At 35.2% G+C, this 72,089-nt stretch overlaps 1 protein-coding gene across 1 annotated transcript; it reads right to left on the minus strand.

Annotated features, from left to right (window-relative positions):
• Positions 1-35,622: 35,622 nt before the first annotated feature.
• Positions 35,623-36,714, minus strand: LOC145678804 (uncharacterized). The gene has a single exon (XM_081749325.1). The coding sequence runs from the start codon at positions 36,712-36,714 to the stop codon at positions 35,623-35,625; it is 1,092 nt and encodes a 363-aa protein (XP_081605451.1).
• Positions 36,715-72,089: the final 35,375 nt, after the last annotated feature.

The raw sequence follows: 72,089 nt of genomic DNA on the forward strand, positions 1-72,089 counted from the left end.
TACCAATTCAGATCTGTTTCTCAAGATGCAAAGAGGGGAGAAAAAGATATGAGTTTCCTCTTACGAGAAAACAGCTAACTTTAAGTATTCGTCTGGCTTAGTTATTCCACAGAAAGAACAAAATATAAAGAGAGAAATTTAACATTGACTAATACCTGCAATAATTACATGGCAATAAAGCAAGTAAAAGGTTTTTAAATAGTAATTATGAATTTAATAACAGTAAGAAAAGCAAAAAATTAGGTCGGCCCGAAGGCGCCTCAGGTCGGCCGCTACACATTCAATCAACAATTTTCTTGTACGCCCCATATTTTGACAATTACAAAGTATGTGGCCAAACCAAAACTAACAATTTGCTCAGCATTATGTGCTTATTCCGTAAAAAAAAAAAAAAAAAATTCAGCTGCCATTCAAAAAATTTGTTGGCCCTGATCCAAAAAAATCAATATATATTTCACCCATTCAAACATTTTCTTGTACGTCCCATATTTTGAGAACTACATATAGTATAGCCAAACCAAAAAGTAACAACTTAGCCCGCATGATGTGCTGATTCCGTAAAAAATACGAAAACTCGATTTAGGGCCCATTCAAAAATTTTGTGAAACCTGATCCAAAAAATTCAATATATTTCATACAATCAAACATTTTCTTGTAGCCTTATATCTGGAGAACTACAGGTAGTGTAGCCAAACCCAAACTAACAATTTACTCAGTATGATGTGCTAATTCCGTAGAAAATACGAAAACTCGATTTAGAAACCGTTGCTAACTTTTGTGGCTCCTGATCCAAAAACTAATTATTTGGCAAGATCGAAATCTTTATATGCATTTTTGGATAATTTTTAAAATTCTTAGCCAAGATCGCTATCTTTTGATCCATTTTTTGGATTATTCCTAAAATTCTTGTTTTTATATATTTTTTATATTTATATATAAGGTGATACAAAGAAAATTTAGGGAATCAATTGATCTGATTGAAGATTTGTTTAAATCTATTTTATAGAATCTTTTAGATTTGTTAACTATATTCCTGTTAACTGCAGATTTTTTTAAAAAGATCTCTTTTTAATCTACATTTGTATTCTTTCTTTACTCACTCATGAAGTATATCTATAACTTTTGTCAATTTTTAAAGTTGTTTCTGAGATAAGTTTCGAGAGTTGTCCGCAAAATTTCGTTAACATCTTATTTGAACTAACGTAACACTGTAATCTCACTTTAATTTACCATAGTATATTTTCTTTCTTTCTTTCTTTTTTTCTTTTTTTTTTTTGCGTGAAAGTAACATTTGAAACCGAATTATTTCTCTAAATTTATACATGAAATGAAAATTGTTTTTTAAAAAAACTATGACATACTCATTGTATAAATAAATGTGAAATATTAGTGTTTGTTTGATTTATTAGTATTGATTGAAGTCAATACTTCCAGTGTAACTTTGACCACTTATCAACAAAATTAAAAAGTCATAGACCAGTATAATTTAAGCAAGTTACTTACTTGATTTGAGACATAATTTTAGAGGGGAAGAGTAGAAATTTTACTGATAACATTTTTTTTTTATTTAACTTTTCCTGTATTTATGTTTAGCGTGGCCTTGTGAATTTTGTTTACTTTTTTTTTTCAATGTAGAAACTTACCTAGGGATTTTGGAGTATGCTCATAGATATTTAAATTGTGAATAGTGCTTCGGTGATATTTAGCATTTTGATTATACTGCTTGTTTATTATTTTTTAATAACTTCATTTACATAATGTTGTGGCTTGATGTAACAAAGTATTCCATCACATATTTTTATACTCATACGGTAATGCTTTAGTTTAATATGTATGACAGTGACAAATTGGTGTACCTCAACAATTCCAGTGTAACTTTGACCACTTATCAACAAAATTAAAAAGTCATAGACCAGTATAATTTAAGCAAGTTACTTACTTGATTTGAGACATAATTTTGGAGGGGAAGAGTAGAAATTTTACTGATAACATTTTTTTTATTTAACTTTTCCTGTATTTATGTTTAGCGTGGCCTTGTGAATTTTGTTTACTTTTTTTTTCAATGTAGAAACTTACCTAGGGATTTTGGAGTATGCTCATAGATATTTAAATTGTGAATAGTGCTTCGGTGATATTTAGCATTTTGATTATACTGCTTGTTTATTATTTTTTAATAATTTCATTTACATAATGTTGTGGCTTGATGTAACAAAGTATTCCATCACATATTTTTATACTCATACGGTAATGCTTTAGTTTAATATGTATGACAATGACAAATTGGTGTACCTCAACAAAAAAAAAGCCTTATATTTTAAAATGAAGCATGAAAAAATAATGCATAAAATTAAAATTATTCTGTTAATATGTGTTGTACTATATATATATATATATATATATATATATATATATATATATATATATATATATATATATATATATATATATGTTGTAGCTATAGATGAAATTTCGCGTTCACCAGCTGGAAAATAAATATTTCTTATTTAGAATGCGTAAGTTACAAGGTTATTATTAGCAGGTAACACTAATAAGTCCCTATTCCCTGTTACCAAGAAATAAGTCCCTATTCATATTTCGTAAAGTAATAACCAAGAAAAGACGTTACCAAGAAAATGACGTTTGTATCTACATTAACACTACATATTTCATTATGTATAGATGTTTTTCTGTTTAGTAAAAGAATCCCTGATATTACACTTAACTTTTCCTACAAATGTGCTGTGTTAGAAGGGTAATGTTTTGTCAGTTCTTCAGTTTCCCAGTTGCCTCACGATACTGAAACAACACCGAAAAATCTGTCATCATTAGGAATAGAATTCGACAGCATTCGTGCTAAGAACACATTTGTGTAACAAAAAAGTTTATTTCTAAATTTCCTTCGTATGTGGTAAAAATGAAATTATTATTATTTAGCATAAACATTCTATACTACTATTCACAGTTTCAAATACATATACAGAGGCCGGTAGCCAGCCCAAAAATGTAGGGGGGCGGCTGAAGTTAGGGGAGCCCGATCCAACCATATCATAGTTTATCACCATATTATATTTCATTTGCAAGCCTACCGTGAAAAGTTTAGGGAGGCCAGCGAAAATTTAGGGAGGCAAACCCCTAGATCCTCCTGAATACGGGTCTGCATATACATATATATAATTATTCCAAAATGCTATCTCCACTGGTTTACCTGTTTCCGTGAAGTTACAAAAGTCAAAGAGCGCTGGTGTTTTCAATGTGAAAACCCCACTGGTGTCGGCAGCGCGGCCAGTCTCTGGTCAAGGAAACACCGGCAAGGAGGAACCGATGTGGTGACCACAAATTTTAACTAAATTACTAGTGCCAAGCCGTACTGATATTCCTTGCTCGTTACAATCTCTTGTGCCAAGAATTTCCTATAATAATAATAATAATAATAATAATAATAATAATAATAATAATAATAATAATAATAATAATAATAATAATAATAATAATAATAATAATAATAATAATAATAATAATTATTATTATTATTATTATTATTATTATTATTATTATTATTTCACACAGGAAATTTGAAAATAAAATGAAATCTGTAAGTTTTACGTCCCACAGTTATGCCGGTTAGGCTAAAGGAGATAGTGATGATAAGTAATGAATGAAATGGTGGAATGAAGAAAGTGGGAGAAAACAGGAGAACCCCGAGAAAACCCATGCACACGATGTTTGTCCACCACAAAGTTCACTTAGCGCGAGCTGAGATCAAACCAAGGACCCCATGCAACTGAGATGAACGCTCTACCACTGAGCCACCGCGGCCCCCACACAGGAAATTTATCTGCTATCACAATCGTCTGCTAATTTATATTTGTATAACCAATCATCAGGTATAAGACTGAAATACATGAGACGCAAGAGGCATCTTGCTATGTTTGAAAGTAACCACAAGAACTCCGAATGAGACTAGACGAATATACTAAAAGCAATAGGTTTAGCAAAGAAAATAAAGAGCGCCCCCTCCTTCTCAGTGCCATAAATCTGTCCTCGAAAAGGACGAGAGGGCTAGAAAATTTCATTCCACAGATGTGATATGGACAGAGTTTAAAAACCTGTTTTAAATGGCTAGCCCGAATTTCCCTCACGCTGCTAATACAAACAGGGAGAAGCAGAGATCGCACTGTTGCAAATCTTCACATGAAAAAAAGGAGGGAATGAATAACTTAATTGGAGGCTTTTAGTAAAATTATAAGCTCATATAACGAATTCTTTATTATCGACCTGACTCTATGCAAATTTTTATACGGATTAGTTCATTGCTTGCTGAGAAAAACACGAAAAAAGTTCCAATGTTATTAGATAGGGGAAAACTCGACTCAGCGAAGAGGTAGCAACAGCCTTAAACGCTTGTTCTTATGTATAATGTGATCACATATATTTCGTGACTGCAAAGTCTTCCGTTTTGTATGTCCTTGTGGTGTGTGAGAGAAAAAGAAATAAGGTGGAGCCTGTGAGCTCTGTGATGATCGCGCGCTGAATGGAAGGGGGGAGAACTCAGAGAAAGGATTTTTTCCTGCTTCTCGCGCGAAAGAAGCTAACTCGTGGTTTCAAGGCCGAGAGAGATTCGCAGTAGGTTTTCGAATAATGATTTTTCGTTTTACAACGTTTATATACTTTCTTAATACACTTTATGACTTAAGTACATATAACACTTTATGTATGTGTACTTTCTCCTTACTCTTTTCTTTTTCTTTGTTTTTGCAAGCATTTAAATAATGACTTTTCTTCAGCTATAAGAAGAAGAAATAAAAATAAGCAGAGAATAGCAAAATATCAAAAAATAATATTTCAAATTTTGTAAAGAAATATGATACATAAACACAAATTTCTATTGTTTCTATTAGACTAAGATCAGAATTATTGTGGTTTTGACTTAATTGTCAAATATTTAAGGTTCGTTTAAGGCCGGAAATATTCACAGAGGTTCAATAAGTTCTGTCCCCGCTAGATTTGCAGAACGTCATGCATATTTCGAAGCGAAGCAAAACGCGTCCTTGGTATGGGATACCACGATTCAATTCACAGTAAGCATGTGTGATTCTGATTCTACATTAAACCGTAAGTCTGTGTCTTTGCGGTGAAAAGGATAATGATCAAATGAATTACTCGTTTGCTTTGGAAACGATTAAAATAAAATGCATACTTGAATTTCAATGCAACATGAAAGTATTATCATGTTCCTATTTTACAAGTTAATAAATAAATAGTCGAGAAATGAAGCTAATTGTCTCTTCAGCATTACGTGCTCGTAGTTTTAACTCTTAATAAATTAACGAGTATATGACCAAATTATTTTAACGGAATCGATTAAAAAATTCAAACTATAGAAATAGGTTAAGCAGAATTAGCGACATCAATTGTTTTCAACTGAAATACCTTGAATTATTTGTGCTGAGTACTATATTTAAAATTAAGTTCAATAATTCTGTTTGGGAAAGTGAAAGAATTATTTACTAGATGAATGTAGAAATTCTTGTTTCGTAGTAGAGATAGGCCTATCTCTGACTCATAACTAGTTATCTTCACTGAAGTTTTTTTTTTTTTCTAGGAATATACTCAGTCCAACCTGTCAAGTGTTAGATAGTTAAGGTTGTAGCCGAGCTCCTTCCCAGTTCCTATATTATTATTATTATTATTATTATTATTATTATTATTATTATTATTATTATTATTATTATTATTATTATTATTATTATTATTATTATTATTGTTATTGGATTCTAATTTAAAATATTTTATAGCTGAAAATAGAACAAATAAAAACTAAATTATGTAATAAAACAAGTTTAGTCTATTGCGACATCATTTTAAGCTTATCTTCTTCAAGCACAAACTAGGGAGACAGGGTGTCTCAGTGATAGAACACTCACTTCTGATGAGACCGTTCCCTGGTTGCGTCGGAAACCATGTATGTTTCTGGAGGACAACATTGTGTCCGAAGTTTTTGTTGAGAATCTTCAGTTTCCTTCCACATTATAATTTCATCATTTGTCTCATGTTCCTTTACTTTCATTAATCGTCTATTTCCTTCAGTCATGTGGCATCATCGTGGAACGTTAAACTTGACATTTCTTTTCGTTTTTTCAAGCACAATTCGAATTGAAAAGAATACGAAACAGAGCGACCAAAGGGGTTGTTCCATTGCTCCAGCTTAAAGTTTTGAAAAACCCTGACTGTGGAACGTCGAGTTTAATGTCGCATTACGACTTCCAATGATTATTTCTTTCTCATTTACATTCAGATGAATTTCAGCCCGTCGCCCTTGTACCAACTTTGCTTGATCATTGTATCTAATGCTTTAAACTCTGATTTTCCTAATGTTTTAAGTACACTCATCATTAAAATGCAACATCAGAAAGGAGACAAGCTAACAACGCCAAAGTTGGTATACAGAGACCTGATGATACAAGTAGCAAATTATGAAAGGTATTATACATCTCGCTTTCTATGACACGTGACAACTACGCCACTGTCAGGAGCATGTAGGACCACCATGGGCGCTCAGAACGGCTGAAACATGGTGACGTATCAAGAAGATGAGTCTTTGGATGTCCACCTGGATATAAACCATACGTCTTCAAAACGATGCCTCAGCTCATCAATTGTATCTGGAAGTGTTCGCATGCGATTTGTGCTACCATCGACCTGGCGTGTTCAACCGGCCAGAGATCGGTGGAACACGCAAATAAATGAAGGAAGCAGACAAACATTATTGGCAGAAAGTATAGAATAGTACCGGTACGTGTAACATGAGGCCATGCATTATCCTGCTCGAATGTATTCCCTGGTAGGACCTGAACCAAAGGAACCACAATCGGGTCCAACACCTCGTCAATATACAGTTTTCTGGTCAAGTGTCTGTCAATGATTGGAAAGCACGAACGTGTAAGGAATCCAGTGGCACCCCGAACCATAACATTCGGTACCGAACCGTCGTGATTATGCAAAATGTTCGTGGGAATACTGGGCGCTGTGCGACAGCTACCAATGTTTGCATCAGTGTGCAGGATGTAGGCGTCATACACACAAGCCATGTGTCATCACGACCCGTGGTATAGCACAGTTGATGGGATGTGGCGTCTCGCTGCATAGTGCCTTCGTGGAGAGATTTGATCCATATGCGTGGCACTGTGGCCGCATCCTGTTGAAAGCGAACCCCAATGTCGCGAAAGGATAAACCATACTAGTGATATGCCTTTATTTGTCCGCGATCGAAGCCGAAACCTACTGGAAGGACCGCTGCATTCAATGACAAAGCATCTTAACCGTATTTACCTACTCATGTCACTCTAACATTCGTCTATCTCTAAACTGCGACTTTATTGCCAGCCCACGCTTGCTGTCACCAGATGGCACACTCGGCGCCTCCATTGCTTAACGCAGTTGTGCTTATCAATTGTTAACATTCCATGCTATGCGTATTTTACAAAGTTGTTCTTCCTGTGTGTCTTCTTCTTTGTGTTGTAATTTTAATGGCAAGCTGTGTATTTCGCCAGACCATACACCTTTTCCGTCATCTTGCAAGATGACTTATGTTCCTCATGTGAGATTTTTGTCCAGTGTATAAGGAGATCATTAGGAATTTATTCGAGCAATAATTATCTTTCTGCAAGGTTTATCTTTTTCAGCAGCGATTAATTGAGGAAGAAATATACTATACACCTATCTGCCACCCTTGCAAGATGACGGCATATTCCCCATTTGGGATTTCTGAGGATTTCTCTCAAGTAATAAGGGTATCCTAAAAATTAACTTTCTACCGGTTTTTTCATATTTATCATAAATTACCTACACTACAATAAAACTATTTAAATTCCCTACATACTTGTGCTTCGGGTTTTTTTCATATCAGCATAGAATCTTTCAGTCTTACTTTGAATACACGTATTTCATTTCCCAGAGGCCGAGCTTGTGCTGTTTATGGATCTCCGTTTTATAATGGCAGGTAAATCCTTAATATATATAACTGAGACAAAATTACATGAGGTTATAAATAATTGGTAAGTTCATAATAATAATAATAAAAAAAATAAATGACACTAATATGGTAGTGTCTGAATTTTCAGATATTCTTTCACTTGCTTTTTTTTTTTTAATCTGCTAAACGTTGTTAGTCGTAGGGCATCCCAGGTCTTAATACTTTGGTACCTGATACTTTCAATAACATAATAACTGTTGGCGTTTCAAGTTCTTCGTCTTTGCACTTGTACTAACTGAGTTCCGTATTTCAACAAACTGTAACGAAAATATAATTGCATTTTTCTTGAGGATTCTGTATATTAGGCAATTTATCTTATGAAAAGAAAGTTTATCTAATTCTAATATATTCAGTTCGTGGAATAGCGGTTCTGCATGCGCAAGGAAATGTTCATTTTTTAATGTTCTTATTACCTTCTAAAGAATGAGAAGCTTCAGGTCTTGAATCCGTATGAAAGATATGAGTGGATGAATGCATAGTAATATATTCTTGCGATCGATTCCGGAAATATTTTTGATATATTTTTTTTTAAACATTAACCTTGTGTGTAGCAAAACTTTTTTTTTTCTGATTTCAGAACAATGTTTCTCTCATGTGAAATGTTCATCAAACCAAACACGTAGGTGTTTAGTTTTCAGCATCACAACTGTTACTTTTTGAGAGTTTATTGGAATAGAATAGTCATTAATGTTTCACATGTTATGTCTGTTCCTAAAGAATACGCCCTTATCAACATTTAAGGTTAATTTGTAAATTCAAAACCACTGTGATTATCTACCTAACTCAAAATAAATCGATTTCTGTATTGTTTTAAGTAGTGGTCCTTTCATAAATATAACTGTATCGTCCACAAACAAACAACACTGATAATCTTTCAATACACATGGCAGGTCGCTAATATATAAAAGGAATAGTAACGGCCCTAATATGGAACCCTGAGAAATTCTACAGTTTACTAATTGATTTATGTCCACTCATACTAGTGTATTGCAACTAATCTTTTAATTAGCCTTTAATAAGATTGTAGACGACTCCCAGTACTCCATAACATTGTAGTTTCTGAAGTAATATTTTGTGATTTACGGTATCGAAGATTTTTCAGTGTCAATGAACACATCTATCACATAACTATTCTCTTCAAGAGCATCTGAGGTATAGTTTAAAAGACCTTTACTGGCAAGTTGTGTGGACTTATTTTATTATTTTTAAATTCATATTGTTCTTAAATAATTATTTTATGTTTTTATGAACTATTAATATGGAATATATTACTTTGTAATATACGTACTTTGCTCAAAATACGAAGTATTGGAATTGATCTGTAATCAATTTTACACACTTTTTATCGCCTTTGTACACCGGTATTACTTTTGGGATTTTCATCCAATTAGGAAGTATTCCTGTTTCCAAAGTAACATTAATCATATGTTCTAGACTGGGTGCTATTTCCTGACTATTGATCAGTATCCTGCAATGATGTGCTGTACTCTACCACTCTGAAATAACTAAAAGTTATTACAATTACAAATTTATTGGATTATTTAAATCACTATTAAAATCGAATCGTTTAAATCTTTCTAAATCTCATTTAGTTTACTAATTCAGCTTCAAAGAACATTTGACTACGGATGTACATTCCTAGACAAGTATTTATAAAATAATTACATTCATTTCATCATTGTAAAATTAGCCAATAAATGAAAGACTAGTATTCATTTTCCATCATTTCATATTCCTTTAGATTGCATGAACCTTCTGGGTGAACGATCTATAACGTCATTGCCATTTTCTAGCAAAACTATTGGAGACACCTCTCAAGGGGTAGTTGTGATTTGGAAGTGGATTGTGCGACAAGATGGAGAAGAACAAGCAGTTACTATTGGGAACAGAAGCCGTCTCCAGGCCGTCCCGGTCTTTGAGGAGCTGAGAGTTTATGGCAGCAGAAGCAGTTCACGAGAGAAGTCCAGGCCATTATCTAGAAATTATCATTGAGCAATTCCAACAATCTACTCATCGCCTCTGGCACATCTGACGGGTTACGAAATCCAGCCGTCAACTTCAGTTGGGATTCATCAATTGCCAGCAAGGAAGTGGAACAGTATTTCGAGTACTCATCACTCTCATCACTCATCAAGGACCAGAAATAATTAAGGTAAATGCTTATTTCTAATCCTTAAAGTCAAATTCTTTTTTCCCTCCTCCTTTTACCTTCTACTTAATCTAGTCACTATTTTACCAGTTTGAAATGGGTGAGTTTCATTTATGCATTAAAACATAACTTTTCGTTATAACAGTTCCGTGTGGTGAGTTGTCAGTTCTCATCCTTATCTACATTCCTTTGTTTAACTAATTCATGAGTGAATTATAGATTGACATCTGAGCTAGTTGAATTGACGACCCGCACCGAGAATGCTGTGAGGTTTATGTCTTTGTAACGATTCCGAATACTTAATACAAAATACATTAACTAATTTTACGGTAGTGTGTAATTGAATCATTAGGCACATGGTAGTTAAAAAAAGGTGAAGTAGGATCAAATTTTCCCCGGGGTCCTTGGTTCGATCCCAGATAGCGCCAAGTGAGCTTCGTGGTGAGTAAACCGTGTGCATGGGTTTGCTCGAGGTTTTCCTGTTTCCTCCCACTTTCTTCATTCCACCATTTCATTCATTTCTCATCATCACCGTCTCCTTTAACCTAGCCGGCATAACTGTGGAACGTAAAACTTGAGGATTCCATTTCATTGTTTCATTTTTAATAAAATTTCCCCATCCAACTCCCCTCATTACGACAACGAATTTGCTCAATAATAATAACTTTATTTCTAATTTTGTTGTATCTGTAATTTGTTAGTTTAAGTTTGATTACTGTTTTCAAAAACTTGCCCCTCCGAGCTGAAATTCCCTCCCAGAAGAAAGCATTTTTCTATTTGTGTTTTTTACTTTTTAACATAAAAGTAAAGTGTATATCATTTGTTAATATTGGTATTGGTATTAAGCTAATTATAAAAAATATGTTATTTTATTTATTGGTGTATTGACAAATATACATATTTAGTACTGATTGATTTTTGATTTAGAGTTTCTCATTAGTGATTTAGAAACATGGTTATAATGGAAAATAGTCATGCCATTCGCTCATTTTTAGACCGCATAGTTAAAATTCCCATGCTTTTCAGCAAGATTCATTAATCAGTAGATACATTATTTAATGATTTTGAAAACTGTTCTGCTATTCATTCTTCGCGAGACATACAGAAAAAGACATCTTTTGCCTTATTGTTTGGGTGATGGATGGAGCTCGTTTATTTTTGCACCATTACAATGTTCTTTTGAAAATGGCAATCTAACGTATTGGAATATGAAGCTTAAAATTATAGTTGCATTTCAAGATAATGTTATTTCGCAAGTTTTAGAACAACTGGAGATAGATAGAGCATAATCAGATTTGGAATCAGTGTTAGGTTAATATGTTTCAAAAATTGAAATTAATATTGAGTTACGATTATAACACTTCCATAGCAGATCAAATAAATTTAATTGGAAGATTTATTGCCACCTTTCTATTCAACTGTGTCGAAGAAAACATTTAATTCCGTCATTGAGCTTCCAAATCACTTAGCTTTAGAAGAAAAGATTAATTTTTTAGTCGATATGACGAAGTCCTCAAATATGAAACAATAAATAACGTGACCTACTTCCGTCAAATGATCAACAAATGCAGCAAAATCAGAATTCTTTAAGCTTTTTTCTTTTCATGATCATGGTAATGAAAACTTGCATTTGCCTTCACGGCAAACAGAATTGTCTGCTCAATGAGAAAGAATCAAACAACAGGTAGCCAATCTGTTATAATTTTGTATTTATATGGTCATATCTTACGTTTGTTTCGTTAGGTAATACTCTAACTATGCTACATATTTCAATTTCACTTTCAGGCTTGAGAAATATACTTGCTTCAAGTTTCCAGATATGTACTGGTAATGATTCTATGCGGGCTGCCAAGTTTGCCTCAATTCCTGTCAAAAACTTCTTGAACTCGTTTGCTACTTTTATATAGTCATTAATAAGGGCTAAAAGTTCATTAACAATATTTATTTCCTCATGTTTTCCTTTGTTTGAATATCTACTGCCGATTTCACTACTTCCTACTTGTTTTGTAGTATTCCCTGCTTTGATCATATTATTCATATAGTGATTTTGGCATTCTCGATAACTTTCTTAAAATACTGCGGTATTACTTGTGTTTTTCGCAAAGCTCTAAATTAAAGGGATTTTGAATAGTTCTTTTCCTTTTATTGAATTAAGTATAGCCATCGTCATTACTTAGTGCATCTTTTCGTTGCAATGAATTGTTCTATATATTTCTTTATTGTTTGAAAATTTTGTAAGGCTTTTGATAAGCATGCTATAATGTACACCCTGGATTCAGACCATTTTGTTTCTTCTATCTTCTGCTTTATTTTCTTGTAATCCCGAGTAGTAATTTCCCATACACTCTTGTTTGAATTTCCTAATGTCGGCGACGTTGACATTTAAACAGGAAAGTGATCAATAAAGGATGTTGTAATTGTCCCTGAAAGTATTTTACTATTTATCATATTTGTCCCAATGTGGTCTATTTTAGTACGTGCATTTCCTTGAATAAGGGTGGGAACTGTTATGCACATTTTGTTGTTATTGCTGTCTAGTAGGTGTATGTAATTGGCGCTTTCACGCTCAATATTCAAGTGAATGGTAATGTCCTCTGCATAAATGCAATATTTACTTTCGCGATTAAATTTAGTCTATATTAAATTTAAACAATTTTTAAATTCCTTGACGATATTCCTCTTGAAATTGGGGTTGTTTATTCAAACCCATAACATTTCACATTATTAATTGTGTTATGCGAATGACATAATTTGTTGACGTTATAATGTACAGGCCTACTCCTTCGTGTTCCTTTTCGATGAATTGTAATCACAATTTCTTAATTTCTTTCCATAACTATGGTTACAAGCAAAGTTACATAATTTATTTATTCTTCATACTTAACACGAGTTTCACTCATGTTAGTACAATGACACTGAACTCAGTTTTTATTTGACTTAAAGAAAGAATGTTTGAAATTCATTGCATAAGTTTTCAACATTTGAACGCTTAACTTCTAATTTTTTTCTTTTCGCAAAAGACGTTCCAAATTTTATATATTTTTTTTTTAAACTTGTTAACTTTTGTTCTACATTGAAGGTAAAAATGTGTGTACAAAATTTAGGCTGAAAATAGGCACTTGAAAATTGCCGATTTTAAAACTACGCATATATTCGTTCAAGATATAAATAAACGTATTTTATTGTTGGTTATTTTCTGAAGGCTTATTGGTGTAAATAAAGCTAAAACGAATGTTTACAACATATTGTATAGGCCTACAGTTTGTTGAATTTATTGAAATTTAGGGTGATGAAAATTTAGGATGAAACTTTCAACAAAAAATTATTAAAATCCCGAATATGTACGTTCTAAATAAGTATTACCAAATTATGCTAGAATATTATGCAAAAGCAAAGGAAATATATATTCTAATGCATGTCAAATTATTTTATAATATTTTAGAATACAATATCACATGCTACTAATTAAATGGCAGAGTACATTTTTAGGAACAACAGTGTTTAAATATTTATTGCTGTATGGAAAGCTGTAAAACATGATAGAATACAGAAAGCTACTTCTAATGTTCTCTAGTAAGCGTGAAAAACAAGTGCACTATAAACATTCCATTCAATTCATATTGCAGAAATTTGTAACATTATGCAAGAAAATACCACTATTTCGAAGAAACAGAACCAGCAAAGTTAATTGTTGATATAATGTACATGTACTATTACATGTACTATTTTACTAGGGTCATTACCAAATTAATTAATTGATAATAATTAATTGATTGATCAGCAAATTACTAACTAAAACTGGTGAAATGAAGGTTTTCTACATCTAGTGGACACCAGTGTACTTAGCCGAATACAAGCAACGTAAGAATTCGTTGTTTAAATTCAGAGTCAGGCTTTTTTGCGCTACACGAATATACACGTGATCAGTGGCGGCGATTGGACGTTAAAAGTAAGGGGGGGGGAAGACTTGACGGAAGGTTGTATAACTAATAGGATTCTATCTTTTTGGGTTAAAATACCGTATATCGTATTTCATATTTTATTAAGTAAATTGACAAGACCAACGCAAGTAGGTACTAGCGCTTTGTACCCTTAAACAGAGATTTGATTCCTTGCTTATGAACATCTTAAAATTCAAAGCGGCTGATTAATATATTGAATCCTTGTAAGAAGTGAAAGTATGCTGGAATTGTTGTGTTCCAAGGTTAATTTTTGGGTTATTTTCCGTGGCAATTAAAACGCAATTTCTGCAGCTTTCTTAACTCCACGGAAGGACAACCATCACGTACTCACGCAACGCCGAATATTATATGGCACCATTTTTTCTATGAACTACTAATACATACAAAAACTTTACATTTCCAAATGAAACTCTATACATTAATGGGTTACTTCAAAAAAGGAGGGGCAACTGCCCCCTAATCGCCGACCATGCTCGTGATCATAATTTATAGGGAAAATAAAAATCCCGAGATAATTCGTGATTTTAAGTTAAGCGGTTAAATAGTGCATACTGATCGTCAGGTGGGATATCAAGCTCATTTTGTTCTATACGCTTACAGATTAAGAACGGGTGAACGTAGTCAAATACTGGGTCTCCGATATCACAGGCGATTATACAATGATTTTAGTTATTATATACAATATTACTGTTAATACGGTACTACTATTTTCCTACTGTTAGTGCTACTAGAAATACAACAACAATTTACAACTACACTACTTCTACATGTATACTAGAACATATTCTGGTACTAAACACATGTGGCTGAATACAAACACAAAAGATGCGCTAGGCTATTTTTTCATTGCATTTTTTCAAATGATTACTCTGTCTCGCTGAGATGTTAGCGCATATATGATTCCATTTGAATCAGTCCACACAAATTGCCACCTTACTTGTTTCTCCTTTGCTATGGCCATACCCAGTACTCGTTTTCTTGCTGGCGTCAAATGATCATTTAAGTTAAGTTGGCGTAGAATTCTAAAAACCAATGGAACGAGGCTTGATTTTTTCATTAGTTAGGTTATTGTTTTTGACTGCATTCATGAACTAGCCTCGCTTCCATCTGTTCATGAACAGCATCACCATATTTTTGTGTGTGGGTTTTGGAAGGGACTGGTACCCAATGTACTGCATAAAGTTTCATTTTTAATGTTCACTTCAATCCTCATAACAGATGCAATTGCCGTTACTACAGTTTCCGTATTTACACCCTTATTCAAGGGGGAATTTTTTGTTTCCAAGTTTTCTCGTCAGTTATATTGTTCTGCTTTATGTAACTCTAATTGCAAGTTCACAATTTCTGATTTTAATTTTGTATTTTCCTTAGCAATGTCAGAGGTAAGATTTTCTAGCGTCAAAAGTTTTTCATATATTTTGTCATACTTCTAGCTCATAAACACTACAATCTTTCAATGCCTACACAGCTGACAAATGTTCACATATGGGAGAACAATCATCAAGATTGTTTATTGTATCTTTTACAATATCTTCAAGATTCTTGTTTCCTTGCTTCCCGCTTTTAGCTCTCTTTCACTTGGCGGCTGAGTTGGTGCTTGGGGCTGCTACACTTCATCCATCCCTCTCTGGTCGTTGACCTCACTCAACATTCTTGCGCCTGCCTTCACCTTTTTTGTAAGCTGTCAATATTAATCACACAATTTCCACACTTCCACCTTCGTTTGGTCGCACTGCTCATGTCTCTAAGTTTACTAATGGTAATGTTCTTATATTCAATGAGGAAGTTTCCTTCACAACTCGGACTACGTCCTAGAAAATATTCATTTTCCAGGATAGCATCCTCATACAAACCCTGCTTTCCCGCCATATTTCTAAGCGAATATAAAAGGAGACCAGGATCTTCAAATTTAAGGTGAGTGACAAAGATATCTGTCCATCACTATGCTCGACTCAGTACACTCACAGAAACATTTTCATACAGAACCATTCCTAAATTTTGTCAAATAAATGACAGATTGAAGTTAGCTTTTTAAATTGATATTCATTAGGGTGACCAGATTTTTTTAAATCCGAAAGAGTATATCCAAAAATACAAATTGACAGTAAGTATAAAGACAAGATGAATTACAGTATTTTATCCAATGCGCATGCAAATGAGTTAAATACTTCACCATCATTCATACTTCTGCGACGATCTTGCTTTCTTGAGTAAGTTAATGTCATCCTTTATTGCCAGTCTGAACTCTTCACAGGTCATGCTTACATTGAACTTCACTTTCATCACTTGTTCCAGTGTCGACACTGTGAGTTGACTTTTTTCCTCGCTCCAGCAAGTGTTAATAGCATTAAAGAGCCTCTCAGAATCAACATTAGTGCCCGGTAAAGTAAACAAGAATTCCACGAGTGGCACAATCACTTTTAAATTTGACCCAGCCCGCACTAAATCTTAGTACACTATTTTCCATTTGCCCATCATTGTCTCTCTTTTCTCTCCCCATTGTTCATGGTGTTCTTGAACACATCTGGATATTGCACAGTAAGTGTAAAAAATATCATTATCACTGAATTCCAACGAACTGTCTACATGTTTTACCTGCTTATAGAAATATGCAAACGACTCCTGAAATTCTTCATAGATAACTGATGTGTCAGGTAGTAAATATTTGATCTTGTTTACTTCTCCGAAAAAACGTTGTGACCACATCTCTAAGTATGTTATCACTTCAAAGTAAAACCTTCTTGACACTGAGTAGGCATATTCCTCTTTTATATTCTCTTCTTTTACAAGTTTCGTAAGTAAATTTCTAGCAGAAAACGGAAAAAAGTTTTGTTCAATTCTATCTTTGTATTTCCTCAGAAGTTCAAAATATTCAACAAAAACTTCAGTCGCTGTTATATCCTTCCTTTCAATTTTTGTAATTGTTTCACTGAACAAGATTAGTTGAACATGCAGGAAATACAGCCACAACTCACTTGTTTCGTTTCGAAAGAAATTGACTATAGTTATTGGAGCATTTTCATCACTCAAAAAGTACCCCTTAAGTGGTTCATACTGACGTATAATTTTTTATACACACAAAAGCAGAGACAAGAATCTCGTCTTTGAGTGATACAAAAGACTCTCATAATTACAGCCAATGAACTCACAAAAGTTTTTCAAATTTTCCGTCCTTACAGTAAAAATACTGAAATGGTTGTATATTTTAAAAACCATTCCAAACATCGATCGGTATCACTCTCGAACACGCCACAGAATTTCCATTGTGAAGGATATGAGCCCCACACCCAATAGGCAAAACATTTTTCTTCAACCTGCACTCTAGTTCGCTATGCGCATTTCCTGCTGTTTTATTTTCTATGCTTCCAAAATTTACTGGTGCATTATCAGCTACAAAACCGATGAACTTAAACAAAACTGACGTAATGTACCCATTAATACGTTCGACACAGTTTCCGAGGTTTCATTTGACATGCTATGAATTTCTAGAAGACATGTTTTTACATTAATATCAGTATCTACTTCACAGTACCGCACTAAAACAGGCATAAGTTTGGTTGCTTTACGATTAGAAGCATCACAAGCAACAACAACGAAAGGAACTTTTAAACGCTATTACTTAAAATATTTTCTGACCACACTCTCACCACATTTGTTAACAAAGCCTCCGTTTTCGTTCTCGCACATGCAAATTTTTTATTCGCTGTTGACTTCAAAAGTTTGCTAGTGCAGTCCATGTTTCTAAAAGAGTGGTTATGTTTAACATTATGGTATGACCACACAAGTTCTAGTCGAATTAAATCTAGCTCTTCTGAAGATTCTGTGGTGAAAAAACCATCCAACTTACCTGCTTCGGAAGTTGATTATCATTCAGTGTGCGACTTATATTTTATATGTTGTTTATATCATATTTACCTTTATTTTTTTTTAAAGAGAACTCCTTCTTACATACCGTGCACTATGCTTTGTAAACATCGTTACTGCGGACCCTTTTAATGCAAGGATAGCTTATTTCAAACGCTTGATTATACTGACATTTTCCTCGTGACATTGTTAATAAAATAAATCCTTCCAATCCTCGAATAATATAATTGATTGAGTGTACGTACGCACGTTAATTAGAATAATAATCACTGCGCGATTCCCACTACCACTCACTTTGAAGGGGAAACAAAACCCTGTGCCATGAACTGTACGAATGCCAGATATAAATTCCGAAAATATAAATCATTCCAGGTACTCAATCAATTTAATTAACAATTTAATAATTAAAACGTTAAAAGTTTGGATAAATCTATCACTTTAATTTTGCCGTCTTTACTATAGCTTTAGTACTAACTAATAAAAACAGTTTAGTTATATTATTTTTTTTTTCTTTTGCAAAAGGAAAATCATGCAACCCTACAATGCAACGAGGACGAGAAACGCAGCACAGTGCAGCGGGTCTGCTACTACGAAGTACTAAACAGTGCTGTCAACGTCCAAGTTTTTACAGGAAAAAAATGCGATTTTCAATGGGAAAATGCATTAAACGTTAAATGAAATTGAAAATGCCATAAAAGAGTATAATTCGATATTTTTGGGAAGAAAAAAGAGTATAGAGTATATGAACCTCCAAAAGAGTATAATACTCTTAAAAAGAGTATGTCTGGTCACCCTATATTCATTTTAGTACATTATTTACTAAATAGTACGTTAGTTACTTTTAACTCTTCGTATGCTTCGAAATATATTATTTTATAATTGGACACACGGGTATGTTCACAATAGAAATGTTAAAGGCACAGGGCGTAGTTAATCAAGAAAGAAGTACAGTCACTGTCAAAAAATCTGAGCGCAATATTGTTTTTTCAGAATTTTGCAGACAAAATATATTGTATTCGTATTGATTCTTAGACCTGTTTTTGAAAAACAGACATCGTTGTTCACCTAATGAAACAAAAATGCACTGTTCTGTTTCCATGAGACAATTTTATTGAAAAGTTTCCGTTCGTCTAAGTGCCGATTCCCAACCTTGATAACAGCTATATAAGTACCAATTATTTGTTCGATACATTTATCCAATTTTTACATCTCTAACAGCATATATTCACCGACTGCCATGTAACTTCATCACACAAGAGCTCGATGGATGACAAACCGTGATACTACGACGTATATTCTACTTTTGTGATGATGTTAGACTGTTCTTTGGTTGCAGATAATTAATGCTTGACTTGGGAGAATGTTTGGGATTGTTATTCTGTTGTAGTTCAAAGTTAAGCCCCAAAATCCGTGTCTCTGATGGAATCGCCTGCCTCGCTGTTGCGATATACATTTTTATAAATTGTTCTGTTGGTTTGATTCAAATCACGAACTTGATTGGCTCTAGAACAACCTCACACAATGACGTTAGCTTTTCCATGGTTTACTGAAGGTATTACACAGTCGAGATGAAAGCACTTTTTGGAAGGATGATGTACAAACATCTGGCGTTGGGAACCGAAAAATTGAAATTTAGATTCGTCGATGCAGATTACCATCTTCCATTGTTTATTGGTTCAGTCTTTATGTTCTTGTCCAAGAGTACCATTTTGCAATATTTCCTGCTCGAAGAAGTAGTTTTGTTACTGCAATTGCACCCACAAGACCAAAATCTGCAGGATTTGGACTACCATTCCATCTAATGTTGATTGGAAAAGGCTTTTTCCGTAATTCTGTTGCTACATCCGGAGCAATTACGCATAATTTCCGTCTGCTTATAGTTCTAATGACCTTGTCTTTACGACCCCTAGTTCTGGACAATTAATATGTTTCCGTACAATAGTTACACTGTTTGACTGGCATTCAAGAGTCAGATGCATTGTCCCGACTGATATCTGCGACCACTCCGCGGAGAATACTCTCTTCTCCCAAAATAACTACATAAGCACGTGATTGGACACTTAGTTCATAATTTTTCTTTCGCATTTTATAATATTTTCACGTTCTTTACACTAATTTATTAATTCACGCGAGTGAAAGCAGCACGATTGCATGGCATACATTTGCACCCAACTTTATCCATATACGACACGATTGAATAGAACACACACAAACAACTGTTTGTGCTAATAAGCTAACAACTACCGATAAGGGTTCGTACAGCACCACCACTTGTCGTTGAAATGATACGTCACGAAACAAAGCGTGGCGTTAGTTGTCTGTTGAACAATAAACTCACTCTTAGATATAAAGGTAACCAAGAAAGTTCTATCACTTTTACATCTACCAACTTCACCTAAGACATACCTGGAAGATTAAAATAGTCCCCATTATCATCGACGACCTTCTGCCAACGTTCTGGAAGGCCATGGATTCCATCTCGGAAGAACTTAGGCCGTGAAGCGAAGAAAGTATCAAGTGCATTTTACACCTTACTAGGGATCTGAACTGGCGTCCTCGAAGGTGATTGTCCAAGGAATGGAACAGGTCATAATCGGAAGGTGCAATGTCCGGGGAGTACGACGGATGCAATAGTGTTTCCCTTCCAAGGCATAAAATGGTGTCTCGGGTCATCCTGGCCACGTAGGGCTTAGCAGTGTCCTGTAACTTGTCCTTTAACAGGAGGATCCCTTTGCGATTTAGAAGTGCTGGCTCCAGAGTTCTGAGTTTTTCTTAAACACAGCTCAATTGCTGACAGTACACAGTTGCATTGATGCTCTGACCAGCTGGTAGCAGTTCCTGATGCCCGATGCCGCGAGCAGTACACCAAACACACATGAGGACCTTCTTCTGGTGGAGTGCTGGTTTCGGCTGTACTGGTACTGGTTCGTTGGATGCTAACCAATGATGACGGCACCGTGGAGCTTCGTACAGGGCCCACTTCACATTATATGTCAATACCCTATCCGGAAATGGCTCCTTTCTCAGATGAGACAGCAAAGAAATACAGGTGTCTGCTTGCGTTGCCTTCTGGCCCGGAGTCAAATCATGTGTGACCCATCGGCCCAACTTGTATTGCTTCCCAAGTTGATGGAGATACTGCCGGATGGTTTCTTCACTCACACTGAATTGCAATCCCAGTTCTTCACATGTCTGGCCACTGTTCGCCTCAATTGCTGCCTGAAGATCTTCATTTTGTATGTGTGTTGGTCTTCCGGCACGTGGTGCGAATTCGAGTGTTTACACCGTTCTTAAAGTTGTTAAACCGCACTGTCGCGTAGTCACAACACCCTCACCAAAGGTGTAGCATATCTTCCGCCCTGCTGCAGCAGCGTTTGACCCCAGTTTGAACTCGTACAGCATACATGCCCTTGTAACGCTCTGTGGAGGTAGCATGTTCACTGTATCCTTACACAAATTCATGGTGCAACTGAACTGCCACAACTAGATAGCATGTCGGATATACTCTACCAACAACTGACCTTCCCATTCCTTCCCATTGACTTTCAACTCACGGTGTGAGGCCAATTGAACACAGACTTCCACAAAAAGCGACATAACTTTCTTGCTTACCTTTATAAATCACTGTTAGACCAAAGCAAATGTTGTACTCATTTGTGGTGTTTTTAAGTAAAAGTCCCATACAAGTAACGACTTTTCTTAGCAATTCGGTTAAACGGGACTGCAACGCACTTTAATTTACACTATGAGCTTCGAGAGGTTATAGATGCGTTGGTCCCATCTAAAAATATCCCTGTCGTTATCAGAGTGTATGACAATTTTGCAGTTACTTCTTATTTCACTTGAACTTAAGTCTAAATATTGATTAAGATATTTATATAAATGAGTATATAATAGTAATTTATAAAAAAAATGTTTTCAGAATATTACTCAAGATGATATCTTATTGGCAATGACAGATATTCATGTTAAGTTTATGTAACAGAGAATCAACGTCAGATGTGGTAAATTACAATGAAACCCAAGGTAAGAATTTTTTCTTACTCACGGTCTTAGAACATTAGAAGTTACTTCCGGATTTTAGGTGTAATAGTCAGAGTTAAACTGACGAAGTTTTTAGTCTGTAATTGCAGAATTATGTGCATTAGGCTAAGAAAAGCAGATGATTAATAAAAGTAATTGATAATGAACGTGAAGTAGAGATAGCGGTAAGAGTCGAAAGAGTTCCAAGAGAAAACACGGACACGATGTTATACGTTACAAGCTAAGGTGCACTGGGTTTGAATCAGAAACTCTTCTCCATCTTACGTAAGCGCTCTACTATTGAAGTCAGTGGCTCCCAAGACAAAACATAGAAATTAGTGGTTGGCTTGCAGTTTATTCAGGTTATATTTGGGCAGCTATATGTGTTTGTTTATTTATTAGATTTAATTTCCGCGATATTAGGGAAATAAATATGCAGTTCGATTCATAGGTATTCGCGCTAAGATTATTTGCAGTTCGTTGACTCATGTTCTAGTATTTTCATTTATTACTTCGAAACCAATATGCACAACTAATATAAAATGTTCTTGAATATAAACTACTATTTGGTTTCCTGTTGGTCTTCTGTGTCTCAAGCTCTTCCTGCAATTAGTTTTGTAATTCCATTCCATGTTTTTCTTTTATTTCCTCTTCCTTTCCTTTTTTCATTTCATTCCCATTCCTCTTTATTGTTCTTTCAAAACTTCTCTTTCTTTTGTTTCATCTTATTTTTAAAAAATCCTTTCGTTTATTTCTTTATTGTACTTCTGCTGTATTTTTCTTTATTATTATTTTTTACTTTGAAGACAGTTAATGCAGTAGTCAAGCATCTTTCAGTTATCACAAAAAGCAATACTTAATTAGATAGAGCAATATGTTTATTTAACGTTAACAAAATATACATACATGAATCCATCAGTTCCATTATTATTTATTTGCCCAGGAACAGCCATAAGTAAGTTTCGAATATCACAAAATTCCCATTTGACTTTTCCTTATATTTTCAGTCACTCCGTCTGTAGTGACCAAACACATAATGGTTGAAATTGATGAATCTTTGTGTCTGAGAGCTAAATTCACGATTACAATGTTCAATATTTGTATTTATCACAAGTGGAGCTCCGTTTTACATTCACTAAATATGTATTATTTGTTTCTATGTGTGTCCCATAATTTTAATGACTGATGTAGTGCATGTGTTTACTACAAGATTTTAAAAAAAAGTTCCAATTACCCTCATGTTTTTCTTTTCTTTCATGTAAATTTTAATGTTAGGGAAGGATACTGTAAAACAGTTACAATAACACAAGCAACATAATCTAGATCACAATGTCGGAAACGAAGAAGTAGAAGCATGCAAATATTTGCAACACATTTGACAAAACAGAAACCTGAAAGCTATTGTAACTAGTGACGAAACATGTTGTTTTTAATATGTTTAAAGAAGTGCCAAAATTCGGTGTGAATGAGCCAAGAGTCGCGAAAACCCGAGAAAGTTCGCCTGCAGAACTCCCAGTAAAGAAGATGCTCATCACATTCTTTGACTCCGAGGGTACCACTCCTAAAGAATTTGCAAACGAACAGACGGCCAATGGGAGTTTTATCTTGAAATCTTGAAGTATCGGACAAATATTCGAGGGTTCCATACGCAATACCGCGAACACGGAACATGGGCTGTTTGATTAACAGTGTGCGAAGTCATCGATATATGCTTATCCATCAGCTTTTGATAATCTCCCTTCTATATTTTCCTGAATTTCTCCTCTTGAGTACTTCCACTTCACGAAACTGAACTTGTCTGAAATGAACCAAGTATGATGTTGTTGCTAACATTCAACGAGTTTCAACGTCAGGAATGTTAAGAAGTGTTTTGGACAATATACACCCAAAAGTTCCACTGCGTACGTGATTTCTATATTCTCGTCCTAGCGTAGAAAATTGTAGGAAACATTGTATATTTCTTGAGATCATTGTAAATTGAATATTCATAAACTATAAATAGGTTCATCCCACGGAGTGGAGAAGTTCATTTAGTGACAAGTTCTATTGTCGTCCAAAACTTACAAAATGGGTATCTAAGAATATCTGAGGACAAATCAGCCAGAGCTGATCATACCACTTGGTATAATAAATATGACGTAAAATTTAGATAGTGCATCTTTTCGACAACTTAACTTTATAGTGTATATAGTGTATGTGTATATTATTTCAATGTGTCAGTCCAACCGAAATGTTCGTGTTCGTTTAGCGTCTCCGTATTACAAGAATCATCTCACTAAATGTAGGCTTGATAATAGACGCATAAGAATAGCCCAAAATGCTTTTATCTCTTTGTACGAAGTACATGTTGAAGCTTCTCTTGGGCATAGCTGCTTACATCGAAGAAAAAAAGGAAAGTAAGACATAACAAAGTTACAATTTTGGATATACATAAAGAAAACAATTAGGAAGATAGATAATGAGGACAGAATAAATCAAGTGAGTTTATTTTGTAGGCTAGTTGTATGTCACTTTAACATGACTTTCAGAAATTACGTGATGTGAAATATTTGTCCATTTACCTCTATCTAATGGATCATCTTATCGTGATGACAATTTCTTATTTTGGATTGAGGCAAAGACATTCAACAAAAAAAAGAAGAATCATACTTGTTTGATTCCCTGCATATGCGTTAACAGCTAACAGGCTACAATAAGAAAATACCAGCTAAGCGCAGTAAAATTTTAATAACACAGGTACGGCCTTTTCCGATTCCGATTTACAAGAGAGTTGCAGTGTGATACTTGGACTAACAAATGGACGTTTCCTACATTTAATATAATATTTCATTTTTTGAAATACAGTCTCGAATGTGTGTTTCAGCTTCTTTAGTGCTGGACACTATTATTACGTCACTGGAAAGTTATATTGTCGAAAAGACTACTTTGTTAATAAGGTCCCCTGGTCAGAACCTCTACAAAAAGAATAAAACGAAGATGGCTGAATGAGTAAACTGGACGTTAAAGGGACTGGACTGACTCCCTTACTTTGTCAGAGAACTAACCTCAAAAAACTACAAGAAACTGATAAAATAATTGCAGAAGTGGTTACAAGTGAAATCTTGTCCACTTCTGAAAGAGAACAATATACCATGTGGTTCTTTCTCTGCAAATACTCAAGCATTTTCTACATTTGAATCGTTTTCAACGAAGATAAATTTCACTAAAAGCGAAAAATATTTCTCCTGCCATCTCATGAGAATACGACAGAAATTTCAGGATTTTCAGATTATACTATTAACACAGTATTCAGATCAGTGAAAGAATATTTGTATTTTGTATTAATAATGATTTTTCCTTTATAAATATACTTGGAATATTTTAGTGGCTGAGAATTTTTTATAGAATTAACACGATTTTTTAAAAACTATTTTCTATTTTCACTGAACACAATTTAGAATTTTTGATAACAGTGATTCATTATGGTGTACAAATCAACATATTGCAAGCAAAAATATACTGAAATAATTTGTTGTTTCGATGTTACTTGATAGAGAGTCTAATTTTAGATTAGTGATTAGTTTTAGTTTTCACTTTTAATTTTCTGAAAGTAACTTGTTTTGTTCATATACTGTGAGTTTTTTTTAACACCTAGGTGTGGTTAATCTCAAGATTTGATCATGAAATGACATAATTCACTTGGGTTGGTGTTACAAGATGATATCTTAGCTATACGAGAGCATCTGTTACAACAAGAGATAATTTCTTGCAGACGACTATACTTTACTGATGTACCTACTTTTCTTTCATTTAATAAAGCAATACACATACGATTTGACTTTTTTATGTTGTAATATTATTATTATTGTCTGTTTGTTAGTTGATTAGGACTTTTGTGTGCCCTTCGGCACAGAGCCCACATGAGACGTGGACCGTCAACTTAATGAGAGATACAAACCACATGAACTACCATAGAGAATTGAACCCGGCTTTCCCATATCAAAGATAGGTACGCTAACCATTCACGATGAAGTTCATATTATTTGTCTGTGTATAGGCAAATGTTGTAGTATGTATGCCATACGTGTCATTCTTTTCTCTCGCAAGAAAATAATTCCAGTGTCAAAACTGAAGAAAGAAACACCTACACCTTCGCAATTCCCACAGATCTACAGTCAGGAAAATGTTTTTTCATATTTATGAAATACAGTAACGTGTACAATAAATGAAAGGAGTAGACTGCTTCGACATGAGCACTAATCAATTATAATTCTTTTCTCTCGAAGTTTTATACAAACATTCTTTCCAGCATGGACTCCTGTATGAGAAACTACAATCTTTGAGCTTTGTAAGGAATCTGTTCTTTACTGACAAACACAACATATTCACGCACACAAAGCAAGCCTGCACGAAAATCATAAGGAAAAAAAAAAAAAAAGGCAAAATGTAAGAACAGTATAAAATATCACGCCATCTAACATAGTAAATTACAACATGTACAGATGGTTATCAGAATGATAGAAGCACTTGGAGTTGGAACGTTGGAAGCACGTCAGATGTGTATAGGAATGATCTATACATCTGAACATCTATGGGTTAGGAACGATCAAGCAGCGACCGCAGCGCCGGTATGTTGGTGGTCGTATGTTCGGGTAACTTCGTGAGGAGCAGTAGAACTGCAGTGTGTGCAGTGCGTAGTGAACTTACAGTAGAAGATGGCAATATTGTAAAATGAGCGATATCTCTGATTTCCGAGGAGGGCAAGTTGTTGGCGTTCGGTTAGGTTGTGCGATCGTGACAAAAGTGGTTAGTGTGTTGCGGGGGCTCTCGATTCAGCCTTTCTGCTCTCATTTTCCCCAGGATCTGAGGTAAAAGTGAGAAGAAACGCGGGGGCACCGTCCCCTGCTTCCGCGGCGTCCTTCCGCTTTCTGGAAAAAAAAATACGATGGGCAAAGATAGACACGGGTGACGGCATGAGGTCATCCGTTCCCCTACCTTTTCAGATCCATTTTTAACCCTGCCCAGGATACTTTGCGGTCGATGATGTGACGTGGAGGTAGTGCCAGGGATGTTATAAATTAGAGAATCTGCCCATATCACAAAACCATGAAGCCATACATCAGATCCATACGTATCCTATAACTGATGATTTTTTTTACCTTGAAAGGTTATTCCGGGTAATTTCTTCTCTCCTATTTGTAAGCTCATACATGGAGCATGTAACTATTGTATGATATAAATCTGAAGTCGTTGCTTCAGATTTATATCATATAAAAATAAACGACAGACACACTACATATCTACAGATGAAGATAACCATGTTTAGAGCTAACGTATATGGCGGAAACAAGAGTAACTAATCAGATGTCCCATGCTAGTTTGTTTTTTGGCTTCATTCAGTTAATAGGATGAAGATACGTATGGGCAGATCCTCTATTTTATAGCATCCTTGGATACCGCGAGGTATCGTTCAAGAGAACAAGTGAAATACTGCATATGCAATTACGCTGTTTGGTATACTATTTCAAGATGGGCAAAAGTCCCTCCACATGACGTCATGGACAGAGAGCCAATCAGAACGCCAAACGCTAGCTGGGGTTACCTGTTATTTTATATACCTTGAGTGTGTTGAATGTCTCTCGAGAGACATTGTCCAAGGTCATGATGACATTCAAACTCAGGGCAAATCTACGGTATATCGGAGAATAGGAATAGTAGTCAGAAGAAAACAATAAGAGACATATGCGACTTCGGTACAAATGACCGATAAATTCAATCAGTGTGGATGAATAATAATAATATCCTGCGAATAGCATGACATGGGCTTACGGGGTAGGGTTTTCTGGCGAAACTAATAGTAAGAGGCGCTTAATTACGATGTCAATGGTGCCGCGAACATAAAACAAGTGCTACTGATGACTCACGGTTGGATGAGTCGATGTTCACCTTATTTTAAACCACAAACTGTATTGATGTGAGGCAGAAGCCCAAAGAAGCATGTGATCTGCAGTGTCTCCGCCGAACCATGGAACATGGCGGCGGCTCTGTAGTGCTGTGAGACAAAATTCTGGTTTTCAGTTGGTGCTTTGCTAACACTTACCAGTCGCGTCACTGCCCATGCCCATATTCCAGGATAATACACGTAGTTTGAAAAACATCGGATGAAGTTGAAAATTGCTCCCACCCCAACTCTAGAATCTAGACAATAACTGAACATATCTGATTCGTTTTAGATACACAAATCTGGCTCAGGTTTTTATTTCGTTTAAGTCCTTACGTTAGCAGTATCTCGAGATGTGACGTCGCCTATAAAATGCCATTCTTGAGAGTGCTAAAAGTCTGCTTTGTCAAATAGACGCGGTGTGTATAATGAATTTCAAGTGAGACTTTTATTGTAAATTTATACCCTCACTTCCTTACTTTTTCTTTGTATATTAAGAGATTTTTCCTATAAATTAAAATGATATTATATTATTAATCTACAGCGTTTATTTATTTATTTTCCGCTACATTTTTGTAATTTAACGTCACTATTTTTTCTTTTCTGTATCAATCGGATATTTTATCTTTACATTCACCGATCGCATTCGTTTTCTCTCTCACGTTTACGATTTATCAGAGACAAACTGAGCTTCAGAACATTACCTTCACCTTTTTTGACAGAATTTTAGCATTACCATGAGGTGTGGCTGGCGCAACCAGCCTTTAGGGCAAACTGTACCCGAAGGATCACGTAGAAAGCGATGTGCAATACACAGTCAAAGGGAGGGTTGCGGTATCCCACAGGTATGGTTCGTCTAGGGGACTTCTACGGGGTTGACTTCGAATTTGGCCGTCATTTTCTCATTATCCACCCAATTCAGCTTCATCAATTAGACAATTAAGAATCATTAGAAACATTTATCACATATTTCTCCAAAATATCTCGTATAATTTTGTCTTAGGTAATCTATACAACATCTTGTACAACATATTTTTAAAAAGGACAAAAATGTATGTGGGAGAGACGTTACTGCCGATTTTTGACTAACTTCAACTCTAATCTTTGGAGATTGTGTGAGAGCCTCAACAAACATTCATATCATATTGTGTCAAAATGGAATAACTATTACGTAAGAAATCTTGGAAAAACTTTTTACATTGTAATTCAGGGAGGAGGAGCAAAGTTCATTTTTCTGTTGTCGATTGATTTTACATGCCAGTACTCTGGGTAATTGACAACCCTCAATGAATATCAATATTGCATCAAAATCTTATATATGAAAATTCAAACGGAGTATTCACCCTACATTAGGGAGTAAATTCATCGCTCACTCCTGACAATGCTCAATTCCAAGCCCTAAGGATTGTGGGAAAGCTCCAAGAAAATGTTCGTATATTTTAACAAAATCAATTAATATTAAAATAATCCATAGATTTTAACTTCAAGCTGTGGAGACCATCAAAATCCTCTAAAAAGATCGTACAACATATATTATCGAAATCGAATAACTTTTGGGTAAATTATCATGAAAAAATGCCAGTTCAAATTGCTTTATGGGGTTGAAATGAAATGAAATCTTTAAGTTTTACCTCCCACAGTTATGCCGGTTAGGCTAAAGGAGACGGTGATAATGACAGATGAGTGAAATGGTGGACTGAAGAAAGTAGGAGGAAACGGGAGAACCCCGAGAAAATTCACGAGTATGGTGTTGGTCCACCACAACGCAATATGAGGTTGATTATGCAGCCTTAGACTCACATTAACCTTCCTGGATTGCAACACCAAACAATAATGATATTTGTGAACATTTAAGGAAGACGCATATTTATTAAATACTTAAAATCGGGAAGTTTTACGAAAGTTATCTTTATGAACATACAGACGGACAGATGAACATACATACAAATCCCAGTCGAGTCGGATAGTAGAAGCAACGCTAACGCTCGCTTCAGTGACTAGATTTAACGGAAAATATTTTAAATTCTTTTTAGAATCCCTTCCCACTTTGCAAATTCTTAAATATGCTATTACATATAATTTCAGTTAATGTTTGATTTTCTTTTTGGCATTAAAAAAAGAATGTATCGATATGCATAAGAGAATTGCATTTGGAAAGCAATTTGAGATCTTGGCAAGATTTCCGCACCCTCAGCCAGTACGAAGATATTTTGACCTTCTAATATATTTTATTAAGTGTTTTTAAATTTTGAAATTCTTTTTAGAATCCCTTCCCACTTTCCAAATTCTTAATTACGTTACTACATGTGATTTACAATTAATGTTTAATTTTCTTTTTAGAATTAAAAAAAGGGAAAAATTTAGTGTTTATGAACCGTAATTATATTATATGCACTTATATGATATGTTGTAATGTTTTTAATACTAATTTTGAGAAAGTTATATTTTAGTCACAGAATGTCCCAAAACTATTTGAAATTTATTAGCAAAATTGCTATTACTTTGGAGGATTTTCAGAAGTCAACATGGCCAAAGATTTTGAATACAAATCTTTAGGTTTCAACCACACCACCAGTGACTAATGATTTTTTTTAAAAGTCGACATGGCCCATTAATTATTTATGAGGTTTCAGCCGTCTCAAAGATATCGATAAAGATCCCGAAAAAATAACCTTATTTTCTTTCTTTCCAACAGCATGAAGCCATAACGTTTTATGAAAATTACTCTCTGTCAATTATTTCATATGCTTGATGACTTTGAATTTTAATGTGTTAATAAGACCATTTTAAATATTTTTAGCGAAGATGCCTAAGAAAGTTTAACTGTTGTGGAATGACATAACTGCTTTGTAGGGAATTTAATTTTGATGTTTCAGGCCGACCAGAAAGTTGTAATGTCGTTGACTATATTTTTGTGTTTGTATCTCATGTTTTTCTATTAATAGGTCTCATGTATTTTGTCTTGCAGAGACATATTTTACGATGCTACGAGAGCATTTTTGTGTGTTTACACATCTTTTTCTATGTGGAAGACGTACGTTATGTTCCAGGGAACATACGTGTATTTTACTGAAGATTAAAGTGTTTATATTTCAGTTATGTATAGAAACATTTTTCTAAGTGCCTATGGTTGCAGGCCTTTTCACGTTTCTAGTTTTGCATCGTAGGAAACGATCGTATATTTTGTTTGTAAGTACGTGTAGTATTACACATTTTCCCACCTATAGTTTTGGTCAATTCATGGCGTTGTAACCGTTTATTTTCAGGAATGTTTGGACTAGTGAGTCAACTTCCTTGATTCAGATGTTCGAAAAACTTGGATCAGCACTGTATAGTTTTCAACGCTTTATTAATAATTTTTTGCAGACAATACACACACGTTCTGGTAACCCTACAATATTTACTTCTTTTGGAAGTGAATAACAATTATTATTCTAGGCCTAGCTAATAATAACTTTGTTTCAGAATAAAATCCTTTGTTATATTGAGCATTATTGAATTAAAGTCTCGATTTTCACATGGCAAGCGGATGTCATTTCGATCTTATGGCGTACAGAATTTTCTTCATACATGTCAACGAGATCACAATTTTTTTTGGTATACAGAATCATGCTTGTTTCTTGGAATTACTATGAACGTCACTTTTGACACAAGTTTATTTTTTATTTTGGAAAAACGATTTTTCGTTTTTTTCGCTAAACAACACAAGCCACTACTAAAAACGGCATACAGGTGAAAACAGGGTGGGCCATTTTAATCAATCCACGGAAATATCTGAAAAATGATAAAACATAGAAGAAATGTTTGAAGTACACGTTATATATTGCTAAGGGGGAAAACCAATTCCGCCAAAAGTATCCCTCCCCGCCCCCCGTAAATGGGGGTATCGGGGGGTAACTTTGAAATGTCAAAGGGGAACATGGGACGAGTAATACCTCGTTCGAAAGGTCTTGGAAAACTAAGTAACGCTGTACCAAAAGATGTTTCATATGGAGCACCAGTTTCAAAATGGCCGTCATGATATAGTTCGGAAACTCCAGTACACGTAGTATGAAAACCATGGAAGGTAAATGAATGGAACAAAATTGAAATACCTAAATATCATAGGACATATCGAATGGTGTGGTCCCTGTGATTCGAGTGGGATCCCTGAAGGGGTTTTGGGGGCTAACTTCAAAATTTCAAATAGTAACATGAGTCGAGTGGTACCTCGTTCGATAAATCATGCAAAATCAAACATCTTGCAGGAGAAAACGATTGAGGTGAAATGGCAGTGATCTCAAAAGGCCGCGGAAACATAGTATCCATGTCAGAGAAAAGGTTTAGTACCCGTAGTATGAAAGCGATTGGAGATAAATCAACAGAAGAAAAACTGGAGTAGCTAACTGACGTAAGGCACATCGAGAGGTGTTGTCGGGGTGACTCCAAGGGCCAACTGAAAGGTATCCGGTGCCAACTTGAAAATTTCAAATAGCAACTTAAAGCAAGTAATATCACGTTACATAGACAAATTAATATCAAACACCTTCTGTAAGAATATTTTCGACATGAGACACCGTTTCCAAATGATCGCCAAGACATGGTGACTGTGTCTAAGAAAACGTCTAGTGCCCATAGCATGAATACGGTTAGATATAAATGAAAATAACAAATATTAAATAGGAAAACCACGAAGGCGTTCCAAGGCTCGAGAATAATACAGCAGAGATAAAAATATTAGAGTAAAATTGCCATAATATATATAGAGAAATCCAAGTCCTGCAAAATAATCTCTCCCTGCGCTCTATATGTGAGTGGGGTGGAAAGTAACAGTGAAAGTTGAAATGAGAACTCTACTTTAATTCGCAAATTAAGGCTACCTTACAAATAGGTATGGTGTGGTTGAAACATTTGTTTGTAAGGATGACGCTGTAGTGACTAAAAAAAGGTGAAATTTTATTTGAATGGTAATGCATATCTGTATGGCTGAGTATGATTTGATGCGAAAACAGAAGGAACGTTATACGAAAGAAGTTGTCGAATAATGCAGTTGCTGGAACTTACAAACGTGTGAATTTGCTAATCTCCGTCGCCACAGAAACTTTTATGCAATGCGTGCTGGTTATTCGGAAAGCATTTCGGGGATATACGTACGCACCGTTTCATCCCTGAAGCTCACAATATGACATGAGTGCTAATAGTTAATCAAAATGTAAATGTGACCATCCGTATTAACTCAGTGCACCAATTCTCTATCCATGAAGTCTGCCTTCCAAACAGCGTTGGGTAGGTCAAGCGTACGCCCGAACCGTTGTCCGGTCGGACACTGAAATTTTGAAGTTAGGCCCCAAGGCCCCATCAGGGAGGCCGCTGGGATCACAGGGACCACACCATTCGATATGCCCAATGATATTTGGGTATTTCAATTTTGTTCCATTCATTTACCTTCCATGGTTTTCATACTACGGGTACTGGAGTTTCCGAACTATGTCATGGCGGCCATTTTGAAACTGGTGCTCCATATGAAACATCTTTTGGTACAGCGTTACTTAGTTTTCCAAGACCTTTCGAACGAGGTATTACTCGTCCCATGTTCCCATTTGACATTTCAAAGTTACCCCCCGATACCCCCATTTACGGGGGGCGGGGAGGGATACTTTTGGCGGAATTGGTTTTCCCCCTTAGCAATATATAACGTGTACTTCAAACATTTCTTCTATGTTTTATCATTTTTCAGATATTTCCGTGGATTGATTAAAATGGCCCACCCTGTATATATATATATATATATATATATATATATATATATATATATATATATATATAATGTATTACTTCAAATACGTTTACAATATCATAACAGTTATATTAATTCAACATAACACAATGTATGTGAATAATTTTAGCCGTTCATAGTTACTGACAAATTTTGCAGCATTAAGTAAAGCGATAGTTGGTTGCAAGTAACGACTTGCAAGGCTAAATAAAACTTTGTGAAACTCTCGATTACTTGCAACTGCGACCGAACACTACGTAGCAAAATTTACTTTGCTAATTTCACTGTGTGGATGACAAAATACCTTTTAACAGAGTTTAAGAAAGCAACTTAACGCCTACTTCTTCTTGACTAAAGTAACCAAGTAAGTTTTTGAAAACATTGGCCATTTTTTCTGTAACTAGTATCCCAAAAATACATTAAAAGACCAAAGTATAATTTAACTGACTATTGCTTGCTTACTAGTACCCCATAAGATTTCTTCAAAAGGGTTGTTCTAACCAAGACTTGGCTACTTTAGCCTTCTTTCGGCAAACAGAAAGTTCCTTTGTTTATTTCTGCTTTCTAAAAAAATTATTATAAAACCTTTCCCGTTCTTTCTCTCTCTCTCTCTCTCTCTCTCTCTGGCCTTCATTTCATGATGACAACTATCAAGTTGATGACATCATGATGACAACAACAAGACTTCGCTAGCAGTGGAAAAATAGTCGATGTGTTACAGGCGCTGGTCTAAGAATTTTAAGATTTTTAGTTCAAACCCACTCTAGTTCAAAAAAGTACTTTTAAATTTAATTTGATCTTAGAAGGTGAATGATAAATTCTGTTTGCTCAAAGTTCTCCTTCTAGAGATGAGATGCAAGAATCATGTATATATTAAAAGAGAGAGAGTGGAAAATGATCTTATTGAAATATTGTCAGAAACATTCATCCATATTCATATTTTTTGTTCCTTTTTGTTTATTCTTCTTCACGAAATTATGCTTCTCGATTACTGTCAGTTGTTCATTCCGAAAAAAAAATGTTTCGTGAGGGCACACGCAGTATTCCGGGGAGCATTGCTGGTACTATTTTATTTATTATTATACAGTATTATAGACGTATTATTTTGGTCTCGTCCGGGGGGCACTCTCAGAGCTCGCTGGGGGGCTGCGCCCCCAAAAACATGTCTGAAAGAAACACTGCTTACAGTATAGCAAGGAATGTCAAAGATATAAATTTTTACTATTTGTTATATTTGAAACATATGACATGTTTTCTATTAATGCAATAGTTCTCACAAATTAAACTTTACACACTGCATATCTTGTTATTACGTTCTTACATTGTCCCTTTCTTTCGATTGCATTCTCCAAACACACTGGAAAGCAATAATATAACACTGGAAAATATTCTTGTTAGCTTTAACGTGTAAATGTCACTTAATAATAGTACATTAAGAAAGAAAACAATGATGGTTTAGCGAATAAAAAAGATTCTTGCAAAATAAAAATGAGAATTAAATCACTCAGCACGACATGGTATTTTTTTCGTAAAGTTTCAGTAGACATATTAGAACTGAAAACTAACAAAAGTGAAAGTAAAGTTGAAACGAATAATATAAAACATTCAGAGATTTTATAAAATAGTGTAACATGTGAAATAAAATGAACGTTTGACCAACATTGATTTTTCCTTGGTATGTTTAAGATTAAATAAGATCTCTTTTTGACTTTCTCGTGATATCAATTGCTCTGAAGATACTAAACGGTGTTTTCAACTTAATTTTTTATTTGTTGGAGAGGCATGGATATTTTTATATATTTTTTTTTCCATTTGATACACTGACATCTTTCGAAGAGGCTAGACATTTGTAGAACGCCTTACTCAGTTCTTAATCAACTAAGCTTAACTGCTTTATAGAAGTACCGTTGGCACATATTAGTGAACAAAACAAGCATGGTTCTTTCTCAAAAACCATGATTGATGATTACTTCCGGTTATAAATTGTGAAAGAATAGTTTCACTTATTAAAGCTACAATGCTAATTGCTAGTCCTATTATTAGCAAATAGAATGCTGCCTGAAGGTGGTGCATTGTGAGCACAATTTTTTCATCATCATCATCATCATTTTTCCTGTAGTGATTTCGAGACAATGTGTAATTTCTTATAAAATCTGTACTTCTGAAACCAGCTTCTACCATTCTATCTATAATAGCATTGAAGCGCTGAATGTAAGGCGAATTCTTCGGAACAATGTACGATGCATATGTTAGACCAATAGTTTCCCTTGCGATATGAAGTAGCGGTTTACCATTTTCAGATTTATACATCTGATGCCACACTGTTGCTCCAAGATGTGTACTGAATACTATTTTATCATGGTTCTGAGCCAGCAACTCCACAACTTTAATAATATCCTCTTTTTCTCTAATTTTCGAAATTATTTCGTTTATTTTTTTATGAGGGAATAGCCGCAGAGAAGCAGCATATTGAGGACTTGTTTCAATGTCCAAATCCGACTTTGCTACATCTTCAAGTGTATCAATAGGAGGGTAATATTTTGGCATTATCATGTAACTTACTAAGGAGCTTTGGTATAAACCACTTATGACGATGAAGGTTAAAATTGATACAATAAGAATGAATTTTGAAAGTTGTAATTTTGGTTCAGGTACAGTTTTCTGCAGCGCAATTAACAGTACATATAAAACACTTTCAATAGCAATAGCTATCGTGAACACTCCTTGATAAATACATTGACTGATGTATTCATAAACACACATGTAGAACACCATTCCAGTAAACACAAACCATAAATGTTTACTAAATGGATGGAAAAAGCATTGCCATTGTGGAACAAGAACTGCAGATGGAGAAACAAATACAAAGGCATTGAAGTTGAACATTGAACAAAAATCTACTATGGTCCACCGTTCGTCCAATGCTATGAATGCGAAAGAACATATATCGGAATGTGAACTGGCAACTTCAGCGATAGGTCCAATCCAAGTTCCATTTGAAGATCGCATATTTATTACTCGAATCTTATACAGGTGCTTGACAATTACAGGTGTGAAATTTGTATAGTGTATAATGGATTCTAACATGTCTGAAATTTTGATTATTAGTCCATTTTTATTTTGAACGATAGTTTGGAAACCTTTCGCGTTGATGTCACTTATATATAAAGGATACTGATTCACATTTCTTGTCTTGTCATTGAATAAATCCTTAAGGTGGTTCAAGTCCCTCTTGATTAAGTTAACCTGTTTGTATTCTTTAGTAAAGTTTCTTGTAATGAAAGGACTGTAGGAAAAGATATTTAAAAATGTACTTTCGGATGGGAACTTAGTATTTTGTTCCTTAACTGGTAGAAGAATTTCCACATTTAAAATTTTATTCGCCCAAAATATTTGAAATGTTTCTTGCAATAATGTATAATTAGCTACTTCTTGCATTACCACAATGATAAATTTACTTTTGTTGTTCAACTGTACTAAATTTTGTGTATTAATAAAAATATTCAGTTGTCTTAGAGTTTCAGTGAATATAATATAACCAGAGTTTATATTCGTGTTTTGTATATTCTTGACAGAGTAAAGTTGGTAATCATATTTTATATCAAAGATCTTAATTACTAGTGGTACGTAAATGTGTTTGTAAATCCTTTGAATATATTGATCTAAGTTATTGTGCTTCGAGAAGTTGATTATTATCACTTGCAAACTATCGGCGAAATGTTCAATACAGATTTGATTTATTACTTTGATAAAATCGAGTTCAATCTTAAGAAGACTGTTGACTTCTGGTTTTGCTATTTTATTTCCTAAACATGTTTTTTCATAACTAAGTATCAATATGATAAGCACAAAATTTTCTTTGAATATTATGCTTTTTGTCTCTTCTTGGTTCAATGAAAGCGCCATTTGATACACTGGAAAAGAAGAGAAAAGTGACATTAAAAATTTACATGATTAAACACGTGTTTACCTGTATGCAACTGCATCAGCCACATAACTATACAGATATGAAAAAAGTCGTATACGTTAAATAGTATACATTTTATTACATCATCAACAATTTTAATCCAGTGGAAAACCTGTCTTTGTGGTGACTTCTTTACTACTGTGCTGATGAAATTTGAGTGTATCACATCGCTCACATATTGTATCAACATTGTCAGACGTGTGAGAATCCTTGAACAGAATATAATCTAAATACCCAAAGGAATGTTTAAATGAATCCCAAAGTAAAGTCCGCGTAGGAATTTTTTTGTCCACAAGCTTTCACGCCGAGAATGGTCTGAAACAAGGAGATACGTTGTTATTATTCAACTTTGTCCGGGAGTACGCTATAAGGAAAATTAAAGATAGCAACCAGGGCCTTGAGTTGAATGTATTCACCAGGTTTGGTGTATGTTGGATAATTTCCCGAGTTCCTTCGCTGACGCTTGCAATTTGTAAGATATACTATTCTTGGTGAAAGTTTTCAATCCTTTTCCAACTCCTTTGAATAGATATTTCCAAAAATACTTTCATACCCAATACTTTCATGACAAAAGGAGTATTATCTAAAAAGAATCACATTAACATCTGTAGCAGTATGGCTCAGACTATGATGAGTCACACACTTCTACTCTTTTATACAGGGTTTTCATAAAGTCTGGACGGATTTAATTTGCTTATAATTTTCATAAAAATTCTCATAATGAAATCAAATAAAGTGCAAACGGTAGCGGAAGGATTAAATTTTTAGTTGGCAACACTGTTAGATAAGCGGCAACTCTGAACACGTTGAAAGGGGGAAGGGAGGGCAAGGTTCAGTTTCTTACCAAATTGAAGAGGAGACCGTGAATGGAGATTCGTACCTGGATATGTTGCAGAAATACCTCATTCCGGAACTGGAGGCACGTGGAATCCAGAAAGACATCGTGTTCCAACAGGACTGGCACCCCCTCACTATGCAATCAAGGTGAGACAGTTCCTTGACGAGAAATTCCCTAACCGATGGATTGGCCGCGGTGACCCGACCGCTTGGCCGCCAAGATCACCCGACCTTACTCCCTGCGACTTCTGGCTTTGGGGTCATGTGAAAACGGAAGTTTATGCAAAGAAGCCAAGTGGTTTGGAGAACTTAAAGGACAAAATCAAGGCGTCTGTGGCTGGCATTTCGGATCAAACACGGCGGAACGCTGTGAGTGGATTCCAGCGCCGCCTACGCGAATGTGTGGACATAAATGGCGCCCAGTTGGAGGTGTGGCGGTGAATGAACTGTGCTGGTGCAGATTACAGGTAAAAATTTAATCCTTCCGCTACCGTTTGCACTTTATTTGATTTCAATATGAGCATTTTTATGTAAATTATAAGCGAATTAAACCCGTCCATACTTTATGAAAACCCTGTATATATCTTCTTTTTTTAAGTTTTACGTCCTACGATTATGCTGGCTAGGCTAAAGGAGACATGAAGGTGATGATTGGAAAATGAAGAAAATGGTGGAATGAAGAAAGTGGAAGGAAATGGGAGAACCCCCAGAAACCCCCACACACGGTGTTTGTCTATCATTCTATTATATAATATTTTAGATAAAAGCATATATTACATAGTTTTGATTACTATTAATATTTTGCAGTGGACAAATTTGTGCACGTGTATTTTCTTTGGATTCTCTCGTTTTTCCTCATTCACTTCTTTCCACTATTTCATTCATTCTCATCATTTTCTTCATAAAATAGCCTTTTTCAAGTGATGTTTGGAATTTTAAATAACAATAAAGGTGACAAATTGTAGATAATCTATATTAGAGTTCTTGAGTCTTACACGTGTTAGAGCAAACTGTTGAGATGCTAAAATAATAATAATAATAAATTTAATCAAACCTTACTCACTAGTCTGGTGGCTCTGGTGCGCGTCTTTGGTGCCAGAAGGGTTCCAGGTCCGAATGCCAATCAATAATTCTAACGAAGCAATTAAAATATAAAATAATAAATAATTTATTTAATGGGAAACTCGATATGCTATTCGAGTTTGTACTAGCCATGGGCCCTACACGTTCAAAAATTCGAGCATTGGTCACTGACCTGTTAAGGTGTTCATATGGACCTACTTGATTTGATTTTGGTTTTGAGTTTAGCGTCCAATTCAGCAGCGAGGCTAGATGAGAGGTGTACCTACAGCTTAACGTGGAATCCGAACTACATGAGCATGCCGGGAATCGAACCCCGGTTTCTTACGCTAAAGACGCGTACGCTCACTGTTTAGCTACGAGGGAACTCCACATGGACCTATTGTTTGATGAAGAATCTAAACAACATATATTCTCACAGAGAATCAAACCCATTATTTCCATGCCATAGACGATGAAACTTACCGTTAAACTAACTAACCATTGAAGTTTTTTCCCCAAGGTATCATGTCCTCATTAAATAGCGTCTTTCAGTTCTATCTGCAATTTTATTAGTAAGTTAGTAATAATAAAAGTGACAAATCACAGGTAGTCTGTATCAGAATCCTTGAATCTTAATTTGCTTGTACTTAATCTCTGAAGCCCCTTAACTCGTTTCGTTTAATACCAGATTTTCGGTGTTTGGATTAAGCGATTTAGAAGTACACAATGGTTCGTTTGTCGATGAGAGTTTAGCGTCCCTTACAGCAGCGAAGGTATATGAAACATGTTCTCCTACAGGCTAACGTGGGATTCAAACCACATGTACTCCCATCTGGAATTGAACTCTGACCTCCCACACCAAGGACACATATGCTAACCACATATCCACTAGGGACCTTATTAGAAGTATATAATGTGAGTGGAAAGATTTACCCTTTTTCTGACTTGATGGTTGACTGGCTGACTTGCATTTAACTCTAGCATTTAGCAGATATGCTATATAGAATGAGATCTATAGCATAAGAAGGATTTGAAACAGTGTAGTGCGTTTGACACTCTCCAGCTGCGAACTAAGCTTTCTCGTTGCTATATGGTAGGCGTAAGTGCCTTTGTTGTTGAAGACTCGGGTTCAATTCTCAGCGAGAGTTCATGTGATTCGGATCACATCGTAAGTAGCAGATCCACACCTCCTAAACCCTTGCTTCTCAACAGCGGCGCAAATCTATTTTCAACACTGGGAGAGGGGTAAGATCGTTCCCATATTTTTTTTAAAGCGATGTTCAAAATATTTATGAAGTTGAAAACCAATGCTCTGGAGTACAAGGGGAGCAGAGTTGTCTTTAACATAGGGAGGCCGGCAGATTTGAAACATTGTGGGGAGGGAGGAGATGAGAATCACATTACGGTAAATGAATCTGATTTCTGAGGTAAATCTGTTGCATATTAGTCTATATATCAGGCGATGTAGATAAAGTAGTGGTACATATCAGTATTATAAATCAGTGCCGTGAACACATACTGAAATTTGAATACATGCATATTTATAATTGGTATCTTTCTACTAGGCATGCACAATGATCCTCATGTACAATGTGGATGAAAATCACATTTCAATTCGAATTATTGGGGGGACAGTCCCCCAGTTCCAAGATTGGCTGACATGTCCCCCTAGTCCCCCCGGGATTTGCCTAATTGCTTCTCAAAGGGACGCTAAACTCTAATCCAACCAGCGGGAATTAAACTCAAAATCTCGTTCACCGAGGATATGCGCATTAGCCGCTTTCTTCTTTTTATTTTTATTTTTAAGCAAAACACTGATGCATTACATGTATCTACGTTTCCTTTTTTCTCGCTTTATTTTGAAACAATTTTCTTTCATATTTTCTTTTTTAATACATTCCATTTACTCACTTTTCCTTTACTTTTTCGTAGTACGGAAACGACCAGTACATCACACAGAAGCGCTGAGAAAGCTTAAAAATAATAATAATAATAATAATAATAATAATAATAATAATAATAATAATAATAATAATAATAATAATAATAATAATAAAATGCAAATTCTTTTCACTGAAACTCGAATCTAGGGCAAACTTTGTCTTGTAATCTGCAGCCGATCGCTACCCACTAGCGGATCCAGAAGGATCGTTTGGAGGGGGCGGTTCGCTTCCTGAAAGATGAGCGTAACTTCAAGGTGACTAAAATTTTAGTTAGCAAATATGGGACGCATACCAATCCGGGATTGGAGGGGGGTGTAAACCTGATCCCCAGATTCCATTTTGGAACCCGAATTTGTGTGTGTGTTTTTTTAAAATGAAAGTATGTTCTTTCTTACGGCTTAATGAACCGTAGATTCATTGCCGCAGTAACAAAAGAACGCAAGTGCATCCTTCCTTGCGCTGTACCAATTAAGTAATTACTTTCATAATTTGCTTGCATAAGATTACTCTTTATATTCTTCTTCTCAGCCTACTTAAAGATCCATCTAAAACTCTATAAAACTCTTTCTTGCACTTCGTAAATATTCCTTTACAAAAATTAATAAATGAGAGAGAGAGAGAAAGAGAGAGGGAGGAAGAGATGTTGAAGTATCACATCACAAGGCAGGGACGTACACAGGGGATGGATCCAGGGAGTCCGGATCCCTTCCACAAAAACTCGATTTTTCTGTAAATTTCGTCTAATTTTGGTGGTGATTTTACAAATTTGAATATAATTTATTCTCATTTTAAATTTGGACTCCTTCTCGAAATAGTCCAACGTACGTGCCTATCACGAGGTATAAGACATATATAACTTACTACGTTTTCTTCATTCATGAGGTCCTGGTGTTACAGCCTTGAAAGGACTAATGCCAATAGCACTGATAAAAAGTGCCCTCGCTTGGAATTTTTTAATTTTTTTTTTTAAATCGCTAAATCCAATGCATTTATTTTTAAACAAATCCATTCATGGGGTCACTAGCCAAATAACCTCACAACTGGAATTTTTGAACTTCCATTTATGCCAAAGTTCGATGATTGAATACGTTTCGAATTGCTCTTTTTTTATACTAATTTGAGGACACTGAAACCAATGAAAGGATGTTTTAACACATTGGTTGGTGTATGAAGCGACGAGAAAAATGACATCAATGGATGGATATGCATACTCCATTCTCGTGACTCCATGAACGGATATGCGTTGAAATAGTTCAATTGGATTCAGGGTCCTCAAATTAGTATGAAAATAGCAATTAGAAATTTATTCAAGAGTAGGCACTTTCTACTAGTGGCAATATCGCTTGTTCTCTGGGCGCATTACAGTGATTCGGATTCCACCTAAAACGGCAAATGTATGTTTCATATAGCATCGGTGCTAAAAGGAACAAGCTTTCTTCATATTTTGTTGATATTGATATTTGGGAGGGGTGCCATGGTGAGTTGTGGTATAAGCCTGTAAAGCGCTTACTTCTTTCGATTTGATTCGAGACCATGATTTTAGCGAAAGTGTGATAAATCGAAATAATTGAAAGCCACACATACACCCTGTTTTCATGTGCCTCCCCGAATTGCATGAATTTCTCATCACGGGATTTTCACATGTTTATACTGCCTCCTCCAGTCTCGGTCGCTTCACCAAAAATGACAACAGAGTCACGTTCTTCAGTTTCTTACTCATCTTCAACACAAACACACACACTAACAGAACCACCGTAAATTAATATATAACGGGTTGAATTTGAAATATGTTAAAATTACAGTCACGCAAAAAATAAGTAACAGAGTAGGGTCACACAGTTAAAAGTTATCTTGTCATCTGTTATCTGTTATTAAGCCCCTCCCATTTCTCCTCTGTGTAGATAAATATAGCTTTCCTTTGTTGCACTAAAATGATTGAAGGAAAACATGAAGCTTGACCTAAATCTATCGATTTCACTATCCAATAGAATGCAAGGGTATGTTCCGATCGTCGACTCCTATCCATTATATTTTTTCATTATCCTCTCTGAGAGGGACATAATCTTTGAACTATAGCGTTATGCGAAGAACATTTCCTGATGGGCAAAATGTTGTTGGATTTTCGATGCTTTTCGTTTTGTGAAACTCAATATTTCACCACGACTTCAATTTTTCAGCATTGTTGAGGTTTTCTTAAATGTGTGTTCGGATTGCGGCTACATAAATCGTACCAAAATCTTCTGATGTATCAAAGGTGAGGAAAACTTTTCTATGATCGGTATAGAACCTAGCATTCACGAGATGTTGGAAGTTACTGATAAACCTTGGCATTATGTATCCATAGAATTGTTCATTTCTCAAGAAAAAAAAAAAAAAAACTTTCAACTATATTCAATTGATGTATTTAAAGATGAATGTATCAGGAATTCAACTGCTGGTACGTTCAGGAATTTTTCACTTAAACAGAAGAGAGCGAGAAGACAAATATAGGACACTGTTACAAAAGTGTATGCAAAGGGTATTTTGGTTTGTTGCATGAGCGGTAACGACATGGCGGCTAAAGAAGACGTTTACTTACTGATTATAGTAGAATCCGAACCACTTTTTTTCGTTCAAATGTACTCCAACTGGGAATCGAACCGGGGACCATGAGCACCGTATAGAGTATTTTGTCCAAGCTCACCGCTTTTGCAGTTGTATAATTGAGTATGTAAAGAAAAAAAGCAATAGACCAGACTAAGAACAGGAGGTTAGAAATTGGCTCTATTAAGTAATTTGTTAAATGTAGCTTTTAGAAACATAGTATAATTATAGTTATTCCTATAACAACAATAAAATTATATCATACTAGCCTTCACCTCCAGACTCCCAATTTGCTTGGAATACGGGCTCGCCCAATATAGCAAATGCTCATACGTGTTACTATGGTTCAATATTTAGCGTCCTTCCTTCTGCATCTTTCATATAGAATTGAATTGAGCTAAAACTCTGTCACAAAATTCAAAAACCTCGTAAGACATTTTAGTGAACCACCCCAGCTCTTTATTCAGGTAAAGGTAATTGAAGTTCCGGGACCAGAAGTTCATTTCCATATCCTATTCCTAGGACACAATTTTAAAATATACGTCTTTAATTCAAAGAGTGAGCCGTCACCCTACTTCCTACAGCTGTTCGTCCAACGAATGAATCATATATTCGCTCTTTTGGGGCTTATGGTGTCTGCCTGAAGAACTAGGGACAAAAGTATTCATAATTAAAATATGTCTGTATTAAGCATTATTAATACCACACATTTTGATTAGACTCTCCTAGGCTTGTTACGCAAATTGGATCGGTCGTGAAAAGGCAATATTTATATTTGCCAATGATAAATGCTGGAAATATAATAAAAAAAAGAAAGACCTTTGGGGGGGGGGGGCGGTCGCCCCCTTCGCCCCCTCCGTGGATCCGCCAGTGTCGCTACCGGTACAGACCACTCATCTATGGATATTGCTGACAAGATAAACGACAAGAGTATCTCAAACTTATAGTATTAGTTGGTATTAAAAATTGAATAATATCACTGAATTTTGAACTTTCTTGAATATTCTTGAATGTTGTGTTAGTACATAAATTTAAGTTTTTTCAGTGTTGCAAAACCAAGTCATCATACTTCTTTCTTTCAGGTAGTTTCCTAATTGACCTCCAATCCAGGATGAATGCCACTCCTAATGCCATCTGGTATTCTTCAACTGATACCACCCACCAGATTTTGTTTTAGAAGCTAATAATTGTGATAAAGTTAATAAAAAATTATCCTTACCTTTGTAAAAGTCTTGGTCAAGCAAATCTAATTCTTACTGAAGACAGGAGAATGTTTCAAAACTTAATGAGCGTGTGTTTGAGTGTTTGTGTTCTTAGTGGCTTTGTTTTGGGAAATACTTATCAAGCAATCAATGAGGAAATAGTGTATAAGGTATTTTGTTTTTGTTACAATTCATAATTACACGCTTGTTTTTAAATGTGGAAATGGCAAATACTATTACAGATAGATGATAACATTCATATTATATATAATTACAGTTGGTATAGGTTAGATTAACAGAGAAATACAAGATTAAACGCTTACCTTAGTGTAGAAAAGACAATACTGTGTTCATGATAACATCCATGTGAACTACAAAGGGTATTCTTATAGTAAAAGAAGTGCAATTACATGCTATTACAGTTATTTCTGATCTTGAGATGAATCGACAGAATATACGTACTGTTACTACCTAGGTATATTACAGGGGACAAAATGCAGAAACGTAATAAATTGCTTTAATTTACTCCATATATAAAGAAAGAAATATATTTACGTGCTATTACATTATCGTAAACAGTATGACCATTGATTAATTCTGAATTGCTTTAGGAAAGCGTATAGGTTTACTTTTGGCGCGCCAATAGAAAGAATTGTTGAAGAATTATAATTCTTTCATTCTTATTGTCCCGCAAAAGGTTTCAACTAGGCGACATGAAAAAATCTCACTTGGAATAGATAAAATACAAGGGGGCCATCAGAAGTAATTGTTGAAAAATTATTTTATGTTTTGCGTACAAATACGTGTTCCGGACGCGTAGCATAAAAACTACAGTTCAAAAACACAAACCCACCTGTGCTAGGTGGCTACTAAAATGCACTAATGCTATCTAACCGAGTCAGAGCATGGCGAAGCTGATGGGCCCGTGCGTTAGCGTGGGGGTCTGTGTGTAACGAGCAGGCGCGTCAGAGATTATAAGTACATGCGCAAGCGAGGGTAGTGGAAAAAAGTGAGTTTTGGTAATGAAACGAGTTTCAGTAGCACTTGTCATGGTTTCATATTAGTAACGTTCCACATGTAAACATAAAATACAGATCCTGTATACTGTGCAGAAATATGCCGCCAGTGGAAAATAGCATATAATAGAATCATATTTCATATGCACCCACTTTTTTATCCGTCGTAAAGCACATGTAATGAATTTACAATAGTAACCCTACAATTGTAAAACTAAAATAAAACTATTATAAAGGTAACCAAGAAAGTTCCGTCGCTTTTTCACCCACCATCTTTGAACATCGATATGCCACGTCAGACGTATCTGGAAGATCAAAAATAGTCCCCATCTGCATCGACGACCTAGTTCTGTAGAATTTGGTGGGCTGTGAAGCAAAGAAGGTATCAAGTGCATTTAGCACCTCTACTAGGAATTTACCATCCAAGGCGGATGCAAGTGTTTCCCATCCAAGGCGTAGAATGGTATCCTGGTCATCCTACCCCCGCGGAGCTTAGCGTTGTCCTGTAAGAGGAGAACCCCTTTGCGATTGAGAAGTGCTGATTCCAGAGTTTTTTGGCGTTTCTTGAACACGCCTCAACTGCTAACATTACACAGTAGGGTGGTCCGAAAGAAACTTTTTTTTATTTTTAAATTTCGATTGTCCGGGTAGCGGAAAATTTCCCTCGTGTTAGTGGTAGTCAACACACAAAATTTCGATTTTTTGGTCAACTCCTTCCTTTGCCTCATGGGACTTAAATATTTGTATAGCTGCGACTATGCAACCTGCACGACACTACGAAGAAAATTGTACTGCACAGCTATTTTTGTTTTAATTTTCGATTGGCAGGGTTGCGGAAAAGATGCCTCGTGTTAATAGTAGTTAGAGCCGTAGCTAGAGGGGACGAGCGGGGCGGTCCCCCGGGCGCAGATAGCAAGGGGGCGCCGAACGAGCAAGGAGAAAGAAAAGGTGTCGGAAAAGAGTAAACGACGCGGCGCCCCTTAAAAGAATTGGCGCCCTATTAAATCAATATTGTTGTCGGCTTGCAAAGAAATACATTTGTTAAAAATGTTCTTGCTCGCTCCGCCCGCAATCCATCATTTTCAATAAGAGTCACAACAAGTTTTTACTTATTACTTAAACGGAGTTATTATATACGATTTGTTAATGACGATATGATATACGTACAAGGTGTTGAGTAATGACGTATAGTGTACGCAGGAGCGTTTTCAAAATCGGAAAAGGTCAAAGTCTCAAATACCTGTTCAGTGTTGTGATGGTGATGAGTTTGCTTAGTTAATCACGCATTTCTACCCAATTGGATTAAACACGATGGTCAGAATGAAGGTATGAAAATAAGAGGAATAAAGAGACATACGGAAGCTTCTGTTTGCGCAGGAATATTAAAATTAAGGTAAATAAGGGGAATAATAACATATTCAAAATCACAGTAAGGGCTAAAAGAGTCAGAACTTAAGCCAATGTATTTCGTCTTTTTCAAATACTAATCACTACCAGTAATTTTTTTTATTCCGTTGACATATGAAATGCCTCCAATTTGAAGACATTTATTGGGATCATCTCTCCATTAACTAGTTGAATCCCTAGGATATGTTTTCTGTGCATACGTGTCAGTTATGCTCTGTTTTATCTATCAACATACCTACAAAATATAAAACTGAATTTCCGTTATATTTCACAAAATATTTTTTTAAAGTAAAAGAACTAACTAACAAACTCAATGGCCTATAGAACTCGGAGATCGGATTCGATATTTGTAATATTAATGAACTGATCAAATTTAGTTTCAATCCATTCCCTTTTAGGGAAGTTATATTCTCTATATACAAGAATTGGATTCTACTAAAACAGAAACAGATGAATATGTAAGATCTCCATAATAGAGATATATTAGAAATCCAACATAACATTATTACAAACCAGAAATTATAAGGGGGTCGTTGACAAGAGGATATGATAAAATCGGGGTCGCGGTAGTTATTAGGTTGAGAACCGTAAACTAGATAGTACAATTGACAAATTGTCGAGCCTCATAAGCACTTTGATAAATTATAGCAGCTTATTAGGCGCAGCAACAGCTGTAATTTTACCTGAACTAGGTTTAATATCAAGATTCAAAATTGAATACTTTAAATCCTAAATTGAAAAGATCTTTCGCTACGTTTGCTACTGTAGTTTAAACATTTGGTAAGGGAAAGCCAGTATTAATTAACAACTAATCCTTTAGATCTATTATTATTTGTAACAAAAAATACAGTAAAATACATGGTGAACTAGAAATTTCTTGGGCAACACATTTATCGAGACGAGGCTTCTACAAAATATACGAAACGAGACGAAACGAGAAAAACCTTATTTTACGTCTCGTTTTGTTTTGTAGGCAACATTATTTCTCAAGCATATTTGTTTAAATTGACAATATAAGTTCTTACGAGTTCGAATCTGTGTCTCACAAATAACTTATGAAATGAAAGTAAATAAGCTATTGATGTGAGTGATTGAGAATGAGTTCTTGAGACAAGTTTAATAATTGATAGAGGTAGATGGTGTGGTTTTTGTCCTGGTGAGATTTCATCCCCCAAAATTACGGGCTTCGGGGTGAAATCTATGGCGGGTTTGTTTTCTAGTAATAGTTGATTTAACACCCTCAGAAAAGACAATCCGGCCTTCGGCGCCCTCGTCTAATGTTTCTTTGTGGATGAAAGGGATGAGAGCGATTTCAACGGAACACATCTTGGAAGTCAGTTGGGTAATTCTTTTAAAAATTGAATTTGATTTCAGATGGCAGAGTATTAAACACATTGCAGTAGTTAAGATTCCATTTTCAATTGTAGCTGCATATTTCATCTAGCCTCGGAGCTAGAAAGGGACGGTCAATTTCAACAACGAAACAAACTTTCACAATGAAGGACCACAGTTCAGCGCTCCCCATATTTCACGTCAATAGCCTATTGAAGAAAGTTGGGAGTATGAGCATCGAAATCCGTCCTCTTTAAACCGCGATGAATAAAAAATGAAATTATCATGCGTACAAGCTACAAACTTTTCTACTTGAGAATAATCCTTGTATAGGCTTCAAAGTAGAAAATATTCTTCCTCGAAAGTCAGAAAAATACTTCTTTTTTCTTGGAAGAAACTATGTTCTTTGACAGGGCAAGTATTTAAGTTCAGACAAAATTTCAAATAGAAACAAATACTGATTTATGAACAACAAGTAACCAGATTCCCTAAAATTGACTTCATTGTGCAATGATAAGCCATGCGCATTGTTAGTCTATCCTTCTTCGAATTGGAAGTCTGCATGGTGCACAGAAACATTATCTATTATTCCCGTACATTGAGTGAAGAAAAGATATCAGCATTTGATGTTCTAAACAGATATCAGGAGATAATTTCCACCTCATCTCACCTCATCTTTCTACGCGGAAATCTTGCGTCATTGCTTACAGACATGTCTCTCAGATTCTGAATTACATAAAGAAAGCATGGTGAATGCTCATTACGATAATCTAGCTTCAACTTCATGGAGTTTACTATGAAAAGAGGGAATCAGAGGCATAAGGAGAATTTTGTCAAGAAAATTCAAGAGATGAATTCCGTATACTTTCAGAACAAGTGTGATTTTTGTCTTTATATATATATATATATATATATATTGCTCAAGAAGGTTTAAGCCCCGAACACCCCTTGCGTACGCCACTGAGGGGAACATAAAAATCTGAGGGATATGTCATGAATGTTCAATTTTTTATTAAATTCTGGGGTAGAAGATACCATTGGTATGGTCCTTCATATTGAAAATAACTAAAAGAAGCATAAACCATTTAAAACATTTAACGAAATGTAGTAGACACGCAAAACACAATATATTAAATGAAGTAATGCGTTTTCCTCCTATCTGCTCCACTTTTATAACCTGATTGCAGACTTTATGCACTAAATGAATCACACTGTAATTTCTATTCTTTTATTTGATTTTTCCCTGGTAAATATGACAAGGACGCAGTGTATTTATCATACAAGTTCAAATAAACTAATCTGATTTGTATCAAACTTGACATGCTAGTAAACTTTATCTTCCTTTATATAAGTTTGTGAAATATTATTGTAAGCAGATCTTTCGTTCTTAAGTTATATGTGAAATAAAAACAAATGAAGGACGATATTTTTACGAACAAGCGTAAGTTTACTAGTTATTTTTCTCATGTTCTTTATGGGGAATTAGGTTAAAAGGTGTGACATATTCTTTGATTGTTTGTGACTTATTCCCTGTCCCCTTTTCAGCACGCTATAGCAATGAGGATGTTTTTCTTTTAGCACTCTATATAATTACTGGCGATAAGAATATGTAACATGTGAGATCCATTTAGTTTAATATAACATATATATATATAAGCATTAAACCTAACTCCTTTTAGTAACATAAAAGGCTTTATTTGTTACTAAACCAATTGTACGTGTAAAAGATTAACAAATGTTACACATATGATGACTATAATATGTTTAAAAAAAATATAGGTCGAAAAGATGTTGAATGTAGGTCTACTAACATACAGTAGTACTTAGGAAACTTGAAGGTTGGATTGGTATTCTTGTTACAGATAGTTTGCTACTACAATTTACTCAGAACTACGACTACAGAAACTTGCTGATATGTACAAGGGAGACACAAGTAAATGAGTTGTTGGAATTCCGTTCTTTTTTCACCAAAAGTACTTGAAAGGTAAAGTAGCATGTCATCATAACTTCTTTACTTACTTCTTTTCCATCGTTTGTTATTTTTAAACGAAACTTACAGGTTAAAGTGTGATCTGAATCATGTATTTCCCTACCGAAATTCCATCTCTTGACTACTGTACACCCCACAGCTGAAATCAGCCGTGAACATTTTATCCCCCAAATTTACCAATAATCTCTTAAAAACATTAGTATATTTTATTCAATTTCGAAACGTTTTGCCGTTTTTGAAAGCATCATTATGGGATAATAAAGTTCAGCTAGGTCATTTCCAATGTAAAATCATGTCCCTCAAAGATCTCATAAGCTCCACCTACGCCCTAAAACATGCCTGTGGTCACCCTTACCTGAAATGTTTACCAATGTCACCTACAATAAATAGTTTATATTAATACTTTATTGGTACAGTAAACTAATTTCACATACTCTTTAAGCTTATAAGATAGGACATTTTCAGCATAACTTCCATATACAAGGACCGATTTTGATGATTCTTTACTTGTTTGAAAAAGTATGGTCTCTTGCTAGTTCCGTGAAAACTTAATTAAAATTTGGAGATAGCTTTCTAAACTACAGTAGACCATGAAACTCTCCAACATGTGAAAGTTTTGATGCCATAATCGTGTGTACATTCAAGTACAATTTGATAACGTGATCGAAAACAAATATTTGTTTACGATCTGTCGTAGGCCGACTCATTTTATAGAAAGTCATTGTCCTACCTTTAGTTTAGTTACCTAATGACACTACTGGGATAATAATAATAATAATAATAATAATAATAATAATAATAATAATAATAATAATAATAATAATAATAATAATAATAATAAACGACTATAATGAAAGTACTTCATCGCCCTTTTAACTGAACTGAAAACTAAGAAATAGCCGTGGAGTCAAAGTCCTTACTCTATTAATACACCCCACATCGTGTAGATCTGAAGACCTTTCTTTGTAATATGGAACAAAGGACGATAAATTATTTTTAACGCAGCCAGTTTTCTAATTTCCGGTTAATTAAGACTTTTATTTTCTTTATTTGAATGTACCGTATAGTGCGAACTATGAGGTATCTCCATGTAATAAAAACGAAAAATTGTTTAATAAATTAACGATCTCCCTTTTACAATAAATAGCTGTGGATAGTAAATTTCTTGTTTTCCTGCAATTTTATCAATCTCCTTTTCTCTCCATACTATTTATACAGCTTAAACAACTTAGCGGCTAGCGTCCACCATATTGACTTTTTGTGACTGTACCCTTTCTATGTTACTCAGATCATTACAATTTCAACGATATCTGATTTATTGAAAATCCATTTCTGATATTACAGATCACGACAGCACACCCTTAAACAACCACCCATAAGCTTTCTTGTTGTTGAGCAGAGATTTCATTCAGCTTTTGTCCACGTTGTTTGTCATGTACCTTCAACAGGAGAAGATTATCAGTCTTCAAGCTAACTAACCATTAGGATTTGATCATCATTCAGGATTTTCTAAGAAAATTTATTTTGTAGTTACTGAAGAATATAAAATCGACATGTTTAATACATAAATGTTTCTGGAAGAAAATCGGCCGTGAAAGACTTTAGTGATGAAACATTGACGGTTAGCACTTAGATTCGCGTGGTCGTGTTGTATAGTTCAAGAAAAAGTTTAAAAATGAAGCGCGCGTTACACACTTTTTTTTAGAGCCACAAAAATTAAAAAGAGAACATTTCATATACATATTAATATTAGTAATTAATGTTGAGTACGGCAGTCAATTAGATGTGTATCTTACAGTTCAGTAGCTTATTATTTTCTGTATGTTTTTTTACGAGAAGCCAACTATGGATATTAGTATTTAAATTGATTGAGGAAATAAAAGAAAAATAGTTCAAGTAAGTTTTGAACATACAACGTTTTAACAACTCGTAGTTTAGTTACAAACCTAGTATGAGAAACTGGGTCGCGGTACTATTTTCTAATGGCAATAGTGGGCTACTACTCGTATTAAAGAGATAGAAAAAGTGAAAGTGGGAGAGAGAGAAAAAGCGTAAACAATTTGCTATATTAGATATTGATAGTACAAACGTGACCAAACAAGGTGCTACCAATCTTTATGAAATCTCTCAAGTTTCAATAATGATTCGGAATGCATGCTATGTCATCGTAGTATGAGAGATAATTGGAAGCATCGTATCAAATTTAAGTTTTACGATTTAAAATTAGCAAATAGTATTTAAGGTTAGTTCAACATCACTTGTCCTCCCAAACCAACGATAGCGTAATTAATTAGCCACGAAATCATAATTATGCCTTGTTGTGTATTGACTTGCTTTTTACTAATTCGTTCGATATGACAAAGATCAATTTACTTCTGCTAAAGTGATAAAAATTGAAAAAGGTAAAATTTTTAACGTTTAAAAATTTAAACTAACAAATTGAAGATTTAAAATGTTGTTGTAAGAGCAGAGCCTGATTAGAGTGTCGTTTATAGTACTGTATATCCTTTTCGAATAGATGCCTGTAAGGTTTACCTTTCTTTTTTCTTAATAAGATGTTTATTTATTTTTTAACTGGCATGGTAACAACAAATTACTTTATTGGTTATGTTAGATCTTTCTAATAGAAGTATATATATATATATATATATATATATATATATATATATATATATATATATATATATATATATATATATATATATATGAATAATGCTCTTGCACTGAAAGAGTGCAAAAATACCTAAACATAACTTTAAACTAATCTTTCAACAGAAAAACAATTTATAACAACAATAATTATGGTTCTGGGAACATATAAGATGAATAACATAAAACTATATTATTGATAAACGTCAATTACATGTACTATGGAAACATTTTCCTTCTCATCCTTACATTTTGTTTCTGCATATTTAACATATTGACAGATAATTAAATTAACATATTGACATATATAGTGACAAATTTTTAATCACATTATAATTTTCCATTTTCTGGCATAACACGCATTTACTAATACTATATACATCTCTCTCTCTCTCTCTCTCTCTCTCTCTCTCTCTCTCTCTCTATATATATATATATATATATATATATATATATAAAAGGATGTCCCTTATATAAGATAATTTCGTGTTATTATGCGCACCCCCGCGAAACTTTGCACGAAGCAACTAAAGAAAGAAGGACGTCTGTTCTCTGTGTATTGACGAATATCGCCGAATGAACAGTGTTGCCAACCTAAGAGAAAGTTATGTTTTTGTAAATCGAATGACCTAAATTGGATATCATCATTGGAAGGAACAATGAAAATAAAGACAAAAGAGATGGTAAACGCAGATCAATGTTGCAAATTTTTTGGCAAATAACCTGAAAAATATTTTAGATGCAAACACCGTTGGCGCACACAGGAATTGAGGTGCTAACATTTGTACATCTTAAAAAAAAAATATTGACAAGAACTGTTTACGCTCACTCCAAGTCTAAAAGGTTCGTGGAACAGTGCTGCCATCAACAGAAGAGAAAAGTTGAGTTTGGAAAGGCATAATAACTTGGAAAATGTCATTCATGCAGTATGGTTTAAAACCTATAATGCAAGGCGGTAGAGCATGAGAAGCAGTACTGTGATTATGTGAAATCGATAAGTCACATACTGACTGAGATATTCGATATCTTGTTGAAGCTGAGAAGTGTCGTTTGAAAATATGGCAACTCTGCGTGCGCCAACTTATATTTAACACATGTTTCACGTTATTTCTCAAAACGTTTGCAACATTTATCTGCGTTTACCATATCTTTTGTCTTTATTTTCATTGTTGCTTCCAATAATGATATCCAATTTAGGTCATTCTGTTTACAAAAATATAACCTTCTCTTGGGTTGGCAACATTGTTCATCCGGTGATGCTCATCAATACACAGGCAGATGTCCTCCTTTCTTTAGTTGCTTCGTGCAAAGTTTCGTTTCTCTGCCTCTTTTGGTTTCTCCGTTATCGCGGTTGGACATTCTAAATTATATTATAATGCGGAAACGTCATTTCATGATTTTTTGTCGTCAAGTGAGGACGGGTTAACATCCTCATAAGCAGCTGCTATTTCACTAATGCGTGTTTACGATCACATAGAATACATTTCGCGTTTGTGCGTATCGTAACAAGGACTAACCTTATATAAGAGACATCTTAAAATATATACAGATGGTGATCAGAAAAATGGAAACACCTGAACGAAATTGCAACTCACCCGATTAATATGGTGTCGGGCCACCTTTCGCCTTCAGAACAGCCTTGATGCGACGTGGGATGGAGGCATAGAGGTCGTGAATGGTAGCAAGTGGAGTTTCGCACCATTCCTCGTGCAGGTCATCGGCCAGTTCTGTGAGAGAGGATGGAGGTGGAAATCGACGCCGGAGTCGTGTTTCCAAGACGAACCACAGATGTTCAATTATGTTGAGATCTGGGGATTGGGCGGGCCAGGGGAGGTGTTGAACTTCATCCTGATGTTCCTCAAACCACGATGCAACAACGCCAGCTGTGTGAATGGGTGCATTATCATCCTGGAAGATGGCGTCATTGTCCGGGAACAACATCCGGACCATAGAATGCAAGTGGTTTCCTAAAATTGCGACATAATCGTTGGCAGTGATTCGTTCGCTAAGTGTGACCACAGGACCCAATAAAAGCCATGATATGGCGGCCCACAGCATCACCGAGCCGCCGCCATGTTTCACAGTTGGGTGGAGACACTGCAGATCATAAGCTTCTTTGGGCGTTCTCCACACATAAACACGGCCCATGGTTGGGAATAGGGTAAAGGATGACTCATCCGACCATATCACACGTTTCCAGTCCTCAACGGTACAAGTTGCATGGTCGCGGTACCATTTGCGGCGTGCGAAAGCGTTATGGTCCCTGATGAGCGGTTTGGCCGGTGCAACATGGCACGTAAGTTCATGTCATGTAATTCGCGGCGGACTGTGATTGTCGAAACAGGGTGCGGGAGGTGCTGATTGAGTTCCTTCATCACTTGCTCCGCAGTGGCACGACGGTTCTGCGTGACAATGCGCTTTAATATCCGGCGTGACCTGTCACTCATGATTTTCTTCCGCCCACTGTTCCGCTTCCTCGATGTGGTTTTCCCGTGTGTTGTGTAGGCCGTCATCACCTTCGACCCTGTCCCACGCGACACACCTAACACAGTAGCCACTGCCGTCACACTCACTCCACATAACCGCGCACCAACAATTTGCCCTCTTTGAAAATCTGAGAGGCCTCCCATTTTACACTACCTTCGTCTGCTGCAGCCACTGGACACCGCTGTTCCACTGCGCCTGACGTAGTATGGAGACCGACCTAACACACCACCACCAGCGGTGCGGCGCTGCGGGCACCACGACACCACTGCCAACCCATACATCTGACGTGTTTCCATTTTTCTGATCACCATATATATATATATATAGTTAATCTCTATGATCCGTATCAGATTCTCTAATTGTACCAAACAAGTCTTCCTTTTAATATGTCTACAAATGACTTCAAATAAGATTCTGGTAAGGAGTGGGAGACCCGGGTTCGTTTCCCGGCGGGAGCCCATGTGGTTCGGATTCCACATTAATCAATAGGTGTATGTCTCATACAGCCTCGATGCTGAACGGGACGTTAAACTAAGTATCAATTCAACTCTAGATTATGGGAAAAACTTAAAATTTCCACTTTTAAATTTTTCGATAATGAAACAAATAATATTATAGATTATAGTGTTTATTCAGGTACTCCTCTTCTTCTTTAACTGAGAAAGAGAACAAAATGAACATACCAGAATCCTTATTCCCATACACATGGTTAATTCGCATCTTAAAGAAGTTGCTCTCATATTTGAAAAGAGTTAAAAGAGTATACCTAAAATTGAAAGTTTCCGAAGTTTCGCGGTCTAATTTAAACTAATTTTACCTTTAATTTACTTTTGCTTATCTCTGCTTGTGTTTTCCCTTCTCTAAATATTTTTGACTTTTTGGTGATCCTGAAATAAAATGTTTTTGAGTATAAGTTGATGTATCTTAGAACGCTGGTTGTTGAGCGTTTTCTGGGGTATACTACAATAGAAATTCTTAAGACAACTGATTGTTGAAACGGTTTACTTTTGTTTTTGTTTTCAATGGAATATTGAAATCCACTAGAAAAACATATTCAAAAATCAATTTTCGTTTCTTATTTAATTTTTAATAAAGGAAATTATACTTTGTAGATCAATTCTCAAATTGATACAAGACGGTGGAGATATGTTTTTCCCTTGGGAATGAACGTTAATAAAATTCACGTGTTTAACCTACATCTGCTCTATTTTTTTCTGTTATCCGCAAACTAGGAAAAAGTGAGTGGTGGTTTACCGTTGCCCTCCACCCCACAGTATTCCAGTCGTTAAAGTCATTATGACCACGCCTGAAGCTATTTCCCAAGTTACCGTACCAATCACTATGAGTTTCGCCAACTTGGCTACTGGAGAACCGCTGCCTTCTCCAAGAACACTCTTCGTCTGGCTACTCCATTGAGACCAATTCGGTAGTGGTGGCCCTTCTGATAGTCAACTACCACCGACATAGCTCTAAATTCCACTATAGCATGCAATCCTCTCCAACCTACACATAAGTGTCTTTTGTAAAGCTTGTGTTTATCGGGAAGGTAGGTTGATTAAAGTTTATTCAAGGAACGTTCAGTACCTCATGTAAACAAATACACGTGATGATTGTTTGATTTTATTGGTTAGAGAGCCTTAGAACACCCGTGCGGCAGAAGAAAATAGTCCTTGCTTATAAGGCTCATTATCAGAATTCCTTAGAATTAGACAACAGAAACAACACTTTATCTAAGAACTAAATTAAATTAATGCAATAAAAGAGAATACACATGCATTGAAAGTGGTTTTGACCCAACTTTAGCGCGAATCACAGTTAACAATGTGGGGGGATAGGGGGGAATAGGTGAAACATCGACAGGGTACAAGCACATGCTTCTCGAAAGAAGTGTTGAGCGATAGCCAATCATCCGATGAGTGGCGGAGTAATACAATTCTCCAATGTTTACATCAGGATCAGAAGGTTCGTTGAATGAACTTTAGGTGTATACACTGCAGATGATATGGTGCTTGTTGCAGAATCTGAAGAGAAAAATCAATAAGATGTTAGAAAAGTTAAGAAAGGGCTGTGAAGAATATGGGATAAAAATAAATGTGAGAAAGACAAAAGCCACGGTGATTGGAACGAAGCTGTCGATGTTAAATATAGAAGGGAGCACTGGCTCAAATCCCGGGGGGGGGACGAGGGGGACATATCCCCCCAATGTTGGACCTGGGGGACTGTCCCCTCAATAATCTGACTTAAAAAGTGCTTTTGGGGATAAGTATGATGATTTGTGTCCGACTTCCACAAAGGAATGTGAGATGATATTGATTTCTCTAGGCTTTTCCACTTCTTTTAATCTTCTTAGAATTTGCTGGGTCCAGCGGAAAACGAATGAGAGGATATTATGAATGGTGGGATAGAAAAAAACAATTTTAAATATTATTAAGAAGAGGAAGAGAAACTGGTTGGGACATTGGCTGTTATCACGAGGGACGTTCTAGAGGGTATGGTGACAGAAAAGAGAGGGAGAGGGCGAAGAAGACTACACTTAATGGACGATATCAAAATAGAAAAGTCGTACGTGAAGACGAAGATTTTAGCGGAAGACCGATGAGTATGGAAGCTTCTCAGCCGCGGCAAGTGACCTGCCAATAATGGCAGAATACCTATGATGATGATGACCCTACTCTTTGGTAATACTGTTAGCAAATATTTCCGAAATTCAAGTTTTTCACTAGTTCTCCCTTTTACTATACTTGCTACATTCCTTATCATTACGAATAATGTTATTGTCTGAACTAACTGCTGAACGGTCATTTCTGAACTACAGTTCCAACAAAAATGTTCCTGAGTTCAAATTCGGTAATTTATTATTTTTGATAATAATTATAAATCTTTTGATTTATTTTCGCGTAACATTTGCTCGTGTGCCTTACTGTTTGAACTAAATTGTTTAGCTTACTTTTATTTTTCATTTTTGATCCGGAACAAGAATCAAACTCATTTACACATATAATATCGTTGCTTTGTGTCTGCAAATGCTTGGCATTACCATTGCTGACGTTACGGGTGATAAGTTGTTTTATCTTATGGGAGGTAGTAGGTCTACTATAAAATTTCTACTTTTGAGTGTTATGTTTTATATGCTTCCTAATTTAAATATGATAGGCTTTTTATTTTGACCGCGAATTACAGTACATTGCTAACCTGCCTGAATATTATTTTTGCGTTGTCTTTTAGCTTAGGATAACTCCGTAATGATCGAATTTTAGCGTTAAGAGGGAGAAGGAGTGCGCCACAGCGGCCGGAAGATTGGTATTCAATTTAACATGGGATCTCAACCATTTTTTAGGCAAATCATGGTTTCATTTCGTTCTTTCGCAAAAATGTCTCAATAGCTCACTCAATATGATGCATCTCATTTTAAAGGTGCAATTTGAACGCTGTGCTTGATATTTTCTTCTTATAAATACAGATAATTATAATCCAGATTCCCATAAGAAAATGATCAAAATTAGAGGGAAAAGTCTTCTGTTTTTTTACAGTAAGGAAAAGAGCTAAAAACTTCGGACTTTTTTGAGAATGGAGTACTATCTTTGTATTTGTGCGCTACTGTACTATTTTTTCACTGTTTTCAATGACATTCATTACACAATCGATAAGAAATTATATCCTTCATTATTGAATCTACAGAAATCAGAAATCAGATTTTTTCGTGTTCACGTACTTGGCCGTCTAACTGCTAGATGTCACTATAGTCATTCCTCATCCCACTTTCCTTCTCAGCGGGAGCCAGTCCGTTTGAAAACCTACTTTGAACTTCTTAGCAGGGGCGGGAGGAAGGAAGTCGTTGTGAAAAACGGGAACTTCAAACACGAGGAATGGCAAAATTTATGACCTCTTTAGTTGATGGTTTCTGTTTCAGCAGTACAGTGTATTTGTAGATGGTTTCTATGAGAAGAAGTAATTTGTGTTGGTAGCGATAAAGTCAACCTTTCGACAGAGATTTGTGAAGGAGAAGCCGAACCAAAGTCTTCGTTTATCTATTCCAAGAAAGAAATGAAAACTTCCTGCAGGACTGAGAATATACATACAAGAGAAAAAATAAAATACATTATTATAATCTTATTATAATAATCAAGTAGATTAATCCCCGAAATATTCTTTGTTTACCTGTCAAAAAATCAAGAATAATATAAAGCTCTTTCATCAGCTTCCATCGTACAACATACTAAACATAAACATTATATATATATATATATGTATATATATATATATATATATATATATATATAGTGGCGGATCCAGGATATGATCAAGGGAGGAGCTAAACCATAGTTTGTCTCTTTATCCAGAGTAAACAGGATTGAAGCCCATTTTATCCAGTGTATACCTGAACGTCAAGGGGGGGGGGGGCATAGCCTCTATAGCCACCTTTGGATCCGCGCCTGTATGTGTATACTGTTTACAGTGCCAGATTTACGTATAAGCTAAACAAGCTATAGCTTAGCGCCCTGCTCTCTTGGGGCCCAAAAATCTAAAGAAAAACTGGATATACATTTCTAAAATATAAGAAAATTAAAAAATAAAATAAAATGTATATATACGTAGCAACAATGCTTCTTGCTGTGTAGCCTACGTTCATGTAATTAATGGGGCTCCTTCTGCTAGTCTGCTTCCTAAATTATCTCTAGTTTGTTCATTTCTGTATGTAGGGTGCCTATGTTCATCTGGACACATAAAGAACCCCATTACCTTAAACAGCTTGGGGCCCCACGAAACCTAAATCCGACTCTGACTATCTATTTATGCATGTTTGCTCCCTCTCTTTTCGAAGCAGTGTTTCTTTGATATTGCTTCAGATTCCGGCAGGTTTTACCAAGGAGGGAAGAGTCCTTATTCATTCCAGGCATTCAAACTAGGGACTGGACTACTTGCTTCCAACATTCTGTCCCCCATGTATCCCGGTCTGAATCAATTGCCTAAAGCCCATAAAACATTCAAATTCAAATGTAAATGTTGTTCATCAGTGTCGACACCGAAATATTTCTCAATCAATCGGAGAAATACTCTATATTCGGTAGTAATTTTTATTTATTTATTTTTTTTAAAAGTGCTGTTTAATGTATCGCATAGGAAACTAAATTTTTATACACCCTAGTAGTATAGAAACGCACCATACGGTACCTTACAAAATAAACATCCTATGCCAAGGATGCAAACATTAACAATAATAATAGAAAAACATACTAATAAACATTTTAAAGACATTCTTTCATTAATCAAGTCGCACTTAAAAGTAGAAAACAATTTTGGTTATGCATGACTTAAAAAAAAAAAAAAAAAAAAAAAAATGGGATGCGCTCTAATATAGGCTTACATACAGTTACTTTATAAATTCTTAAAATGACGCGCCCCATTCTTCTTATTTAGGCTTGCATAAATAAGATTATTTTTAACTTTTTAGTGCGAATTGATTAACAAAAGAATGTCTTTAAAAGGTGTTTTATCATTTTTTTTTTATTCGTTGGACACATTTTCCAAATCCTAAAGTGATATGCAACCAGGGAAATAAGGGCTGGTTAAAGGCTAGTATTTATTTTAGGATAAAATAGTTGAAAATAAAAACATATTAAAATTTGCTTTTAAAATAAATAGATATATTGCAAAGTATGAAAGTAAAAATGAAATATTGTATTGTCGCCGGACTTACGTCGCTCTGTGACAGTTCTTAGTTCTATGACGTCAGGAAATAAGTTCAATGTATACGAACACTTATTCAATGTTTGAAACAAACACCTGTTACGTCCTTGTACACTCATCTCCAAAATGATTGTCGCATATCTATAACTGTCTTCATGTAAGAATATAATGTAATACTGAATTTGCTGGGTACTTTTAATACTGATACTATGTGTATAATCGGGAAATGGTAAATTTCATAGGAAAATATTTATAAATACGAAAATTAGAATGAGTAAATCATAATGTTGCTAAATGGACACGAAAGTTTTATTTTCGTTTTATTGTTCTTATTTACTCCTCTTTTGACATGAAACTTGCATACATGTCTCTGCCGATTGTACACATACTAACATTATAAGAAATACCGGGTGAATTCGTTATCAAATTATATTCCTACAACAACATATTTATAGACATGCGACAATAATTTTGGGCATGAGTGTACCTTCCTGAAGAAGGTGACACATCTTTTAATTCTATTGTTAATGAAGTGGTCTATTTCCCCAAATAAAAAACAATACCAAGCAGAGCATATGCTCCCTCCTGTCCTTCTAAGCCGGTACCCAAGGCTAAATGTAACATTCCGTCCCTTTCCTGTTGTAATAGGAAAAATTCAGGATGGTCAGCTACTGGTATCGATCCCAGGACCATTCGAATGTGAAGGCGATACAGAGGGTAAATCTGGTGATCATATTTTGAAAAGAAAATAAAGAAATGGATTCCACTAAAAAAAAGTCACATTGCCAATACATTTCAAATCTTTGTCTGGGTTTTCTGCCTTTCAATTCCAAGTTGTTTTTTTTTTTTTTTTTTTTTTTTTTTTAACCACGAAGGCCCAAAATAAATTAGAATATCGACTCTCCCGTTTTTTTTTTTTTAATATTTGCATGGTTCTTCAGTTTATATCAGACTCTTCCTGCACTATTCCCGCGTTATTTACCATAGGTAGAATCCTTTGAGAAAGAGACAGGCGACAAGTGCTTTAGTTCTCTATGGTATGTTTGTGACCGTTGTAGATATTTGAGTGGCTGACGGCTGATATCATGTTGGTCCCTCTTACAATATCTCTGTATTTATTTTTTCTTCAGTTCTGTTTCTCTTTTAGCCAAAAGAAAGGAATTTCACTCCTCTGTCCCATTTACATCCGTAACCATCCCCCTCCTGCGCTGTCCAACTTTGACCACATGCAGGGGAAACCGAAGGAAAAGGAGGGGTGCCATTTGCCTTGACGGCATTTCAGCAACAACCCCATCTGTTGCCAAAATAAGGAAACACTTTGCACTGCGATATCTTCGATTTGTCAAGGTCACTTGACTCCTTCCGACTCTTAAATCTACGTATTCTAATGGTCTGACCTGGTCATCTATTTCACTCAATTTTCTACTGTTACCTGATCGCCTACAAATTTTAATCTTACTAGCTATACGCTAAGAAATCATCCTTTTCATTCGAATTACTTTGTTAGTAGTAGTTTGATCGTTCCGAACGGTCTTGCTTTCCTTCTTAACTTTTTCCTTACACTTTGATCTTGCCTGTAGCATGTGTTTCCTTTTGAAAATACAACCGTTGACTGTAACATTACTTTCTTGTCTCGTTACAATTGGTAGTTTTAACCAATTGATAACACAATAGCTATTGACTACACAAAATACGAATCTTTTCGCTGGCCTACTTTCTAAACTTCTCACTTGAAGTTGTTAGCTCATCTCGCTTTGCTCAAAATTAATGAAAATAGACTGAACCTGCCATATAAAAATGTAACTCACATTGGATGACACATACGGTACTAAAGACGCATAGTCATTCGTTAAATCATGTAAAACTATTTGTTTATGACATGAAAATAACAATGTTGACTCATTATCGTTAGATTTCCCTACATACAAACAATAACTCAACTTTCAAGCCTTCCTCTGTCTTATCAAGAGGATTGGTACACATTAACGCATCATTACTACTGTTTACTTCACAAAACTCATCGGCTTCCTTTGACAGCATTTTGACTATACTTGGATAATAAGTGTCAATAAGTGCTAGCGATTGTTCTTCGTTCGTTACTTTCTCTACATTGCTTGAACGTTAATAGTCTCCTGATTTAATTTATGTAGTTTCTATGGACTTTTCCACAAATGATGGCGTAACTTATTAAGATTTTGTTCCAGTTTACGAAGCTACTTGTTAAACATGACGCAAAGTTGTTGAATAAGTTCGGACCTATTAATGCCACTGACATTTTTCTCTTTTGTAACATTAGCTTCCACGTACTCAGTAGGTTTCACGATATCTATTATCTCTTTACTGTGTATCTGTTCTAATTCTGTATATAAAAATTCATTAACATTTCCTCGATGCACTGTTAACGTTAGTAGTTCGCTATCAACGTCTGGTAGTATGCTGTCTTCTTATATTTCTGATGGTAATATTTCTTTCTCATATTCCTGCTTAAGAGTCATAAGTTTCTTTTATGTTAATATGTTTCTATTGAAGAGTCTTACGTAATTTGCTTGTGAGATTTGTATCTCATAGTCTTTCCACAATAATAAAAAAATGTATGTATTTTATGTGTTTGCGTCTAGGAAAAAAAAATAGGCAGGGATGTCGTGAAAGTTTGAAACGTACTTTGGTGTGCCCCAAAGGAAATAAGGTTGAGAAACTCTGCGTTAAACTATAATATATTGCGAAGAACTGGTATTGCAGTTAGTATGTTCGAAACTAATATTAGTCATTTAGATTATCATTACATATTTTTTTTTCTCCATCTCACCAGGGACACTAAGGATGTTTTACCCACCTAGTGGATCAATTTGGACTTAAACGATATCCGGAGATAATTATTCATTTCAGCGACCCCGAAAACTGCACTTAACACTATCGGTTGTTTTAATTTGCTTTTATATGTCACCCCTCCTCATCTCCTAGTTTTTTTCACTCTTACATTACAGTACACCAGTAAATCTTAATGCTACAGTACAGCATCGGTACTCTTACAGTACTCTTACAGGTCTGAACAAAAGCAGTTTCTTTCTCCGATGTAACTTTCACATATATTTACTCAAGACTGTGTACCTTTTCAAGCCCATGGAAAGTGCTGTGACTACGAGTCACATGCCTTGAACAATTCGAGCAGGGGCGTCCTCACTCAGTGGGATATCTTTACTCAACATACTATATACCGTAGTAGACTCTCTGAAATGCCTGTACTTCGCATGGGAGAGAAAAGATTTATGGAAAATGTTTGAATCATGCTTAGGATAGGCATTTGAATGAATGTGTAATGATAACCAACGAGATACTTTACTTTAAGCAGAAGCTTTGAACTTTTTCCCCTTTAGAATAACCTTTTAACCAATGAAAGTGACATGGTAAAATCCCAGTCTGAGGTAGATAATTTGGTCTAAACTTCATTTTAAACGGGTCAAACGCTTTCTCGGCCACAGACAATTTCATTGCCACAATGAGATAATAAAACATCCTGTTTTCCCTCCCTTAAAACGTAAATTTTCTGAAACGGGGAAAACGTGTCCGTTTTTTTTTTTGTGAGAAGTTTATAACTAGACGGTATCCTGAAATATATTTTTGACAGAAATATTGAACTCTTTCTATCCATTTAAGATACGATTCTTAATCAAAGTAACATGATAAAAAGATTAGCTCAAGATATGAACGAACTATACTTGAGATTCATTTCTAACTTCAACCGTTTCCTCGTGATATAGAGCTTACATACCGAGTTTCATCTTCCTAACTTGACTGGTTCGATAGACACTGTATTATTTAAAGTTATGTAAATTATAGAGAGTTGCAAGTTTTAAGGTTATAACAGTAAACATCATTCTGTATTTTACAACGATAACGTTGTTATGTTGTTGTATATAGTATTGGCAATCTGTGCCAGCTTATAAAAAGGCGATCAGAGGCGAATTAGTGGAGCAGTACTATGTGAAAAGAAAAGAAAGATACATAGAGATATCAAGAGATTATTCTTTTGTAATTGTAAATTAAAAAAAAAAGAGTGGTTGCTATGGATACATAATAAATGTGTGTAGAGATAGACATCTTGTTATGTACGCTTCTCATGAGTGGATATTAAACCCAGTTAAGAAAGTAACAAAATGTATATGAGTTTTATTATTTTTATGGACTTATCCTTCTAAAAATTGGTGCCTCAAACCCGGAAAATAAGTTTGTCGTTTTGAAGCACAGTAAAAACGGCCAACATTATGTGACCTTAGTGTGACCACTCTAAGAAGTGGAAAAGTGATACGCCGAAATATTATCATGAGCGTCACGGATAAGCTATCCAACGTCAACTTACACAGGTGAACCAGCATATTGTAGTCAAGTTTGAACAATATGACGAAAAATGGAGAGAGTATCACAGAGAGTCACGGAATTTCAAAACTCTGTAGATCTCACAGAGGCAACATTAAACGCCCACGATACCCACATCAAGTTATTACAGGAGGAGGTTAATCTTATAAAAAAGAAAATTATGTTTCCGAGAGTGTAACGCAAGACGGTGGATATAGGAACATGGTGGATCCTGCATTTAACACTCGTGAACCTAGCCGCCATCCTAGGACGAGGTTGGAAGTTAATGAACCTTCAAGTTGTGGAGAGGAAAGTAGCGACAGGGAAAGAAGAGTGAGGCACTCATCCCGGTGAAACTCCAACAGGTATATGAAAACTATAACAGGTAAACCCATACGATTCAGTGAAGTTAAATCACTTACCAAATTCAGTGGCATACCGAAAGATATACCCACTAGGGAGTTTCTTGAAAAATTCGAGGATGAGTGCGGGCTTATAGGTGTAGATGAGTCGCAGTATTTAAAATTATTGCCGCATATATTGTTACCACCCTGTTTAACATGGTTTAAGGCTATCAGGGGTAGTCTTCATACATATTCTGATTTTAAGAATGCTCTATTATCTAATTACGAAAATGATTTCATGACAGCGAATAGAGATGCCATCTTGAGAACAAAACATTTTAATCCAAAATTGCATAGAAGTATTACGGAATTTGTAGTATCTACATAGAACGAGTTGAGATCATTAAATCCAAATCATCCGGAATCTCGTATTATAGCTTCCATTAGGATCTTATTGCCATTCCGATTACAACAATTGTTAATGTCTGCACAATGCATCAACTTTAACCATTTAATTATGCTTATTCAAAGTTATGAAAGTCAGTCAGCAATACAGAATAATAGAATACAAGATAGAGGTCAGGGTAATTCTGGACGTAATCAGCCACAATATACTTCTGTTCGTAATGTAAATTACAACCTGAAAATAATTCCAATGTGCCTAGTTTTAATAATAGAATAAATATTTATAATCGTACCGGTAATCAAACACAACCCAATCACAAAAATGGTGTTAGGAATTTTAGAAACAGCAACAGAAATTTTAGTAGGAATAATAATTATCGCCGATCTTCACAAAACCAATTTGTAGATGGCAGGAATTCTGTAAACAGGAATCAAAATATGGTATCATCCTATGAAAGACAAGCATGTACACAAGATTGTGCTATACAATGTTGCTTAAATGAACTCTTTGAACGTATAACTTGAACTACCTAAAAGGCGTCCGATGGATTTGTATTAAATCGACCTTTGCTTACGTCTATGGTTATAACTAACTAACTAACTAACTCTATGGCCTATGGAACCCGGAGGTTCAGTGCCGCGTTCACAAAAGCTCTCCACTGACTTCTATCCTTAGCTAATTGGATCCAGTTTCTACTTTGTATTCCTATCTCTGCGAGATCCATCTTAATATTATCCTCCCATCTGCGCCTAGGTCTTCCTAATGGTCGTTTTCCTATGGGTCTACCAGTCAAGACTTTGAAAGCGTTTCTACTTTCTTCCATTCTAGCTACATGACCTGCCCACCTAAGCCTCCTAGACTTGACGACCCTAACAATGTTGGGTAAACCGTATAAACTATGTAGTTCCTCGTTATGAAGCTTCCGCCATTCCCCATTCTCGTTCCTCTTGGGTCCGAATTTTCTTCTCAGGATCCTGTTCTCAAATACTTTTAGTCTATGTTCTTCCCTCAGAGTAAGCGACCATGTTTCGCAACCATACAGAACAACAGGCATGATTATCATTTTATATATTTTAAGCTTCAAATTCCTCGACAGAATTCGCGACGACAAGAGATTTTGAACCGAATAGTAACACAAATTCCCTGCTTTTAGTCGACATTTAATTTCTTCGTGAATATTATTTTCGTCTGTTAATATTGATCCTAAATATTTGAAAGTATCCACTTTATCAAAAGTATTATTTAATATTTTAACACCTACACAATTTGCCGTATTACGGTCCCGACGCACTTCCATGTATTTAGTTTTCTCTGCATTTACTTCTAAACCCATGTCCCTGCAAGCGTTTAATAATATCTCTGCATTTATTTCTACTGTTCTCCTATCATCCCCTATTAAATTTACATCATCAGCATATGCCATAACCTGGTGAATGCCGTTCAACTCTAGGCCCTGGTTGCTATCTTTGATTTTCCTTATGGCGTATTCCAGCACAAAGTTAAATAATAATGGCGACAACGCATCTCCTTGTTTCAGGCCATTTTCGACGTGGAAGCTCGTGGACAAAAATTTTCCTACCCGGGCTTTACTTTGGGATTCACTTAAACATATCTTAATTAATCTAATTAGCTTTCTCGGTATTCCAAGCTCTGTAAGAACGTTGTATAATGTTTCTCTCCTAACCGAGTCGTAAGCCTTTCTAAAATCAATAAATAGTTGATGTACCGGGGTATTGTATTCCCACTTCTTTTCGAGTATTTGGCGAATGGTAAATATTTGGTCGATAGTTGATCGATTTCGTCTAAATCCGCACTGATAATCTCCAATAATTTCATCTGCGTATGGGGTCAATCTTGCTAACAGAATATTTGAAAGGATTTTATAGGATGTTGACAGAAGAGAAATGCCTCGATAAACGTCTATGGTTATTATGTTCTTTATTCGATTTACTATTAAAATGTATGTTATAATCATGTGTAATTGCAAAATCAATTAAGAAAGTGATGAAATTAAGTTATGGTAATTAATTAACAGCAAATATTATCAAGTTTATTTCTTATAGTTTTGTTGCAATTTCCTTTTATAGTATTAACTAAGAAAATGTCAATTTATATTTCATGCTACGAAATTATCTAAAAAGCTTTATTGTAAAAAGCTACTCTTATTCTCGTGTTTTTATTCTCATATGAATCTCATATGAATATTATAAATATGTAAAAATGAAAGATCATAATTTTAATGTAAACACATCAAGGTAATGACAGATATATAACAGACGCAACTTATAGAAAGAATATGAATAATGAATATCGAATCTCTTAATTTTCCATATGTTTATATGTTCTAATGCTTTCTGATCCTACTAATAAATAAGTGTAGATGTTTATTTGTGGTTAATCTTGTTGGAACGTGAAGGAAACTATTATTTAGATTTAAATTTTGAATAGGCCCATTGATGATAATTATAAATCGACGTATTAATAAATATAAAAAGTGTAATGTTATAATATATTATATATCTGAAGAGTAAAATATTTATATTAAAAAAATAATATTGAGTATATACGAGGGCTATTCAAAAAGGTAGGTGTATCATGATCTTTATCCCAGGGTTCTTTCCTTCATAGTAAAACTATTACAAAAGTCCCGTTCGGACGACATTCTACAACGATAACGTTGTTATGTTGTTGTATATAGTATTGGCAATCTGTGCCAGCTTATAAAAAGGCGATCAGAGGCGAATTAGTGGAGCAGTATTATGTGAAAAGAAAAGAAAGATACATAGAGATATCAAGAGATTATTCTTTTGTAATTGTAAATTAGAAAAAAAAGAGTGGTTGCTATGGATACATAATAAATAAGTGTGTGTAGAGATATATATCTTGTTATGTACGCTTCTCATGAGTGGATATTAAACCCAGTTAAGAAAGTAACAAAATATATATGAGTTATATTATTTTTGTGGACTTATCCTTCTAATTTCTCCAATGTATAATTTTTTTTAGCACTTTACTAGCAGAACTTCATCTTCCAAAGCCTTTAAACTTTCAATTTTGGCTAAGGGAGACGGATGATTAAGGCAAGTGAATGATAATGGAAGAACTGGTGGAATGGGAATATGGGAAGAAATGGGAGCACTCGAGAAAACCCATGGATACGATGTTGTCCACCATAAACTTACTTAGCTGGAATTCAATCGGGGACTCCACAGACCAGAGGAAAGCGCTCCATTACTTAGTCACTATATAGACCCCGAACTTTACCTCAGAAACCATCAAACCTTAGCTACCAGATTCTACCACACTTCCTCTATTTACATCTACTATTTTCTATAGTCTAATTTAATTTTAACTTAATATCCCTTTTAGCAGCAAGCCTATATGAGACGTGGACCTACAGCTTAAAGCGGAAATGAAATGAAATGAAATCTTTGAGTTTTACGTTCCACGGTTATGCCGGTTAGGCTAAAGGAGACGGTAGTTTAAAGTGGATCCGAACCACACGAGCTCCGGGAGGAAAATATACTGTATAAGACGAAACCTAGAGTTTAAAGTGAAATGTGAACTACTGCATTCCGTTCGTTGCTTCCTTACTGGAAATTTAACTCGGAGCCTAATGCAGCTAGGATACTGTGCACCCAGAATTTTTTTGTTGGGAGGTGTTCACAGTTTTTTTTAGGTGGTCCAATACTACAAGACATTACATCTGTGCAGTATTGAACTGGTGTTATTCTACACCTGAACAGACTATAAGTGATTAGGTTATGCCATCAGTTAGGTTATGTCACCTATGTTCTCAGAAAAATGTATAGAAGATTTTTTTAAAAAAAAGAAAAGAAAAAGTGAAAATGAAGTGTAAGATTAAGTCTTAATGCTACATCCATTATTTCTTTTCTAATGAAGTCCAGTTTTATCAAGAACGTGTACCAAAATATACACGTACGAAGTTTTGGGGTACGGGGTACGGACCTAGTGGATCCTCGGGTGGGTACGCCCCTGTACTGCGGCGATTAAGAGGGGCAAGAGGGAACAGTTAACTCCCCAATTTTTGAACTGGTCCCCTTAATATATATAATTTCATTCTTAAATGTAAAGTTTTTGTATGTATTACTGGTTCATAGAAAAAAATGATGTCATATAATATTTGTCGTTGCGCTGATTATTTGTCTTCGCGTGGAGTTAAGAAAGTTACAGGAGTTTCATTTTAATTGCAATTCAAAGCAATTAATATTGCAATTGGGTATTTCTCTAGATGTCATAGCATATACTTGTAGTATTTACTATCTTTCATTTTCTAAGAATAATAACATACATTTAATGGCATGTGTGGAATTAAAAATATAAGTTGTTCATTAGTCCCCAGTTTGAATCTACCTTCTACATAACAAGCCTCATTATTCATTACTATGATTAATATTATCCTTTCTATTTATTTGTTTTGCAAATTTGTTATTAAATAATCTGATCACACAATTTACCAGACAGAATTTTAAGTTGTACATGAGCAAGGAATCAAATCTCTTCTTACACTCTCGTTGTTTAAGAGTACAAAAAGCTAGTAGTTACTTGCATTTCTCTTGTCAATTTACTTAATAAAATATGAAATACGATATACGGTATTTTAACTGAAAAAGATAGTAGTCTATTCTATTAGTTATACAAACTTTTGACAAACAAAGTGTTAGAAAGAACCAGGAAAATTAACATTGATATACAAATATTCAGATCATGTCTTGACCCCCAGTTTTAACTACCAATCCCCGCCACCGACTGTACTAAATACCATATTAGCAAAGGGGATGCCATCATATAAGGGTTAAGTTCATCCTAATAGTCACATGAACAGAAATAATCCTGAATAATATTAGGTCTAGCCAGTGGCGTATTTAAGGGGGGCTTACGAGCTTAAGCCGCAAGAAATCTTACTAAAGTAAATTAAATATCTTGCAGAATTTTTACATTTCCAGGCAAAGCCCCCCGAAACAAAATCGTAAATACGCCACTGGATCTAGTTATTCTACACATTAGACGGAGTTATTCTGATATTAAGATAATGCAAGATTATTTCTTCCTGGCGAGAGAAAGTAGTTATTCTTTTGTTTTTTGTATTGATAATAA

Source organism: Thermobia domestica, chromosome 1 (assembly GCF_964235325.1).
Source record: "Thermobia domestica chromosome 1, izTheDome1.hap1.1, whole genome shotgun sequence".
NCBI classification, from domain to species: Eukaryota; Metazoa; Arthropoda; class Insecta; order Zygentoma; family Lepismatidae; genus Thermobia; species Thermobia domestica.

What these genes read in the sequence shown, in the direction of transcription:
- LOC145678804 (XM_081749325.1), bottom strand. Translation starts at nt 36,714, where the DNA reads ATGCGATCTTCAAATGGAACTTGGATTGGACCTATCGCTGAAGTTGCC.